Here is a 72089-nt window from a genome sequence, read left to right as displayed (position 1 = left end):
ACGCATGCATCCACTTACTTATATGTTTAGCCATGGTTTTAATGTGGGTCAGCCTAGCTAGGTCGACCTCCTAACTTGGATGTCCATGCCCTTACTGAAGGTCAGCTCGCCCCCTCATGTCACCCTACTGGGTCCACCTACCCGACCACTCATCGTATAAGGTCACCTCCGAGAGTTTTACACTTAGCCAATTTTTCATCTCTCCATTGGCTTGTCGTGCACCAACTCATCCCATCGTCGCATAATGTCGCACCTGACTCGCCTGTTCACCGACTCGTCACACCGGATCGTTTCCCACTAACTCGTTGCACGCCAGCTCGCCACATTTAACCGAGTGCGTATCACCCCAACTCGTCGCACATTGCATGCATGACTCATGGGCGTGACATACTCCCCCACTCTAAATGGTTGTCATCCTTGAAAACAGCATCATAACAACCACCATCGCCAAGACTATAAGTCCACACAAATGTGTGTATGGGTAATCCAGATGTGTCCACCTCTCAACCTACCTCATGCCATAGATATGCCAAACTCTACAAGAAATCATGTGCTGGTACCCCTCATGTTGGTGACTAGTTAGGTAGCTAATCCAACTGTACATCGCCTCCATAAAAACGCATGCCCTTACATCATCATGAATCATCACTGCACATTGCTTGCCAATCCGTGTCCATCTCACCCCAGATGTCTGCTCAATATGTTGGAGACTCACAACCATGAGCAGCTAACAATGAGCCTCATCTCCATGATAGTCTAAGAAGATGGGGAGGAAGTGTAGCGTGAAGGCTCTCCATATTCCTGACATATCAACTCAATCCATCTATCAGGATCCTCCACTTCTAACCTCTGCAAGTATGCTTCCCAATCCTTTGTCTAAACATCCAGTCTAGCATCCTCATCCTTCTCCATTGCCTCTATTTTTCTTGATAGATCCAAGATACTATAAGAGAATGTCCAAATCACCTGTGACTGTTCCATAAGCTTTGCCTCTGTAGCCAACAACCTCTTATAGAACTCTTCATCTTGCTTGACATCGTCCACATTCATCGTTGTCAATTTACACTCGGCTTTTATAGCCCCTATGGTTGGCACACCAATGGGTACATCCTCTCGTCCGTCATAAATGTACAACTTCCTCATAAGTGGAACTATCATATCTTCAAATTGATTCATAAATTTCATGCCCATCACAGCTTCGTAGTCATCTATCCACACGACTATGAAATTGACCTTCCCTGTCCATTCACCTAGTGTCACATCGACCTTCTCAGCCACACCAATCACAGAATCAGGAGAAGAGTTCATTACTTCCATCTGAGCCTGAACTGGTACAAACTTCAGCCCAGTGTTCCTCGCGAGATCAAGTTCACTCATGAAGTTGTGAGTTGCACCACTATCCAACATAGTGAGAACAGTTCCATTCCCAATCTTCATCTCTACATAGTCCAACTGGTTTCTTTCAAGATCTCTTCGTGAGATCACTTTTGTAGCCACTGCAGCTCCTAGAATTTGCATAACCCCAAGGAAAGTTTCTTCTTTCTTCTTCGCATTGGATTGTACTATCACTGCCACTTTCGGTCTTAAAGGACAATTCTTCACCATATGTTATTCTTCACATATCTAACACTTCAATGGCTTCTTTGTCTTCGTCTTATCATACGATCTTGAAGGCTCTTCTTTTGTAGACTTTTCTTTCAGCTTATTAGTCTTTTTCTTCCTTTTTTCAGTTCCTTCATCATAATGTTCTACCAAGCGATCAACAACTACAAACGCTTCTTCAAGTGTTTTAATATTTTTCCTCTTCATCTCATTGCGTGCCCAAGGCTTCAATCTTATAATGAAATTGAATACGTTGTCTCTTTCCGCCATATCAGGTAATTCCAAAACTGCACTTAAGAATTCTCGTTGATAAGCATGTAGGCTCCCTTTTTGCTTTATATACTTTATCTTCATCCTTGCATCCCATGTTTCGTATTTTGGACTAAAATGATTTTGCAAAGCCTTCTTCATGTCATCCCATGAAGTAATCTCCTCAGCATTTCCACTAGCAATCTAGTCCATCTTTCTTCACCCCCACATCTTAGCATCCTTCATCAAGAATTAAGCAGCTACTTTGAATTTGGCCTCCTCATTAGACATCCCCAAATGTTCCAAGTATTGCTCCATATCCCATAGAAAGTTACCAAGAGTTTTCACACTTCTTGTCCAGTCATAAGAATCAGGTTCCTTGACTTTCACATGAGCAACTCCTCCACTAGAGTTCTACTCAATAGCCTTCTTGAAAACCACTATCTCATTCCAAGCATCTCCAAGATATTTCTGCAACTTCAGGATTTCTGCCAAACCTTGGTCCCTTGCAACTCCAATCTCCTTGACTTCCTTCTCTGTTTATGTATACATCCATTCTGTATACTTGTATCGTATTTTGAGATCTTCAAAATATTCCTTCAACTTCGTGTAGCCATCCCGAATCTCAACATTATCAGACTTCATTGAATTCATTTCAGAAGCAACCTCCTCCATTCAATCCAACACTTTATCCATGAAATATGCCTCGGCATCCCTGCTAGATTCACTCATAATAATTTGAGCTTCCTCTACCCATTTTGCCATCAACTTCCTTTGTGCTCTAGTATAGACCATAAACCGATCAAAAGCCTTCATCGTTACTTGTCTGAAGTGTAGAGGTACACCTCTCTACTTCTGCAATCTCGCTCGACTGAGTCAGGCCCTTGATACCTCTTGTCACACCCCTATCCTGGGGGTAGTCTTTCAACCGCTCATAGGTAGGTGCGACACCACCACCTGATTTCTTTTCACCAATACTTTCAAGTGTGGACTACACCTAACATTCAACACTTAGAATATTTTCACTTCACTAGGCATTCATCATTCATTTTACACGACAGAAACATTCATCTTTAACTTTATTCACATATAAAAGTATACAAGTACACTTAATCTTTTAAGGGAGGGGCAAATCCCTGATAAGAGCTTGCCCACAATAATATAATAGTATAATTTTACAATTTCATATACAATCTAGCCTCTCAAGGCAACCCCAAAATACCTTTGGCCAAAACAATGCCAAACTGCAATTTCAAAATTTTACCCAAGCTTCCATTCAACTCAACCCCACTATTGTGCAACCCTGTCTAGGGCAGTCCACCCTGCCGTGTGGCCTTGCCCACTGCTCAACCTTCCACCTGACACCTGTCATGTCAACCTTCTACCCGGTGCCCATGCCTACCCAACCCTCAAATCTCTGTTCGCACTTTGCCAAACCGTCATGTCACTCGGCTTGTGGGTCGTGCCGACTCACCTGAGTTCGAGTCGCCTCGTGCAACCTTTGCTCTATCCTGCAGGCGTGCCCAGCTCGCTTGTCGTGCACTCTGACCATCCACCCATTCACCAATTCGTTAACTCGCCCAACTCGCCAAACAACCCGCGCTTTAGCTCGTCCGACTACCAACTTGCCCTAACCAACTCGTCCGACTGCCCAAGCTTCTACCCTCCACCTAGATGTTTACCTGAATACAGTTCATGGCGGGAAGACCCGCCCCACTGTTACCTGGTTCGCCTGACTGAGGTTTTGCTCGACCCTTGCGCTCGTCCGGTTTTGTTCCTTGCCTTGGCACTTCAGTCTATACACCCACCTCCACCTCGGCCTTCTCTATGTTCGCCCACTCCTTCCCACTTCCATGTATGTGCTTGTGAGCTTGTTGCTTCCTTCCTTTCTCCACGCATGCATCCACTTACTTATATGCTCTGCCACGACTTTAACATGCCAGGCTGACCTCCTAACTCGGTTTTACATGCCCCTACTCAAGGTCGGCTCTTCCCCTCATGTCGCCCCACCGAGTCCACCTACTCGACCACTCATCGTATAAGGTCACCTCCATGAGTTTTACACTTAGCCAATTTTTCATCTCTTCATTGTCTCGTCGCACGCCAACTCGTCCCATCGTCGCATATCGTTGAACTCGACTCGCTTGTTTACTAATTTGTCGCATTGGCTTGTTGCCCACAAACTCGTCGCATGCCAGCTCGTTACGTTTAACTGAGGGCGTGTCGCCCCAACTCGTCGCACGTCGCATGCACGACTCATGGGCATGAAAAAGGGGGAAGGGAGAGGGTAGGGCCGAGGGTGGGGAGGGGAGGGGGTGAGGGAGGGGGGCAAAGGGGAGGGATCGGGGGAGGGGGTTGCGGGGCGGAATCGAGGGGGAGGGGAGAGGGGAGGGCCGAGGGTGGGACAGGAGAGGGGTGAGGGAGAGGTGGGGGCGACGTAGGGTTAATTTTTTTTAATCATTTTTTTTAATTATTATTATTATTATTTTTAGTTTTATTTTTTATTTTTGAATTTTTAAATTCATTTTTTTTTAATTTTAATATAAGTTTTTTTTTTTTTTAATTTAAATTTTATATATATATATATATATATATATATATATATATATATATATATATATATATATATATATATATATATATTCAATTTTAATTTTAATTTTAATTTTATTTCTAATTTATTTTGTTTTTGGTAATTATTTAACATTTTTTTAAATGATGTTTTTATTTTTTATTTTTAACTTAAAAAATGTTTTTCGCTTTATATATATATATATATATATATATATATATATATATATATATATATATATATATATATATTTTTGTTTAATTTATTTATTTTTTATTTAAATTCACTTTTACAGGGTAACTCTGTTTTTTTTTTAACATATTTTTTGTTTTTTGTTTTTAATTTTTTTTTTAATGTTATATTTTTTTTTTGTAATTTTTTTATTTTAATTTTTATTTATTTTTTTTATTTGGTTTTCATTTTATTTTAGACTTTTTTTTTTTCTTTTTTAATTTTACATGGTATGGTTTTTTTTTTTTTTTAATGCCATTACTATATATTTTTTATATTTGATTTTTTTGTCATGTTTTTTTTTTTTATTTTTTTTTTCCAATATTTGATTTTTTTTTTTCATATATATATATATATATATATATTTTTTTTTTGGTAGGGTCCTTGTCCATGCTTGTCTAGCAACCCGATCCCATTATGTGCAATTTGATAGTTGATTTTAAATTTTTCGTTATAATGAATTGAGTCTGTCCCACAATGTGTTAATTTCATGGTTGGTCTTTAAGTTTTCATTACAATGAGTTGAGCTCACCTACACTGCGTGTCTATTTGATAGTTGATTTTTTTTTTTTTTTACAATGTATCAAGTTGTCTTAGGCTAAGATTTTAAAATCGCTATACATTTAGCATTTAAAAAATACTACTCTTGGTATAATAACTCTTTCATTCAGGTGTTCATTTTTAATTTTTTTTTAGTCATAAATTTTTTCCATAATGTCATGCTTGAAATATTTTGATAATTTAAGATTGTTTTGTAGTCATAATCTTTGGTTTTAATTCCATGGTTGAAAACTTATCAATATTTTAATGTTTTTCTAAGTCGTGATATTTCATCTTTAATGTTATGGTTGAAAACAATTATAAACATTTTTTCTTAGCACCATGCTTGAAAATTGTTGGAATTTTAAGGTTTTTCAAAGAAGTGATATTTTAAATTTAATGTCATGCTTAAAAATCGTTGGAATTTTAAGGCTTTTCAAAGATGTGATATTTTGTCATTAATGTCATGCTTGAAAATCATTGGAAATTTAAAGTTTTTCAGAGTCACGAAATTTTATTTTTAACGTCAATATTAAAAAATGTTGAAAATGTACCCTAACAAAAGAGACGTTATTTCAGCATCAACACTTTTCGATTTCAAGGTGTTTTTTGCATCAAGTAAAATGGCTTTTATTGTTTTTTACTCTTATTTTTAAAAAAATATTGAAAATTTACTTTGAAAAAAATGGTGATGCAGAATCAACACTTTTTATTTTTGGGTTGTTTTTCATGTTTTTTTGGATTTTTGGGCTCGAATACCCATTTTGAGGTAATAGTTCTCATTTGATCGGTAACTATGTTTATCCCCAACTTGAATCCCTGCAACTCAAAATAAGTTTCATTATAAAACAAATTGAATAGGGAAATAGTGAAAATGAGAAAAGAAGCACTTGTTATCTCTACTCTATTTTTAGTCTAGTTACTGGAACAAAAATAAATTAATGATATCGTTAAATTTACTAATCAAACATGTGCAATTAAATATAAAACATAAAGGAAATCATGAAATGGCAGAACAAAGTTTAAATCACACTACACAATTCAGGAAATAAAACGCAGTCAAATGAATTACACAAGCATGTAATAAAATGCAGTGAATTAAATCACACTAATAGGAAATAAAATGTAATAGAATAAATAAATCCTAAGTAGTCTAGGTAACGAAGTGGCTGAAGGGCTTGAACAACTAGCTCGATATTATCGTAAAAATCAAATCAATACCCCATCTCAAAAATTCGAAATAGCGTGGAAAATATAAATTAATTGCAAAATCATATTGCTACTGAAACCAAATCACATGAATGCTAAATAATTAAACGCTGGGCTCCAGTGGTCCCCTTGAGGGATCATTCCACTAGGCTCAGATTCCTCTCTTGGCACAATTGAAATGCATACTTTGTAAATAATACAATGTACAGGTTTAATTTCCACATAGCCTAGTATTCTTCTGCAATCCCAATGATCCCCTATCAGTGTACAACAATCTCTCTTATATAGTGGCAGTGTTGCTCTAATTAAACAGATCGATTGTTACATAGCATATAAATTTAGGATTTTTGGTTAATACAAATTAATTAAAATGAGAACAAGAAGATTTGCTTCAAATTTCAAGTTTGAGTTGGTGCAATCCCTGCTTCTAGAAGTAATTTGACTTCATTGCATTGCTGGCAGAGGAAACGCACAACTGGCGAGCTTAAGTCCGCCATCATCCTCATCACAGTGCTTTGAAAAATCGTTCTTCTGAACTGGCACATAGCTGGGACCCATATACCTGTTGCAACTCTCCCAGCAAAACAGGACCAAATGCAAATCGATTGCTAATGCTATGTTTGGGAGTGACCCCAATCGAGAGACTCTGATGTCATTCGTCTCTTTGAGGGTTTTGGCTAATCATTAATATGGAAGTTTGAGAGATGTAGAAGGGGCATATTAACTGCAACGACATCTCCAATCATGTAATTTCCTGTCCTTGGTCGAATCATTGCTACTAGACTATTTGAAGAAATCACCACCATTTGAGATGCTAAGATGTTGAATGGGTATAGTAAAAGTCTTAGGATTATGTTGCCTTTGTTGTTGGAGTAATAATATTTTTCTGAAGACATTGATTCTTAACTAGACCATCTGAGAATATGTTTCCATAATAGTTCCTCATACCGTAGTGACATACTAGTAGTTCCAGTGGCAAATTCAACAGGGAAAATAGTGCATTTCTTGGAAATTGTTACTTTAGGATCAGGAATTGATACAACAATATTAGGTACAATTTCTTTCCAGGATTCCTTGACAACGATTATATAAATTCACCAATGATGGCCATTACCATGAAAATGACATTGCGTGGGTGTTGTTCAACAATCTCTACGCATAATATCATCTTGAGACTCGGCAAAAGGTGTAGAACGTAGTTCTCCATCTTTGTCATTGAATTCAAGTTGTTGCTTCTATTCATGAGATGAATCCATACTCAAATGTTTTTTAGGAAGCATTCCTACATTGCTGGTATGAAAAATGCTAGTACATAACTTATTCATCTGCCACCAAGAAGGCATATTATTATTGAAATTTACTCAAAACATTCTTAAAATTAATCAACAAGAAGAATTCATAATTTAATAGCTATTTCCTTTGAATGCTTCTAACTATTAGCTTAATAAGATAATGATGATTAAAAACACTAGTCACAAGCATAGAATTATTTGATAAAAAATGTAAAAATCTAGGCAAAAAGGTAGCTCAACAAAAAGGAAAAGAATAAATGCCTCATCTTATGATCATGAATATAGTCCTAAATTTGAATGGAAGGCTAAATTAGATTCTTGGCCTATTAATACAAAGATGGAGATTGAAGCCTTGACTTCAAAGGATAAATCCCAGAAGAGAAATGTGTATGAGATTAGAGATGTTGAGATGGAGGAAACTTGTTATAGCATCATTTAGCACTCTTGTAGACTTGATTCTCTTTTATGTCCATACAAACTTGATATTATATTAAAAAATATTATTACAAATTCCATATGCGACTCTTCCCACACTAAATCGCGTACATACATGCATCCTATGACACTGTACTCACTAATACATTTTAAAAGATTAAAAAGTAAAATAAAATGCTATTTTTCGAGAGGGGTTCATGGGTTTTACCAAGAGCTCACCTACAGGAGCCTGTGGCACAACTAAATTAACTAATTTTAGGGGGCATATATACACCCCTTATGTAGGCCTAAAAAACATAAGAGAGGGGCTATTGACATTATACCCATTTTTCTCCCAGATAAAGTCTATTTTTCCCATGCCTTTTGCACTCCCAGTCTCTAGGAAACCCTGGTTTCCTTTGCAGATATGTTCATCATCTTTATAGCATCTCCTTGCGCATGTTAGAGAGTTTATATTCATGGCTTGGGCTAGATGGATTTGGAGGAAGGCTTTGTTGGTGCCTTTGGCTTGGATCAAGTTGTACCTTTGCCTCACCTATTATTGTTAATCAATATAAAAGCTCATGTCTTGTTCCTGAAATGTTGTTGTCTCATGAATAGTAACTTATATTCTTATATATGATGATCCAACATATATTTTATGCATGAACATTGAATTACCTATCATATATATGCTTATGTGAATTAACTTGCAAACTTGCTCGTTCTGGAGGAAGCAGAGTGTTTTGACCCTACATGAACATCATCAAACGTAGGACCTCCAGTTATGTTTCTAAATCCTTGTTTAGTAATTCATATGTTTGACATGTTTGCTTGAATTCTCTTTGTTGATTATCTTGTTTTTCTCTATTGAGGTTTTCAACCCTTACCTTAGGGAAATTTTCTTGCCAACAAAACTCACTCCAACAAAAGGGAAAAAATCTAAGAAACAATTGATGAGGAGATTGAGACTAGGTTAGTTGAGACAAACCTAGACCAACTAGGCTTCTAGGTGACATTAGAAGATCCACTGCAATTTTCTATCTCCACATCTATAAAGGTAGCAATTCTAAGTTTTGTTGGGAGCTCAACAACAACAAGACCTATTTAGGTAGTAGGGAAGGTGATAGAATAAATAACCAAGAGGATCAAAGAGGAGAGGCAACAATAGTGCGCATCGCAATCGGTTCCTTACTAGAACAAACTTTTGTCTCACATGATATGAAGAGAAATCAAATGAAGTCTTCATTACCTCACCCCTCGGATAGTCCCTTCCACCAGGATCACAATTTAGGACTGTGGATGTATCACTAGACATGACTAGTTTCCCTCTGTCAGAAAAAATAATTTTTCGTAGGCAGGTAGGAGAGATTCTTTATAGCGAACTGAGTCGACATTCTATGACAATCAACAAAGCTGAGAAGCTACTGGAGAAGGCTACCAAAAAACTAAAGCAAGAGAAATTTAACTCTAGAGCACTCCATTTACAAAATGAGAACTTGAAAGAGCTGATTGTCAACCTCGGAGTGAACTGAGAATAAAATGCTATGATAGAAAATATTATTCAGAGTTCATAGGATAAGATCTAAGACCCGAGGCATAAGTTGAATATGCTTTCTAGTGAACATGTGCAGTCCAAGGAATTAACCCAGGTGGAAAGAGAAACAAATATTCTAGCTAAAGAACTGATACACATGATGTAACACCCTCCTCCAACATTTACCCAAATTAACCAATCCTCTAGGGTAAACATGTGACGAGAGGATACTATGATCTAATTCAACTCCCCATGTACAATTAATGAAGTGGAACCAACAAAACACAACAAATTTGACCTTATACACATGTTACAGAACCTTCAAGAGCTGACCAACCCTTCCAGGTGATCAACCACTGAGGTAACTTGAAATTTTACTGACTTTAAGCCTTAGGGGTTCCCATGCTATGGGCATGCATGCGACTGGCACCCTCCAGTCACTCCCACAACAAGGGCATGCCAATGACTAGGGACCTTTTCAGTTAGTTGTGAGCCAATGAACCTAGATTCTATGCCACTTTTTAGTGCCAGGACTCATTCCACCATCTAGAACTCCATGAAAACTTTAGGAATGATAAATAACACATAAAAAAAGTTACAAATAAAAACATTTGATCAATGACGTGACTGGATGCCTACTTTCCATAACAAACATTTTGTCAAACATGTCACAAATATGCATTCTACAGGTCATAACAACATATCTGAGCATAGGGATCTCATACTTATTTGAGAAACGCCAATAAGAATTGATGCCTTATCACATTAGCTTCATTATCATCTATTAGGTCATATATTCATTGTTTATTCATTTACAAATCAAAACATGATGAGAGCATACATCATCATTGTCATAAAACATACTCATAACCAACATATAACCAATAGGAATAACAAGGATATAACAACTATAAAATCCACATATAAGCAAGTACATTTACACATGAAATACCAAGGAGAAAGAGCTCTTATTAATGAGTGCAAAATCCAACTAGGTATGGGACTTCCAAGAACCACCCATCCATAGATTGGTTGAACCAAATATTTTTTTCAGCTAATCAACTTCATGCCATATTCCAAGCATGAATGTGGAACTCATAACCAAAATCAACCAAGGATTCTTGAGGCTAAACCACCTCACCTTCATTAATAAAACCAGGCTTTATAATAATCCCCACTAGATCACTAGGCCCTAAACAAGCATGGATGCCACCAAATTTCTCCACCTACACCATGAAGAATGTTCCTATCTCCTAGTCTCTAGGCTTTACCATACATCCCACCATACAATGGTCGAGGATCCCTAGGTCTAATCAAGACTCACCCTCCATGCTTTACTATATATCCTACCATTCACCAACCAAGGATTCCTAGGTCTGATCGAGGTAACCCACCTCTAGGCTTTACCGTATATCCCACCATTTGCCTGTCAAGGATACCTAGGCCCACCGAGGTACAAAACATTTAGCTTTACCACAACCCACAGTCAAGTTCAGGGGTTACTAGGACAAGGGTTTACCACAATCCGTAGTTTGGTTCAGGGATCGCTAGGCCATGTGTTCTTTCTTTTAGAGACCACCTCACTCAGTTTCGAATCCATCTAAAAATCAATCTCAACCAAAACATGAGAACCCATCACACCATCGATATTTGGAAATGGAAAGGAAACACTGAAGAACAATGTCACACTTAGAAAATTCCATGCCAATGATAATAGTTGAACCAAGAACACACATGCATAACCATGCATGCAAAAACTAGCAAGGAAATCATACATCCAAATCAATACCTTCAAATAATATCGCTTTAGCCACTTGATCCTTGCTTCCTCTTTCCTTCTTTGCTTTTCTTGATCCAATTCTGAAGTTCTCTAAGAAAAATCTAAGTGTCCAAGAGTGAGAGAGAGAGAGAGAATAGAGAGAGAGCTCCAAAATTGAACTGAAAAAAGGTACCAACTAATCCTCAGAAGCCTTTTTATTAATGAGGCCTCTATTTCTTCAATTTCCATTATTTTTTTTCATTTTCCTCCTCACATGCAACCTGTGACCTTTCACCTTCCTTTTCTTCTAATTTCCATTATTTTCATAAATAAAATTCCAACTAATGGCACTTTTCCTTTACAAAGCCTTTACCAATTTCCTTAGCCATAATAAACCAAATTAACACCCACACTAGGATGTTTTTCCCAAAATTCAGCTTGGAATAAGTGTCCCATGACCGCGGTTATTATTTTGTCTTTATTAACTTTATTTAAATGGAATTTTCACCAGGGTTGTTATAGAACCCTGCCACTTGGGGGAACAATGTCCTCGGTGTTAAATGATACCTACAACCAATAAGTCTGCTGTAAGAAAAACATATTTATCATGGAGCTTTATAACTTAGTCCATTGCAGTATTTACAATGATCAACTTGCTGAGAAACAACCAGCATGACAACATAAAAACACAACAACCATAACGATCTAACACCCATGCCGCTTATTGGAGATTTATAACATATCTCATGGTGGTATTTACATCTATATACATATATTCATATACCAACACATAACACCAAAACATATACCTAAACAATTCGCTCAACCAATGAATAATGAAGGATACATAACCTGCATCTGATCTGTCATCTCCCATGTAGCTTCATCGAGCCCAAAGTGCTTCCATTACACTTTAACCTACTTGATTGCATGATTCCAGAGCATGAGCATATTTCCCTTAAATATACATTAAGGTTTTCGCTGGAATTCTCCATCTAGATCTACCTACAATACAAACCAATCAATCACATAATCAAGATCTTTAACATACTTCTTAAGCAATGAAACATGGAAAACATTATGGACTTTCATTGTCGGAGGTAGTGCAAGTAGATAGGATACTGGTCCAATACTCTCAATAATCATGAAATATCCACAAAATTGAGGTTTCAACTTGGTACATGATCCAATCCCCAAGGAGTTCTTCTTAAGCTTGATGCACAAGTACTTCTTTTCCCCAACCTGAAACTCCTTAAAAAACCTTTTCTGATCTGCGTATATTTTTTTCTTGTCTTATGCTTCCTTTAGATTCTTATTTATTATATGCATTTCCTGTTCCATTTATGCCAACATGTTTGGTCCAATTAATACCCTGTTCACTAGATCACTCCAACTAATGGGAGTACTAAAACTCTAACCATATAGTGCCTCAAATAGACTCATCCTCAATGACTCTTGGTAATCATTATTATAAGTGAACTCAACCAATGGAAGGTACTCCTCCCATCTCCTCTGTTGATGCATCACATATATCCTCAACATATCCTCCAATATCTTGTTGACCCTCTCTGTCTATCCATCTATATGCGGATGATAAGTTGTATTGAAGGCCAAATATGTCCCCAATCCTGCAAGTAACTCCTTCCAAAACTTAGAAGAGAACCTAGCATCCCTATATGACACAATATTCTTTAGAACACCTTGCAGTCTAACCAAATATCTGATGAATACTTGTGGTGCATCACTAGCTGAATAAGTAGATTTCACTAGAATGAAGCGTGCTACCTTTGTCAACCTGTCCACCACAACCATGATGGAATCATGTTGTCTAGATTTCCTCGCCAAACTTGTCATGAAATCCATGGAAATGGAATCCCACTTCCACTTTGGAATCATAATCGAATGTAGTATTCCACCCAGATGCTTACATTTTGCCTTCACCTACTGACAGTCCAAGAATATAACCACAAACTCTGGCACGTCCTTTTTCATATTCGACCAATAATAAAAATTCTTCATTGTTGTTAATGTATTTTGATATCCCAGGTGACCTAAATACAATTTTTCATGAAAGCCTCTCAAGATAGTCTTCCTTATCTCACTATTGTTTGGCACATATATCATGTCCCTAAATCTGATCAAGAAATCTATTGTTAGATGATAATCCACATCGTGATCACTTGTACCTTGCTGTAATCTGTGCATAAGCTCCATGTACATGTCATCTTGTTGAACTACCTGTAATATCCAATCTTGTAATTTCTTTCCATAATAACTCATAGATGCTATATTATTCACATGTATCCTCCTGTTAAGAGCATCTGCAACCCTTTTCTCTTTACCCTTGATGTACCTAATCTCAAATTCGAACTCATTGTTCTTGGCCAACCATCTAGCTTGCCTGGAATTTAAATTTAGATTATCAAACAAGTATCTCAACTCACTATGCTCACTCATCAATACAAACCTTCACCAAGAAGATAGTGTATCCACATCTTTAATGCGTGGATGACTGCGGCCAACTCAAGTTCATGTGTCGAATAATTCTACTCATGTTCATTCAATTTCTGTGACTCATGGCACACTACTTGTCCTTTCTTCATAAGGACTCCACCAAGTCCTTTCTTGCAAGCATATGTGCACACCAAAAACTCTTTGTCCATATATGTAATCTTTAATGTTGGAGCATTCATCAATAACTATTTCAATTACTCAAAACTTGTTGCACATTCCTCTGTCCATTCAAATTTCTTACCTTGCCTCTACAGTGACGTAATCAGGTATGCAATGTGAGAGAAGTCCTTGATGAAACTCCGATAATAACCTGCTAACCCCATGAGTGACCTTACCTCATCCACATTTCTAGGAGCTTCCCACTCCATGATAACTGTCATCTTCTCTGGGTCTACCGCTATGCCTTCCTTGGAGACAACATGTCCGAATTAACATACCTCTGTCTGTAATAAACTGAATTTATTGAGCTTAGCATACAACTGATCCTCTCTCAGTAATCTCAACACAGTTTCTAAGTTCTTAGCATTATCTTCCTCATTTTTATAATATATCAAGATTTCATCAATGAATACAATAACAAACTTGTCCAGATAAGGACACAACACACTATTCATCAAGCACATAAAAGTAGCTGGAGCATTATTCAAACCAAATGGAACTACAAAAAACTTGTAATTCCCGTACTTGGTCTGGAAAGTTTTCTTGTAAATTTCCTCTTCTTTAATGCATACCTGATGATATCTAGATCTCATATCAATATTTGAGAACACTACTTCTCCCTTCAACTGATCACACAAGTCATCAATTTTTGAGAATGAATACTTGTTCTTGATGGTCACCTTGTTCAATTGTTTGTAATCATTGCATAACCTGAGAGTACCATCCTTCTTCTTCACAAACAATACTGGCACACCCCATGGTGATACACTTAGCCAAATGTATCCCTTTTCAAGTGTTTCCTTCAACTACAACTTTAACTCTACTAACTTTAGAGTGATCATTCAGTATGGTTCCTTCGATGCTGGTGCTGCCCCTGGTACAAACTCAACAGAAAATTGTACTTCTACGTGAGGTGGAAACTTTGAAATATTTGTTGGAAACAAATCCTGAAACTATTGCATGATTGGGTACCTTCTCAATACCTCTACATCCTCATCCTCCTTACCTTTATCACTAGAAATGTGCATTGTAAATAACACACACCCTTTTCTGTGACTACACTTTTCTTGCATAGCTGTACCCATTCTAACTAATGTTTCCTTATTCTTACCCTGTAAGACTTATGTTCTCCATTATCATCTAAGAACTCAATGGTTTTCTCATAACATTCCACTTTGGTCCTATGAATATACAACCAGTCCAGACCCAACAACATACTATATGATCCTGTTGATGCCCCGAAAATCGTTGTATCAACATTGGGGGATAACCACCCGATCCGAACCTTAATACAGCTCCTTTTCCATTTGGGATGGTGGCTCCGACTGGATATAATGGGACCAGTTTCCCAATAATGAATAAAAGGGGATGGATGAGTGATTGGTTTCTAATAAATGATAATGAATGGATGACTTAATCTAACAGCAAAACATAAATGACTATTCTATCCCGGGAGGCTTCTATTCTTTTAAGTGCAATGCTTGATGATCTCTGTTCATTGATAGGCATATAGATGACTCTACACAATAAACATAGACATTAATTTACTTAATGATTGCTTTGTTCAAGTAGTTGAACAAAGTGATTAACAAAACATTGTTACACTTATCCTTTTATATTACCGATACATGTATGATAAAAGAAAAGCATGCTGTAAACATCCAATAGTGGAAATTGTAAATAATGCTATTAAAAAACACACGCATATATCTGATAATAGCAAGAGCGATCAAACAACAATTCACATAAACAGAATGAACTCAGACATAGATAGTAGTAACATATGAGCTGCAAATCATTCCCAACATCAATCGCTATTTGACTTCCTTCTTCCGACGCAAAAATACTTTTAAATAAAGGCAGTAGTGCACATCCACATAAAAGCTTCGTTATCAAAATTGGAATAATTGGCCCAGTCTTTATAAAAAAATATGCCTGAAGTACAATAGTGCAACTCCAGGTTTAAGTCATATACAAAAACTTACGACCCTTTCCAATGCATTGAAAGGGTCTATAAATACTTGACTAAAACTAACTAACTATGAAATTAAAATCCTACTTAATTGGTACAACTTGATTTGGAGTATCTTCCTCATAGCAATCTGGCAGTCGGCAGCATGATTCATCACTTAGGCTGTTTGCCTTTTGACCTGAGTTGGCATATTGCAAGCATTGGTTCCACTTCTAGTGGTCGGTTGAGATGAGAATTGAGTTGGGCAGCATAGGTGGCATCTTGTATATCGGGAATGATACACCCGATTGCATCTATCAAGCATTTGATGGCGGCTCTTTGGCTGTATGGTTTGACTAGGAACAACCAATAGGTGTCCCAAGTTAAACTGTTAATACCTGTGATCAATCTCCCATTCTTCTCCAGCCCTTGATAACATGACTGCTCCAATGTTTTAGCCAATAGCAATTTACCTGGGGTACATTGAGAGATCATGTTAGATAAGTAGAAAGTATCATTAATCAATTCAACCAAATTACTTGTGGTTAAGTTGCATCTGGAAACTGCTCTCTCTGCCTTCATTAACTGGGAATGCCATTCCATAAATAGGATCTCTTTATGGGATTCTAAATTTTTGGCAAATTAGCTGCCTGTCCCTCATCAGTGTCTTGCCACTCAAGAAAATTGGTCAAGGTCTCATCGGCCTGCTCCAAGTCTGTTCTAGCATCAACCAATTTATCACTTATTGATGTTGTTAAGTCACATAAAGGTTCTGCTTGAGCGATTTGTTGACATAACAGCCTTATTTGTGTTACCAATGCTTTGTTAATATGTAATGCTTCGGCTCTGAACTCTGCAGGCTGTGGAAGATTCTTGGACTTTTCTATTTGGGCTGATAATTGAGCAATTAGCTCATCTTTAGATTTCCCCATCTGTTCATGCATTGCTTTTAATTTTGCCAGCGCTTCCGACAGCTCCTTCTGCTTTTGAATGGAACTTGAATCAATTCTTTGTTTTTCTTCCTGTAATTGTTTATTCAATTGATTGTTTCTTTGTTGCTGTGTAGACAACTGTTGTTAAAGTTTCTCTACCTTCTGTTGTGCCTCTGATAACTATACTTGTATCGAGGCAATTGCTTGGTCCTTTTCTCTTAACAGATTAGTCACTTCTGCTGCCTTGTCCATGGTGGCCGCCGAATAGGCTCCAGCATATTGGGACAATTTAGTAAGGTCATCAGAAGGATCAAATTCCTCTTTCCAGACCACATTGGCTATCACTGTTTGTTCAGGGAATAGGGAAGGTTGATCAGTCCTTCTCCTTTTCCACTGTCATTTTACTATAGCCCTGTGCTTTGGGCTGTAAAAGACATCCAATGGAGGTATCTCCTCCACTTGCAAAACAATCTGATCCGAAGGATCCTTAGGAATTATCTCTATTCCTGTAGAAATGGGTAGGCCGCTGGTTCCACTTGGAACCTCTTTAGATGTTGTATCCTGTGTGTCAGCTGCTTTTGATGTATCAGCTTCCTTTGAGCTCTCAAGATTTCTTATGATTGAGTCGAATTGCTGCCATTCCTCGAGAAATTTCGGGTCAATCTGGGCATCTACATTCACGTCCGTGCTGCTCTACTCCTGCTCTTTCCTCTGTATTTCCTCTTGCTCTTTCCTCTGCACTTCCTCCTGCTCTCTTCTCTGCACTTCCTCCTGCTCTTTTGTTTGGATTTCTCCAGCAATTTCTGATGTAGCAGGAGGTTCATTAGTGAGTCGCTGCTCAGGCTCGCTTGATTGTGTCATCGGGGTCGTTGCTAATAGATCTAGAGGCAAAGTTTGCAACCTCAGTTCTCTAAGTCTGTTAAATTCAACTAACCCATCATCATTATATTTCATTCTGGCTAGTGATTTAACCTGGAATAACGACTTGGCCGAGGAGAAAAGGTCATCAAAATCATCATCTTTATGCTCAAATTTAGTTAGTTTTGCCTGTTCAAGTGCATTGTAGGCGACTTTGTTTGGATCAAATCGCCTATTAGGAAGAGTGGCGAGATTCAGTGCCTTAATATTACCTGCTTCTTTCTCTGCATGTTTAAAGTCATGCAAAGCGTAAACACCACATCTTAAGAGGAAAAGAAGGCCAAACCTGCTTCTTTTTATTCCTTAGAGTCTGTGTAACTCCTTCAGATGTAATCTGATATGCTACTTCTCGGGCTAACAGTTTTTCGGGTATATACAAAGGGAGGACATGAGGCTTGGCCTGGCTGCCGAAAACTCTTACATAGGTGAATTTTTCTTCTCCGAACCATCTCCCTACGGTTGTCAAGTCAATCTTCGCTTGTGAGGAAATCTTAGGAGCAGGTTTGTCAAAAATGGCATAGTGAATGGGTAACATAAAACCATTGCAAACTTGATATAAATGGTGTTTATAGTGGGCTTTCCATAACATCTGGTGGTATATATGAATGGGAATGGGGTCTTGTGGAGTCCATCTCCACCCAAGCATAGGAAATTCAGAATTAAAACAGAGGGTGTCCAAGATGTAGGCACTATAGTAAAATGGGGGAATGAACCTTTTAGTAATGTGGGATTTGTTTCTAAATTCAAGAACTGCGGTTGCTAACTTATCAGATAGTATATTTCCCCAATCCATTATTTCACTATTGCATGCTGCCTCCATCAAAGGCACCATCTCTATAGTGAAGTTTGCAGAATCATGTAACCCCCACAATCTACACATCATTACTCCGGCATAACAATAAGGAGAACACAAGGAATCGACAGAGTACTTACCCGAAGACTCATGCTTGTGTTTTGCTGGGTTTTTCCTCCAATCCCATATGGGTTCTGATTCAATGTCATTTTCATTTCTGAATTTCTCCAGGAATTCTTTGTTGTACTTCTTCTCCGGTGCAGGCAAATGGTACATTTGCCTCAAATCATCAGGTTGAAATGAGCCAAAGACTCTCCCATCCATGGTGCAAAATGTCCTGTTTGTGATTGGGATTTCTTCAATTGCCCATCTCACCACATCTGTATATGGGAGAATTTTTTCTCGAGCTGCTATCCGATGAAGGTAAGAGTCGGCTAAATCCTTTAGAGTAGCATCAGACTTCTGAGTCCTGTCTGCTGTGGCTTGCACTGTTGTTACCTTAGGCTCTTCGGCCTCAATCAGATTGTAGATGCTCAGCCAAGTAGTTTTACCGAGTCCTAGACATGTGGTGTCAGATATCAGTCCCTTTTTGCTTGCTTCTGGATCGGCAATGTGTTGTCCTGTAACTACCGAGGCGGAAGCTGTTGCAACTTTCTTAGATTTCTTCCCCATTTGGCTTGAATTTGCTGCTTCAGAAGAGCTATGCACAAGAGAGAAAATGAACGTAATGTGGAGAATTGGTAGCGCAAACCAAAGATGAACGAGATATATTGATCAATGAATAATGGAGGATTTAACTTAAGGTGGCTGTGGATACAATCTCTAAAGAGATTTTAGCCTTACTGTTTCATTAAATGGCCGTTTAAACCTGTCAATCCTTTAATTGCTCATCATATCAATTATTGGCCGAATGATTCATTTAAGCGTGGCTTTGATGTTTTGGCGGTTGAGCATAAGTGAATCGCTATCAGGAAGAGAAAGGCCATTAATACTAAATAACCATAATATATCCTGGCTTTATCAATCTTTTTTGAAATCTGCACTTTAGCTTTATCGCAATCGGCGATCGGGGGAAAGCTTAAGTTGTTATATTGGTGTCCTTTCGGAATCCCCGATCGCCGACAGTGATATCGACAATTCGCATCGGGAGTTTTGAACGAGGGCTTTAGATGCATGCATGGTACATCCACGATTGCCGATAGCGATATCGCATCGGAGTGAAGAGGGGCCTTTTGTTATGATCTCTTGCATTCTCGATATCCGATAGCCATTTGTGGTGGGTCTTGCAGTCAAGCTCCCTTCTGCCTTTGCACCCGAGGGCCGATTTCCGTCCGGCCCGAGGAAACCTTTGCACGCCTCCGTTACCTTTTGGGAGGCCTACGCCCCATAGAAACTGTCTACCTGAGACTGTCCCTTGGCCCGTAGGTCCTGACGCAAGGTTAGAATTCTAGCTCTTCCAGAGTGGTATCTCACTGGTGGCTCAAAGAAGCTAAAGCAAGACCCAATTGAAAATGAAGAGAATTATTGATTGTGTTATAAACACCCTTATGTCCACATCCTAATAGGCCTCCTGGAGGAACATGTGCTGAAAGAATCACTAGAGAAATACCTCATTTAGATGCTCATTCACTTCGTCATTTGGACGAAAATGGTCTTGTAATGCTAGGATATTGGATAGAAACAGGTGATGTTTCGGCGCACGAGCGCTTGATCAGTGAGCTATTACGCACTCTTTCAAGGTTGGCTGCTTCTAGGCAAACCTCCTGGCTGTCTTTGCACTCAAACTTCCTTCATCACTGAGCGGTCATTTAGGGGCCTTAGCTGGTGATCTAGGTTGTTCCCCTCTTGATGATGAAGCTTATCCCCCATCGTCTCATTGGTTGACCCTTACTTGCCACTTCTATGGTTCGAAAATAAGCTCGATTTACTGCACATAACTTATTGTAGAGAATCCTCGTTGATCAAGATCTTCGCCCCGATATTTAGCAAAGGGATAGATACATCCGGGATTTTCGATTGAATGGAAATTTTGTTCAACCCCAACAGAAGGATGTAAAGCTAAGCAAATTGCTTCTGCTCCAAGAACAGAAGACTGCGCAGGTTTTAAGCGGTGTGAATCCGCTTGTCCAACAGATTTCTTGAGTGTACGTGTTTATTTATGGCATAAGACAATGCACAGTATGAGTCTAGCTTACTGATCAATATGCATAATAAAAAAGGTTAAATCCATTTCATATTAATATTTTTTTTATCCACTGATAAAAACCCATTGCCTCATCGGGGAAAATCTATGGGTCTTCAAGTCATGCATCCTTTGTTATTGCGATATGCGATCTTGCGATCGCTTTATCGCAATAATAAAAGATTACTCATTCTTTATTATAAGACCAATTAAGTGATTTATCAAAAAGGTTTTATAATGTTTTATTTCTTTTCGGACCTTTTTGAATAATGATAAGTTGATACCAATTTAAATGAAAAGGGACCCATTTCATATTATAGTTTAGAAAAATAAAAATTGAATGAAATGGGGGGTTGTTGTGGAGCACAACAATTGGCGATTCGCTGGGAGAAACAATTATCTCTGAGAAGCACTGAAATACTTAAACTTTCTTTAAATAGGAATCTCATCAAAGAGGAAAATTCTAATATAACTAGGTATATATGCATTCCAAATAAAATAAAAACTATCTTTGATAATTTCTTCTCTTGTTAAAATTAGATACATTCTAAGCTTTAAATTGGCCTCTATTGGTTGATAATGATAAAACAGAAAACCTTTCCAAATCAGCCTTTTTAATTGACTCCTTTGTCATAGGTAGAGCCTTTGTTGCCATCAAACGTTCATAGTTTCGATAGGGATACCTTTTAACCATGTTATTGTCCATTATCCCATCCATTTCAGAGTATGATTAAAAGAATGAATTCAAAACATGCTTTCATATTTTGTATCTCTTTTTGCTTTTCTACTATTTTGTAAGATAAAAAGCCATTGTCCTGGTTTGGTGGCCAGCTTTTTGACAATGCCATTCACTGGTAGTAATCTAACCGAACAAGCTGGCTCGTGATGAGACCCCTTGTCTTATGATTCTAAGCCATTACCCTGTTTTGGTATGAAGTGTTGGTAATGTTGGTTAAACTATTTCCCGATGATCATGGTAAGCAGGCTTGTAATAAGACCCCTTATCTTTTATATCAAATATTTTGGAATTACACTCTGAGTAATCACAAACTTTGATGAATGGGATGGAAAATTTTCTCCTTAAGAGAGAATGGATGACAGGGTAAGAGTTGAAGATGCTGAAGTTGGATTAGTTTCTGTTTTGATATTGATAACCTTTTTTGTGACCAATTTGAAAACATAAAATGATTTACAATACTTCTAAACCTTGAGAAGAGTTCACAAAAATTGAAATGTGGTTTCAGAATGCAATTATACCTAGTTTCCTAGAAATTGTCCCTTTTGTTTAAGGCTTCTATTATTTAAAAGTAAATATCAACACTACTTCTTTGAGCAACTTTTAAATACAGCAAAGGTCAATGGAAGATACCTTACAAATTTATTTCCTAATGGTCCTACAAACTACAAATTCCACTTAACTAAAAAAGGGAGAAGGGGTTACCTCCTCAATTGAAGAATTTATTTAAGATGAGGCGATTAACAAGAAGAGAATCTCTCTTACCTGATAAATCTTGTAATATGAATGTCGAATGGTCTATCTTCTCGCAGATCTGAAATGGCCCAAGCCACATTTTCTGGAACTTGGTGTGTTTTCCTTTATCCTCATGGGCTTTGTCCCATTTCAGGACTAGATCACCGACTTGCAACTGTTTTGAAATGGATGAAGTTGAATCAAAGGATGACTTGATAATTTGCTGATGTTTTGCATGAGTAATTTTGGCCCTCCCTCTTTCCTCTTCTAATTTTAAGATTTGATCATGTATAAGTTGAATAGAAGAAGAAGGGCTTTCTTCAATAAACTGAACTAGGGCTAGAGAAGGAAGGACAAGATTTGTTGGTAGCACTGCTTCTTTCCCATATACAAGATTGAATGGAGAAGAACCTATGGGAGCCTTCTATGTTATCCTATCATCCCATAGTGTGAATATTAAAGATTTGTGCCAGTTTTTATGATTCTGTTCGATAGTTCGCTTAATAATCTTAACTATATTTTTATTGGTAGATTCTGCTAAACCGTTACCCTGGGGATAGTAATTAGCAGAATATTTCAATTTAAATCCTCTTTTAATAGCGAAATAAAACATAGAATTCCCAGAGAAATAAGATGCATTATCAAAAACAAGAGCATTTGGGACATCAAACTTGGTAATGATGAATTGATCTATGAATTCCATAATTGCTTCAGAATTTGTTGTCTTTAAAGGAATCGCTTCAACCCACTTAGTAAAATAATCAGTGGCAGTAAGGATATACTTATGTTGTTTGGAAGAATGTGGAGTGATTTCTCCAATGATGTCTAATCCCCATTGCTCAAATGGTTGTTCAATGTTGACTGGTTGCAAAGGGAAAGCTGGCTTTCTTTGTCCTCCACTAGAAGTTTAACAACTTTGGCATTTCCTTACATATTCATGAGCATCTCTAAACAGGGTGGGCCAATAGTATTGAGCATGAATTATTTTGTGGGCTATTGTATCAGCTCCAAAATGTTCTCCTGCTGGTCCATCATGTAATTCCTGCAAAACCTTTTGTGCTTCAGGTTTCTCTAGGCATCTTAATAAAATTGAATCATAATTTTGCCTAAAAAGTACATCATCAATAATTGTGAAGTTTTTTGCTTTTAATCTAATGGCCCTTTTGTTTTTATAAGACAGGTTAGGAGGTGCATATCCATTTTTCAAATAAAATATCAAGTCTGCATATTTTGATTCAGAATCAGTAATACTTATCTGGTTGATTTCTTCGATATGTTCTGTATCACCTGGTTGTTGAATGTTGGATGCTCCTGCCAATAACCTGCAAAAACCTTGGCCTCTAACAATCTTTGCTGGCTTTATTTCCAAGTCATATTCTTGAAGTGTTGTAACCCAATTTGCCCTTTTTTCACCTAATTCCCTTTGGATTAATAGTTGCCTTACTGCAAGAAAAGGAACTATAACTTTTGTATGGGCTTTTAAAAGGAAGAGTCTGTAATGTTTGGCAGCTTTATACACAACAAATTCTTGTTTTTCTACTTCGGAGTAATTCAGTTAAGCACCCTGCAGGTTTGAACTATAAAATGAAATCGGTGCTTCCAAGTTGTGATCATTAATCTGATTGAGTATTGCTGCATAAGATGAATCAGATGCGATAGTATACAATGTGAAATGATTAGAAAAATTAGGAGTATTTAAAGCGGGGGCATTGATTATTGATTGTTTGATTGAATCAAATGCTTCCTTTTTTGTTGATCCCCATCTAAACATTGAATTTTTCTTAATCATAGTTTGTAGTGGCAAAATTATGTGAGAAAGGTCTGGAACAAATCTTTTGACAAAATTGACTTGGCCTAAAAATGACTGCATAGATTTTTTATTATGAGGAAAAGGGATTTCAGAGATTTCTTTAATCCTATCCGGATCAATATAAATGCCATCTTTGGAAACAATAAAGCCCAAGAGCTTTCCTTGATTAAGAGCGAAGAAGGATTTTTTGGGATTGAGTGAAATACCGTACCTTCTGCAGCGTTCAAAGATTTGGTTTAAATCATGAAAATGATTGGATCTATTCTTAGAAAATACAGTAACATCATCTAAGTGGACAACTACTGTTTTGTTGATCAATCCTTTGAAAGCTATATCCATCACTCTTTGGAACGTGGCTCCTGCATTAATAAGTTCGAAAGGCATTTTCTGATAAGAATAAGTTCCCCATTTTGTTTTGAATGTAGTTTTGAGTCTGTCATCAGGATGGACCAAAACTTGGTTATATCCTAAAAACCCATCTAAAAAGGACATCAAATCAGAGCCTGCTACCGAATGGAGTATCTGCTCCATAGTAGGTAATGGGAAATTATCTTTTAGGCTTGCCTTATTCAAATTTCTGATATCTATACAAATCCTGATATCACCATTTTTCTTCCTAACAAGCACCATATTGGAGACCCAGTTTGAGTGCCGAACGGGAAAAATAATCTTAGCTTTCGAGAGTTTATTGAGTTCTGATTTTATTTGACTCTCTAAGTTCGGATGTATTTTCCTCAGCTTTTTTTGAACTGGTTTTTGTTCTGCAAGCATTGGAATGGTATGCTGGATGATAGATGTATCATATGTCTTTAAATCATCATATTTCCAAGCGAAGACATGTTTATTTTTCCTTAACAGTCTAATGAATGCTGTCTTTTCTTCCATAGAAAGTCCTAATCCTAAATTAATGTTTTGAGGATTTTGCTCAGTGCCAAGATTTATCAATTCAAACCTTAAGGTGGAACTTTGGAGCTTTGTATTGGTCACAGGTTTAAACCTGTCTTTAATGTCGTAAAGATCCTCAAGCTTCACCACAGGCTTCGGTATTGAGTTTTCCTCATGCTTTTCTTTCATTTGAAGATCATGCTCACTTTCCTCTATGATCTGATCATCGTAGGACTTTTCAGAAGTCAAAAACTGTAAGATGTCTTCATCGTGATTGAATACTCTCCAATTAGTGACATTGTCAGGAATTGATGGTCTAAAAAGCAATTCTACTGAAAATATATCTGGGCTATAATCTTCGGAAGGTAGGAGTTTGGAAGCAACATTGGCTAGCAAGTTGGCTGCTGAATTTTGAGACCTAGGGATGGGAGAAATATTGAATGCTAAAAAGTGAGAGGTGAGTTCTTGTACCAGTGACTGATAATGTTTGAGGTGGCTAGAAAGACAATGAATCGTATTTCTGACCTGTTTAATTAATCGCCAAACACTTTCAAATATTGAACTTTAAGGCCAATCACTTTGTATAGTCCTTGGACTAAGGCTTCATACTCAGCTGTATTGTTTGTGCATTCGAACTCCAACCTACAGGATAGCATTGTTTTTTCTCCCTAAGGGCTAACCAAAATACATCCTGCTCCCAAGCCTTCGCTAGACTTAGAGCCATCAAAATATAGTGACCAAAATAAAGAATTATCAACAATATTATTTACAGTTTTCTCAGTATTGTTAAAACATCTTAACCTATCTGTTTGTGAATAATTTTCGATTTGAGATGTAAAATTGTTTACTGAGAAAGGAGATGGTTGGGCTGTGAAGTTGCCAAAGAATGATTCAGATGAATAATTCCCCAAGATATTGTTATTAAATGCTATTGGTTGATTTTCCTGTTCAAATTCTGTAACAGTGTGGGTCATGTGTTTTTCCTGATTGATTTTTATTTGATTTGGCTTTCCCTTGTAGGGTAGCCACATGTGTGACCAATCGGTTGAAATATACCCATGGAGCTTCTCAGACCAATCCCTACTCAAGATTAAACCATAAAATTCAGGTATATCAACGATTAAGATATCAATTCTTTGAACTACTCGTGGATCGGTCGATAACCTGATAGTTACAGAGTTAATTTCTCCTACAACCTGTACCTTGGTTCTATCTAACTGCACAATGTGAATTGCAGATTTTTGGGGCTCAATGTTCCGTTTGGAACAAACCGAAGCTGGAATTATATTTGAGGATGCCCTTGAGTCAATCAAAAAATTGTGCAGATTTCGATTATAAATCTCATAGGTTAAGAGGAAAGGAGGAGTATGGTAATTAGATATGTCTCCAATCAGAATTGTATCAGTATCTTCAATCCTGCTAGAAGGTGGTTGACCTAAATCATTTGCAGCTTTAGCACTGGGAAGAGGTGAAGAAGGAACAACATTCAATTCTTTGAGAAGCAATTTCTGCTGATGTTTTAGTTTACTAAGTTAAAACATAGTAATGTTTGCCTTAGTTTTCTTCATATCATCAACAATATTGTAATCCATTGAATCAGATACTACCAGTGTTTTAGATGTTGAAGGTATATTTGAGGTTGAAGGTTGGTTTTGTGGAACTGTTGCAGCTGGCTTCTTTGTAGATACCGTTTCCTTTGTAGTAGTAGAACCTTCACTTCTTTTCTTTGAAGTTGTCTGGACGGGTTCAGGGGCACCTTTACTCCTAGTGGTCACAGGAAAGGCTTCTTGTTCATTTTCTATATCAGAGTTAGGCAGTATGAAATCCCACATTCCATGGCATTCAACGACTTCCTCTTCTTCATCAATTGGTGAAATTGTTTCCTCTTCTTCTTCTTCCTCAGGCTCTGAATCTGCATTAGATATAACATTTGGTGGTTTTGATTCGGTTTTCTTGAAATTTCTAAAGGGCCTTTTAGTTGAGGTTTCTACTACTTGTTTTTTGATTTCAACCATTTCATTTGACAAATTCTTAAGTACTTTTTGCAGACCTTCCATATCATATGGATCTTTAGGGGTTTTCTTCTTTGAATCGTCTTTAAAAGAAGCTTTTTTGGATTTTCTATCTTCAAGAGCAGATTTCTTCTCTAGAGCATTAATACGTTTCTCCACAGCAAGTGTTTCCTTCATGTTTTCAGATAAAGTTGGTTTTTCGGCCCTGTCTACGAAAATAGCTATATTGGCAGGTAGGGCAGTTATATACCACTCACTTCTGATTTGCTCACTTGGTTTGGAGGCTGTTGGGATTTTATTCAAGAGTTTATTAAATCGCGCATTGAATTCTTTAATCGGCTCCCTATGCTCTATTCTAAGATTGGAGAGATCATTTATTAATGTGGCTAAATATCTATCATCACCATACTTAGTGAGAAACTGCTCTTGGCAAGTGATCCAACTGGTAATTGATCCAGAAGACAAAGAAAAATACCAGGATCCTGTTGATCCTTGCAAAGTGTAAGGGAAAAGCCTAACGACAACATCTTCCTCCGTCACTCCTTTCAAATTAACTGATAACATGAAGTTATTAATATGTTCCTCAGCTTGTATTCCATCATCTGGGTTAAACTTGGGTAGCCATTTTTAAGGAGCATCAGGTAATGCATGTAATGGTGCAGGCATATTGACTGCACCAGGTCAATTCCATGGGTTGCCATTGAAACACTAGTAGGGGATGAGATGGCTGATGAAATTACAGATGTTTGGGAAGGACTGGATATTGAGGATTGAGCAGGTTGGGATGTTAAAGTTCCTAATACCTGATGAACAACAATTGTAATGAGGGAGTGGATGGTTGACTTCGAACAGGGGAAGATGAGATGGAGGATGTGGATGAAAGTGCCTCACTGTCAGATCCTTCAGTGTTCTTCTTTGCCCTTTTCCTTTTAGGTAAGGGCAGCTGAGTGGGTTCAATACCGAGATTTCCGCTCTGAAGTCTAGTGAGGGGATGAGGTAGATTGAATTGTGAAGTCTCACTGCTTTGAGATACTTTAGATTTCTGTGGTGTTATCGAGAAGCCTTGAAGTTTATGGATGAGTAACTGAACTTTAGGGGACTCAGGACTTAATCGTTCTGGAGTGTTATGGATTTGAGCATTGGTAGTTGATTCCTCTTCTTCTTGCTTGTATACTAGAGAACCAGCATGCAATTGGGAAGTACGAGGTGATGTGGAGGGAGATTTACTCTCAGAATGATCTGTAGATTTGGATTTGCTTGCCATTCATATTTAGGCGCTCCTTCTAGCGCCAAAAATGTTGATGCCCCGAAAATCGTTGTATCAACATTGGAGGATAACCACCCGATCCGGACCTTAATACAGCTCCTTTTCTGTTTGGGATGGTGACTCCAATTGGATATAATGGGACCAGTTTCCCAATAATGAATAAAATGGGATGGATGAGTGATTGGTTTCTAATAAATGATAACGAATGGATGACTTAATCTAACAGCAAAACATAAATGACTATTCTATCCCGGGAGGCTTCTATTCTTTTAAGTGCAACACTTGATGATCTCTGTTCATTGATAGGCATATAGATGACTCTACACAATAAACATAGTCATTAATTTACTTAATGATTGCTTTGTTCAAGTAGTTGAACAAAGTGATTAACAAAACATCGTCACACTTATCCTTTTATATTATCGATACATGTATGATAAAAGAAAAGCATATTGTAAACATCCAATAGTGGAAATTGTAAAGAATGCTGTTAAAAAACACACGCATATATTCGATAATAGCAAGAGCAATCAAACAACAATTCACATAAACAAAATGAACTCAGACATAGATAGTAGTACCATATGAGCTACAAATCATTGCCAACATCAATCGCTATTTGAATTCCTTCTTCCGACGCAGAAATACTTTTAAATAAAGGCAGTAGTGCACATCCACATAAAAGCTTCGTTATCAAAATTGGAATAATTGGCCCAGTCTTTATAAAAAAATATGCCTGAAGTACAGTAGTGCAACTCCAGGTTTAAGTCATATACAAAAACTTACGACCCTTTCCAATGCATTGAAAGGGTCTATAAATACTTGACTAAAACTAACTAACTATGAAATTAAAATCCTAATTAATTGGTACAACTTGATTTGGAGTATCTTCCTCATAGCAATCTGGTAGTCGACAACATGATTCATCACTTAGGCTGTTTGCCTTTCGACCTGAGTTGGCATATTGCAAGCATTGGTTCCACTTCTGGTGGTCGGTTGAGATGAGAATTGAGTTGGGCAGCATAGGTAGCATCTTGTATATCGAGAATGATACACCTGATTGCATCTGTCAGGCATTTGAGGGTGGCTCTTTGGCTGTATGGTTTGACTAGGAACAACCAATAGGTGTCCCAAGTCAAACTGTTAATACCTGCGATCAATCTCCCATTCTTCTCCAGCTCTTGATAACATGACTGCTCCAATGTTTTAGCTGATAGCAATTTACCTGGGGTACATTGAGAGATCATGTTAGATAAGTAGAGAGTATCATTAATCAATTCAACCAAATTACTTGTGGTTAACTTGCATCTGGAAACTGCTCTCTCTGCCTTCATTAACTGGGACTGCCATTCCATAAATATGATCTCTTTATGGGATTCTAAAATTTTTGGCAAATTAGCTGCTTGTCCCTCATCAGTGTCTTGCCACTCAAGAAAATTGGTCAAGGTCTCATCGGCCTGCTCCAAGTCTGTTCTAGCATCAACCGATTTATCACTTATTAATGTTGTTAAGTCACATAAGGGTTCTGCTTGAGCGATTTGTTGACATAACAGCCTTATTTGTGTTACCAATGTTTTGTTAATCTGTAATGCTTCAGCTCTGAACTCTGCAGGCTATGGAAGATTCTTGGACTTTTTTATTTGGGCTGATAACTAAGTAATTTGCTCATCTTTAGATTTACCCATCTGTTCATGCATTGCTTTTAATTTTGCCGGTGCTTCTGACAGCTCCTTCTGCTTTTGAATGGCACTTGAATCAATTCTTTGTTTTTCTTCCTGCAATTGTTTATTCAATTGATTGTTTATTTGTTGCTGTGTAGACAACTGCTGTTCAATTTGCTCTGCCTTCTGTTGTGCCTCTGATAACTGTACTTGTAGCGAGGTGATTTCTTGGTCCTTTTCTTTTAACAGATTAGTCACTTCTGATGCCTTGTCCATGGTAGCCGCCGAATAGGCTCTAGCATATTGGGACAATTTAGTAAGGTCATCAGAAGGATCAAATTCCTCTTTCTAGACCACATTGGCTGTCACTGTTTGTTCAAGGAATAGGGAAGGTTGATCAGTCCTTCTCCTTTTCCGCTGTCATTTTACTATAGCCTTGTGCTTTGGGCTGTAAAAGACATCCAATGGAGATATCTCCTCCACTTGCAAAACTATCTGATCCGAAGGATCCTTAGGAATTATCTCTATTCCTGTAGAAATGGGTAGGCTGCTGGTTCCACTTGGAAACTCTTTAGATGTTGTATCCTGTGTGTCAGCCACTTTTGATGTATCGGATTCCTTTGAGCTCTCAAGATTACTTATGATTGAGTCGAATTGCTGCCATTCCTGGAGCAATTTCGGGTCAATCTGGGCATCTACATTCACGTCCGTGCTGCTCTGCTCCTGCTCTTTCCTCTATATTTCCTCTTGCTCTTTCCTCTGCACTTCCTCCTGCTATCTTCTCTACACTTCCTCCTACTCTTTTGTTTGGATTTCTCCAGCAATTTCTGATGTAGCAGGAGGTTCATTAGTGAGTCGCTGCTCAGGCTCGCTTGATTGTTTCATCGGGGTCATTGCTAACAGATCTAGAGGCAAAGTTTGCAACCTCTGTTCTCTAAGTCTGTTAAATTGAACTAACCCGTCATCATTATATTTCATTCTGGCTAGTGATTTAACCTAGAATAGCGACTCGGCCGAGGAGAAAATGTCATCAAAATTATCATCTTTATGCTCAAATTTAGTTAGTTTTGCCTGTTCAAGTGCATTGTAGGCGACTTTGTTTGGATCAAATCGCCTATTAGGAAGAGTGGCAAGATTCAGTGCCTTTAATCTTATCTGCTTCTTTCTCTGCATGTTTAAAGTCATGCAGAGCGTAAACACCACATCTTAGAGGAAAAGAAGGCCAAACCTACTTCTTTTTATTCCTTAGAGTCTGTGTAACTCCTTCGGATGTAATTTGATATGCTACTTCTTGGGCTAACAGTTTGTAGGGTATATACAAAGGGAGGACATGAGACTTGGCATGGCTGCCGAAAACTCTTACATAGGTGAAATTTTCTTCTCCGAACCATCTCCCTACGGCTGTCAAGTCAATCTCTGCTTGTGAGGAAATCTTAGGAGCAGGTTTGTCAAAAATGGCATAGTGAATGGGTAACATAAAACCATTGCAAACTTGATATAAATGGTGTTTATAGTGGGCTTTCCATAACTTCTGGTGGTATATATGAATGGGCATGGGGTCTTGTGGAGTCCATCTCCACCCAAGCACAGGAAATTCAGAATTAAAACACAGGGTGTCCAAGATGTAGGCACTATAGTAAACTGGGGGAATGAACCTTTCAATAATGTGGGATTTGTTTCTAAATTCAAGAACTACGTTTGCTAACTTATCAGAAAGTATATTTCCCCAATCCATTATTTCACTATTGCATACTGCCTCCATCAAAGGCACCATCTCTATAGTGAAGTTTGCGGAATCATGTAACCCCCACAATCTACACATCATTACTCCGACATAACAATAAGGAGAACACAAGGAATCGACATAGTACTTACCCGAAGACTCATGCTTGTGTTTTGCTGGGTTTTGCCTCCAATCCCATATGGGTTCTGATTCAATGTCGTTTTCATTTCTGAATTTCTCCAGGAATGCTTTGTTGTACTTCTTCTCAGGTGCAGGCAAATGGTACATTTGCCTCAAATCATCAGGTTGAAATGAGCCGAAGACTCTCCCATCCATGGTGCAAAATGTCCTGTTTGTGATTGGGATTTCTTCAATTGCCCATCTCACCACATCTGTATATGGGAGAATTTGTTCTCAAGCTGCTATTCGATGAAGGTAAGAGTCGGCTAAATCCTTTAGAGTAGTATCAGACTTCCAAGTCCTGTCTGTTGTGGCTTGCATTGTTGTTACCTTAGGCTCTTCGGCCTCAATTAGATTGTAGATGCTCAACCAAGTAGTTTTACCGAGTCCTAGACATGTGGTGTCGGATATCAGTCCCTTTTTGCTTGCTCCTGGATCGGCAATGTGTTGTCCTGTAACTGCCGAGGCGGAATCTGTTGCAACTTTCTTAGATTTCTTCCCCATTTGGCTTGAATTTGCTGCTTCAGAAGAGCTCTGCACAAGAGAGAAAATGAACGTAATGCGGAGAATTGGTAGCGCAAACCAAAGATGAACGAGATATATTAATCAATGAATAATGGAGGAGTTAACTTAAGGTGGCCACGGATACAATCTCTGAAGAGATTTTAGCCTTACTGTTTGATTAAATGGCCGTTTAAACCTGTCAATCCTTTAAATGCTCATCATATCGTTTATTGGCCGAATGATTCATTTAAGCATGGCTTTGATGTTTTGGCGGTTGAGTGTAAGTGAATCGCTATCGGGAAGAGAAAGGCCATTAATACTAAATAACCATAATATATCCCGACTTTATCAATATTTTTTGAAATCTGCGCTTTAGCTTTATCGCAATCGGCGATCGGGGGAAAGCTTAAGTTGTTATATTGGTGTCCTTTCGGAATCCCCGATTGCCGATAGCGATATCGCCAATTCGCATCAGGAGTTTTGAATGAGGGCTTTAGATGCATGCATGGTACATCCCCGATCGTCTATAGCGATATCGCATCGGAGCGAAGAGGGGCCTTTTGTTATGATCGCTTGCCTTCTTGATATCCGATAGCCATTTGTTCATTGTCGCATCGGGGAAAATCTATGGGTCTTCAAGTCATGCATCCTTTGTTATTGCGATATGAAATCTTGCGATCGCTTTATCGCAATAATAAAAGATTACTCATTCTTTATTATAAGACCAATTAGTGATTTACCAAAAAGGTTTTATAATGTTTTATTTCTTTTCGGACCTTTTTGAATAATGATAAGTTGATACCAATTTAAATGAAAAGGGACCCATTTCATATTATAGTTTAGAAAAATAAAAATTGTATGAAATGGGGGGTTGTTGTGGAGCACAACAGATCCCAATGACAATACATTCAAATTTGTTGATGTAGGCATACCATTCAACTCAAAAGCATAAGCTCTTACCCAATGATGAACTCTCTTCTTTGGACCTGTAGCCAACTTCACTAACCAAGATTCTGCATGCACTTCTTTATTCAAACCACACTTATCCATCAATTCAAGGTTAACATAGCTATAATTAGATCTAGGTTCAATCAAAATAGAAACAAATTGATCCCAAATTTTACCATCCATCTCAAGGATAGATTCCTGATGATTTGCTTGCCTATTATCTAGTGCTACATAGAGACGAGGAATGATCTTCCCAACATCCCTAACAACCTGTTACTCCAACGCACTATAGATCTGAGGCCTACCACCCCGATTCTGCAGAAAATCTCTCTTAAGATGTTCCTTACCACATGTATAACACTCCAACCACCCTGTACCATCACCTCTATTATGCTACTATTACCCATGTCCCTTTCTAACTATGTTGAACTTATTAGGTGTGAAATTCTCTTTCTCTTCTATATGCTGAGGCCTTGTTCTTTTCAGATTCCATTTACCTTTACCTTTATCTTTCCCTTTCCATTCTAAGATTCATTCTTACACTTTGAATGCTCATAACAATGTTTCAATTTCCCAATAACTTCCTCAAGTGACCGAGGCTCATCATGCTCAATCCAATCTATAAACTTTAATGGAAATCCACTAAAAAAACTCTGAACTTTGGCCTTTCCATCCTTAAGGTATTGTACATACCTCAATAGCTATAGGAACTTGGTCGTATACTCCTCATCTATCAATGATCCCATTTTAAGCTCATAGAATTACTTGGCCTTACTGTGGTAGTACCTTTCTGATAAGTATTTCTTCCTAAAGAGCCTCTTGAATTCATGCCAACTCAAGTCTTCCATCCTGATGTCTCTAACCTATTTCACATTTTCCCACTAAATATCTACTTTCCCTTTGAGGTTGAAGATAACTATTTTGGCCTTCATGTTCTCTATGTACTCATGCAACTCAAAGAACTTATTCATCCCAAGTAGTCATGCCTCTACATCCTCTGACTTCTTTAAATCCCCATAAAAGGTAGGTGCCTTTGATTTCTTAAACTCGTATGGAAAATATCCCTTGTCACTCCTCCTACAAGGATGATAATGTTGACGATCATAGTTCTTGTCAAAACTAGAACTAGAATAGAACCTATGTCTATAACATCTCCTATTTGAGGTGTCCAAGAACTTGCCATCTCTGATTGTCTCATCCCTATCTGAGTCATGTCCACCATGATATCTACTATCATATGCCCCATTAGTCCTATCCTTCTTTCCATGGATTATCTGAAGTCTTCCCTATCTTTGAACTTCTAACAAACTCTAGAGGATTACTGCATTGACTTCTGCTTGTTTCTCCTATGCCAAAATGATCCTATCATTATCTGCCTTGCAACTTCTTATTTTTTCCTTCAAACTTCTCAATGTTTCTTCTAAGTTAGAAGAATTCCCAACACCACATTGCTCATTTGATCCATAGGGAGAATCTTGTGAACTATATTCTACCATCTTGCTAGTCATCTTTGATATTCTTCCTGCAAATATACCATGTCATCTAAATTAGAACATATTATAATCAACATACCTTAGTATAGTTCTAGGGAAGATATCACGTCTACAATATCAACCAGATTAGCACAATACATGTATAAACATAATCATAAAAATACTTACACCATAATTTTAATTAGTATCAATGCATGACCATACCGACCACATACCATTACCTCATGCACTCCAACTATCACCATGTCAATATATGCATAATCAACATATATACAACTACATGAATGCATACAAAATAAATACAAACACTAACATGCATAACCAGTGCATAACCGACCTATACTCATGATAAACATATCCAACGCTAACACCATCAACTTTCACATGGCAATACAAATTCAACCATGACCACCACCATGCATACACAACAAGTACATAGACCACAATCATAGATAACACATATGAAACTGACATGAATGCATGAGCAACATGCCTCCCATCCAGTCCAAGGGGTGAACAATGCTTTGATACCACTCTCTAACACCCTCCTCCCACATTTACCCAAGTTAACTGGTTCGTTGAGGTAAACATGTGATGAGAGGCTACTATGATCTGGTTCAACTCCCCATGTACAGTTAAGGAAGTGGAACCAGCAAAACACAAACAATCTAACCTTCTACACATGTTATAGAACCTTCAAGAGCCAACCAACCCTTCTAGGTGACAAACCCCTGAGGTAACTTGACATGTTATTGACATAGAGCCTTAGTCACTCCGCGATATGGAAATGTATGTGATTGGGACTTTTTCAGCGAGTTCTAAGCCAACGACCCCATATTCTGTGCCACATTTTCAGGGCTAGGTCTGAGGCCACTACCCAGAGCTCCATGAAACCTTCAAGAATGATACATAACAAAGAAACAAAGGTACTAATACAAACATTTGATCAATGAATTAACTGGATCCCTACTAGCCATGCCAGACATTTCATCAAACATGTCACAAATATGCATTCTACAAGTCATAACAATATATCTGAGCATAGGGGTCTCATACTTATTTGAGAATCACTAAGAATCATTGATGCCTTATCACATTAGATTCATTATCATCTATTAGGTCATATATTCATTTTTTATTCATTTACAAATCAAAACATGATGAAGCCATACATCATCACTCTCATATAACATACTCATAACCAACATATAACCAATAAAAATAACAAGGATATAACAACCATAAAATCCACGTATAATCCGGTACATTTACACATGAAATACCAAGGAGAAAGAGCTCTTATTAATGAGTGAAAAATCCAACTAGGTATGGGACTTCCACAAACCACCCAACCAGATATTGGTTGAAACAAATATTTTTTTTCAGTTGATCACCCCCATGCCATATTCCAAGCATGAATGTGGGACTCATAACCAAAATAAACTAGGGCTTCCTAAGGCTAAAACACCTCACCCTCATCAATAAAACTAGACTTTACTGCAATCCCCACCGGATCACTAGGCCCTAAACAAGCATGGATGCCACTAAAATTCTCCACCCACACTGTGAGGAATTTTCCTGTCTCCTAGTCTCTAGGACTTACCGTACATCTTGCCATACAACACTCAAGGATCCCTAGGCTTAGTTGAGACTCCACCCTCTAGGATTTACCGTATATCCTTCCATTCACCGAACAAGGATTCCTAGGCTTGATCGAGGGCAGCCACCTCTAGGATTTACCATATGTCCCACCATTCATCGGTTGAGGATTCCTAGGCCCATCGAGGTACACAAAATATGGCTTTACTGCAACCCACAGTTTGGTTCAGATGTTACTAGGTGAAGGACTTATCACAATTGACAGTCTGATCTAAGGATCACTAGGCCATGTGTTCTTTCTTTAAGAGACCACCTCACTTCATTTGGAATCCATTTGGCAATCCAAATCAATCAAAATATGAGAACCCATCAGCCATGGCTATTCAAAAATGGAAAGGAAAGGCTAAAGAACATTGTCACACCTAGCAAAACCCATGTTAATGAAAACAAGAGAACCAAGAACACACATGCATAACCATGCATGCCAAAACTAGCAAGGAAATTATACATGCAAATTGATACTTGCTAATAATATTGTTGTAGCTACTTGATCCTTTCTTCCTCTTGCATTCTTTATTTTTCTTGATTCAATTATGAAGTGGTCCAAGAAAACTGTAAGTGTCCAAGAGTGTGTGAGAGAGAGATCCAAAATTGAACTGACAAAAGGTACCAACTGATCCTCATAATTATTTTATTGATGAGGCCTCTATTTTCTTCAATTTCCATTATTTTTCCTTCATTTTCCTCCACACATTCAACATGTGACCTTTCACCTTCCTTCTTTCCTAATTTACATTATTTTCATAAATAAAATGCCAATTAATGCCACTTTGCTTTTCCAAATCCTTTGCCATTTCCTTTTCCAATTTCCTTAGCCATAATAAATGAAATGAACACCCACACTAGGATTTTATACCCAACGTTCACCTTGAATAATTGTCCCATGATGGTGGTTATTATTTTGTCTTTATTAATTTTATTTACATGGAATTTTCACTAGGGATGTTACACAAGAATAATGAAGCGGTGGCCCTCAAGCAACAAGTAGCAAAGATCCAACAGAGGATTGACTCTCATAGTTGTGCGGTGCTTGTACCAGAGTATCCCCAAAATCCCACCAAACATCTTACCAAAGGCTCTCACTAAATTACAACTCTCTGAAGGTGAAATCAAAAAAGTATGGGTGGACTTGGAAAATAGAAAGCATGCTCTTGCGGAAAAAGGAGAAACAAGTGGAGACAACAAGGAGTAACACAGAGAAAATAAACAAGAATATACAAACTAAAAATCAAGAAATTAATGAGTTGAAAAGTAGGTTGAAAGGTAACATGTCCCTCCTCCAGGACAAATAGCTGATATGGGATGAAATAATAACTGAAGTGAGAGCTGAGCACTATAGATATTGTGGACCGAGTAATTGCAATCCTGGAAGTCTCCAAGGTGATTCAAAAGGAAGTTGCTAGAGCAAAGGGAGAGGAATGTATGGAAAAAGTGCTGAAATATGTGGCTATTTTATTTGGATTTCAAGAAAAGGGTTAGAGTTGGATTTCCCAACCTTTGGGACCTTGTAGGAGGATTGATCCCATGCGAGCAGTACAATCAATTGTTAGTAGAGGTTAAAAGAAAACATGACTCCTCTCATGAGAGGACCTCCTCTCTAAAGGGAAAGATGATAGTGAAATATATTAGGAGGGATTTTGAGTTGCTTTGGTTGGTGAGGACCTTATTTCACACCAAGCCAAATTATGGAGGGCTCACTAGTCTTAAGATTGCATATCAAATTTTCTTTAGTTCTCCTCTACCAAGCCCAAGACTGTGGAAAAAGTGTGACTAGTTCATCAATCCACCATGACTTTATATTATTGAGCCAAGATATTTTCCTTGAGAGGCAACCAAACAATGATGAAGATATTTTGATCATGTCAATAATGACACTTTAGTGTTCTTATGTTTTTGTAAATATCCCATTTCAAGAATGAAATCAAGTCGGTTAGGTTTTAGTTAGTACAACTTTTCAAGTAGCACTCTCTCACCATTCTTCTATGAAGAAATCATTAGAAGATCAAGAAGGAATATTTTGTAAGGGGTACTCGTTCTGAGACCCTATAAAACTTTTTATGACATATTTTTGAAGGGTTCTAATTTTTTTACTTCAAAGGGATCTTGAATTGGCAATGAGAAAGGAAAAAAGATGTCTACTCTATCTATGGAGTAATAAATAAGTTATGGTGATTCTAATTGAATGAGATTGTAGTATGTACTCTCCCCTGTGTTTATTCCATTATATGTTTATTTTTTCTTAGATGGCATGTAATAGTAGTTTTTGGATGTAGTCTATAAATCATTGATTCATCTATGTCTAATTTTGATTAGATATGCCTGTGATGAATGAGATCTAACATCCTTAATATGCACTCCATGTACTCTAAATATCATGTACAATTTTCATCTCTTTGTTTTTCTATTGAAATTCAATGCATAGTATTCTGTGAGAAGCCCTATTGTTAAATTTCTGTTCCTCACGTTCTTCTTTCATATATGCTATAATGATTAAATGAACTATGTGTTTCCGCGAGCTAGCCACCAAAGCATAATGTTAAGTCTTCATTAGAGTTTTCTGTTAAAAATTGAATCTTCCCCCTTGAAAAATATTATGGACCATTTCTAATTCATAATGTGTTTTGAATGTCGAACTTTAATGGACTATTCCTACAAACACCCAAATATGTCATAGGCACTGACCTCTTCTCAATCCAGAGGTTATCTCTATGAGCTACAACATCTTTTAGTTTCGTTGACGGGACCGAATTAGAATATTTTCCCTAGGTATGACATTTTTACACCCCTTGGTTAGGTGAGAAAAAGGGATTGTGTGTTGAGGATCTCTCACCTTGGCAGCTTGATTCTATAAATATTCACTTGATCACACTGGCTTTCAAAAGACCTCATACTCTCTCTAACACTTCACAATAGAAGAATCCCCTTTTATTTGACCCAGAAAGAATTATTTCTAGGAGAATTTGGAAATATATCTCCCAATACTCCAGATCCTATGACCTTAGTCCCTGAAGTGTCACCTTCCAGCTCACAGAAGGCTGAGATAAACTACCCTAACTCCTATTTTAAATTATTTTGAATATTCAGAAGAACATTTCCCACTACTTGGCTCATATTCCTTAAGAATTAAATCCAAATAAGCTTTTATCAATTCACCTCCTTTCACATTCCATACTTTCCTAGAAGCTAAAGAAGTGAAAGATATCCTTATTACTAGTTTGACTCATAGCATTATTAACACTCCTTCCCAACTCCAGTTAGCTATCATCCACACAGCTCCTTGACTGGGCCTTGTAGTAAATATTCTACCACCTCCACTCCAAAACATGGCATTCCCTGGTTTCCTAGTTACTAAAATGGTCCACTCAACTTTTAGTAGCCTCTGGATGCCACAAGATTACCTTAAAATCCTGTCGAGATTCGTTGGAGAGGATGACGTTTCAGCTCAAAAACATATAGAAGTTTTGTGTGCATTTGCTAAGAATTTAAATATGGAACATATGGATGTAGTCCTTAGACTCTTTGTTCAGTATTTACATGGGGAGGCCACGAAAAGGTTTAATACCTTACCAAATACCTCAATCAATATTTGGGAGGAAATGGAGAAATATTTCATGTAGAAGTGGTGGGAGAACAGGGACCATGGGTATATTCTTACATAATTTAATGCAATGAAGAAAAAACATAATGAGGATGTCTGAGAATTTATAAAGATTGTTGGCTTGAGGGGGTCTTGACCCAGGTTCAGATTCAGCTGCACAAACCAACAAAATCCTTCACTGCTGGCCTTTTCAGCAACAACCCACGTAGCACAAGCTGCAATCTCACCTGAAGCAGTATTGGGGGATGACAGAACCAAGTTTCTGCATCCAAAGGTTTGTGTGATGGGTTCTTGTTACTTCTATGGCTTTATTCAAACCTTCGTAAAGCTTAACCCTTAAAATGTGGAAATAACAATAACTTACAGAGAACAGATTCTAACCCTGCATTGATTGCCTTAAACATTCATATCATTAAGTAAACTAGTAGATCTATCACTTTCGCACACCAATTACATGTTTATTAAGATAATGCAGAAATAGAAAAAATACACAGAAAATGTATAAGTACACATAAAAGAACAGATACACAGATATTTCTCTAAAATAGTCTTATTTATGATCAATCCTTCTGTTACAGACTCTTTCTTCCCGGCACACACAGCTACCGGGCCCCGCGCACTCAGCTACGGGCTTACTAAGGTCTCCATGCACACAGCTCCAGGAGCCTTCTCCTTCACATAAGTATAGAAAATATACTCTTCTGCCTTAGATCACTTGCCCATACATAGATATTCAATGTATAACTGACTTCTATGACTCGATATGACTCCTTTATATAATTTCTTTCATTACAATACCATGGTCCGTGAACCATGGGTGGGTCACATAACATCTTAACTTCTAAAAAACTAAGGGGATTTGACCTTCCTAAATCTCCTTTGACTTCTACAACCTTCACACTTTGCTTCCTCAAAATGCAGAGACTTTACATAGATAAAAAAAACTTTTACAAAATTGACCCCAGGGGACCTTGTCATATTGACAAGGTTAATCCTCTATGTGGACAGAGATGATCCCTCTAGCCCAATGATTGGGTCTAGCAATTGAAGTGACAATCAACTAGACATCTTCCTAGATTATAATTGAAAAGTAGAACAAGGGAGATGGCCTACCTCGCTTTGATGCTATTCTAATTTCTTTTGTTGAGATCCTTGTACCGCTTGTTTCACGGACTTGTTCCTGCTTCTTTAAGCACTTATGTACTTGTACAAGTGATCAAGAGGCAAAAAATCATGCCCAAACCAATAGCAAATCCAATAATAAACTACTTGGCTGATCAAGGAGTTCCAAGCCATTACATACATGAACATATATATTTTGGGAAGATGAACCAACAATTGTATTATTATTTAAAGAATAAGGGGAAGCTTAAGACCATAGCCTTGATGTTCAAAGGCTATAATTGAGTGGTAATCCAAGTCTAAGTCAAGAAAATATCCAAACACTCCTCCAAGTCTAATGAATAGCCTCTAAGCACAAGCTCAACATAGTGGTGCAAATGGACATAGATAAACCCAGCCTCTAACCTGACCAACCATTTGGGAATGAGGGAGGATGAATTTATAGATTGGGAAAGGGAGTTAGGACTTCTCCAAAGATAGTATTAGGCCCACATCTCAAGGAGGTAGCTCATAGGGATAAGACAAAGAGGTCAAGATGGGAGGATTCAACCTTATCTATGTGAAACCACCTCCAGCTCGTCGCTTTGGAAGTTTATAGATCACGAAGCTTTCCATCCTCTTTGGGAAAATTTCCTTTTTGGGATCATCGCAAGTATATGAGAAAACAAAGTGATGCCATCGCGGGTTGGGTATAATGCAACATGTGACCATCGTGGTTTTTGGCCTCATAAGAGCGATGATGCTCAAATTAGGGTTAAAGAGCTATTTCCTTCAAGGGAAGCTCAAGGAATTTTCCAATCAATGTCTTAGGAAGGCTCTGAACTACATATATGAATGAGTACATTGTGTTATGGTCATATTTCGGGCACTTTAGGGAAGTGCATCAACTGTGACAAAACATTATGTAACAGATGCCCCCTAAAGCATGAAGGCAGAATGAGGAGTGATGGTTGAGATTTTTTACGAGATCTTGCAAGGATGAGGACACACACTGTTAGGAGACCTGCAAATCAAGGATGCATATACATATACATATCTAAGATAAAGATATGAATCCACGACATGGATGCAACCATCTGGATGATGAAGGCTATATGAAAAGATCCATGGCATGGGCACAACCATCCAATACAAAAGTATCATCTGTAATCTAAGATCCAAGGCATGGACACAACCATCCAATATAGAAGGATAATCATAAATATAAAGTCCCATGGTATGGTCACAACCATCCATATAGTAGAAACTTGTGTATAATCATGAATAACATGTAACTACATGCATCCTAAGTCATGTTAGACAAGACTCAGGGTCTTTCACTCCATCCCAACTTGATCAATGTATGAATTCTAACATGCAAATAAACGTGTTGAAGTTGAACATGCTAGAAAACCACCTAATTATCGGCCAATGACGTGGACCGTTAATAGGGACGAGAGGAACCACCCATAATGACAATGGCTCTTAAGGTATGATAGTACAATCCGTGAATGTGAAAACGAAGCTGATGTTGAACATTCATGTAATCACCCGATCGAAGGTCAATAGTGTAAACCTCTCTTCAGATGCAAAGATCTTTCCATTAAGGCATGCAAGCTCTAAGTTACTGAAAGGGAGTTTCTAAGTAATATTTCTAGATAATGAGCTGAAGTCGATAGGAAGTGACCAATCGATGGAGGGTCATAATGATTCCCTCATCATCGACACGAAATAAGGAATAGAGTGGAACAATTTTCAAGACTGTAACAATGACTCAAATGATGTATAGGTAAATAACTATAGATTGAACTTCTCTTGAACATATTGGTGACACGACTCTGGAGTGTGGCTGCACTAGAATCAACATAAGACCAAGGGTCATAATGACAAGGTGGAATAGTCAAATGAGAGGTAAAATGGATCACCCAAACCTAGGAATACAAGTGGCTGAGGGAGGATATCCCAAACCTGACATGACAAACAAATGAGTGTTATGTTCAAGAGTGACATGCTACCTATACAAAGGATGTTTCATCTTCATTTTCCCCCTGCTATTTCTAGTGAGTACCTCTTTATTTTTACACAAGCTTAAAGAGGATACCATATGCTTGTCGTATAAATTCATCCTTCGTATGAATCCGTCATAGTAAGTTTTACGAGTCCTAGGAAGGAGAAACTCGATCTCATCATGGTGACAAGTCTTTCATCGTTTAACTTTTACGAGTTCAACGGAAGAGAAAGTCGGTGTATTTTTCATATTTAGAGAGTTTGAAAAAGAGACAAAAAAGAAAACTCCATCAGGTCCCTTTTCATAATTTGTCTCTTGAATCCGAAAAGGTAGAAAACAATATTCGAGAGAACCTCCTAGCCATGTTCTACTAAGGTGTTATTTTTTCATACAATAGTCTATCTCAGTCTGGAAAAGGGTTAAAATTATACTGAGTAGACGTCAATTCATTTACTTTAACGAGTTTGAAATGACAAGTACTCGACAATATTTTCGTATTTTTGGAGTATGAAAAGAGTTGAAAGGGGACTCCACCTTGAGGAACGAGTGGTATAAAAAGATAGCAACTGGCTCAGGTAATGATGAAACTAATAAAAACAAGTAAAGGTTAAGAGTCTTGCCAATAATACCACTCATCACAAATGTTCCTCAGGCACAGGTAAAATAATTAATTAAAGCATATGATCAGCCAAAGAGATGGTGACCATGGAATGAATAAACCAAGGCTCATCTGACAAAAATCGACTGCTGAAAATGGCAATCACGAGATCTAAAATGGGAATGGTTTCATTTTTACACAAGATTGAAACATCTGAAACAATGCCTGAGTATTCTTGAAGATGGTTTCATTTTTCACAAGCTTGAAACATGAGAAAAACTATATTTGGTTTCATTTTTACACAAGTTTGAAACAAAGATAAACAATGCTTGAAATAAGTTTGCATGCCCCCAACATAATGATGCAATTTGAGGAACATGCCCCCCAAGCTTCATTTCATTCACCTAAGTAGACTATTGGTTACTAACATGTGGATAGAATGAAGGTTCGCTTATGATATCAAGTGAAAGACTCGACTGGGATTTTACGATATCTAATAAAAGATTCGAATTGGAAGGGGATTTGTTTCATTTTTTAATGATATTGACACAGGAAAAGAACCATTCTCGTGACACCTTGTTTCATTTTTTAACGAGATTGACACAAGTAAAAGAACTCCATTCGTTGGTCCTTCATCACAGACCAGAAGAGGCCATGGCTTCCAAGAGGTTCTCATAAGATGGGAGAACAACACTCTGGAAGGGATACATGTCCAGGGATCCAATGGAAAATTCGGGCTCCAATGCCCCCAGTACATGGCATACTAATTAACCCGTGGCGGGGGTGATACTGCTTGCACATAAGAACCATTTAGGGATGATGGTTGAGTGGGAGTTGATTCAGGACCAATGAATGTAAGCTGATCAATGATCACAATGCTTCCTTCATGTGGGAAACACATTACTTGAAAGAGGGAAGAAACAAGAGCTCCCATAACATAAACATAATCATGGCCAAGGAGTAGATTAAAATCTAAAGGGCCTTGTACAATCATCACGTCTATATAGACAGTCTTTCCTCCCAAATTAATAGGTAACTTAGGAAGGATCCCTGACGGTTGACTGGTTCCTCTGTTAAAAGCTAACAAATTATGGGTGGTGGGGACAAGCTAAGGAGAACCTAAAGCTTTCCAAGCAGTTGAGGACATAATAATAATAGATTCACCGTCGTTTACAACTGTGCATGGTATGGCTATATGGTAAGCTTGTACTGTAATATGGAAAGGCACATAAGATGGAAGGCAATATCCTACCAGTCGACTCCAATAAAACGAAGTGACTAAACTACTCGGAAGGGGTGTCGTAGGAATGTGAGAGTTTGCCTCTTTCTCTATGGGAACAAGAGAACTACTCTCATGCACCTCAGGAACAGGAGGATTTCCCTTCAATTCATTCGAAACTGAAGAAATCCGAAGAACCTGGGCAGTATGAGGCTCACTCTCTACTAGAAAGGTATGGTTATCTGAAGGTGGAGTCAAGTCTACCATTTTCTCAACCAATTATTGGTCGAGAATGAACTCATGAGACTCACTTTCAGGAAGAGTGGGGTTGACTTTTGATTAATCACTTGATCAACTAAAAAAGGATAAGGGGAAACATTTCGATACACAGTCAGAAGATAAGGCTAAGAAGCTGTAAGGTTTTCCAACTCTTTGGAAGCTTCATCCATTAAAGGGCAAAGGTGAATTAGATGATTACCTTCTCACAACTTATAGGGAAATTTGACTTTTCCCTTTTTCCCATGAGTTTTACTAGTTGAAGGTTTATCACCAGCATGATCGCAAGAAGCCGATGACGAAGGTCGATGTGAACCTATGGACGACACTTCTAAGACCTTGAGAATACCAGGAAATTTCTGAAGAAGGTGGTCACCCTTACATAACATGTAAGGGAATTTTAATTTCCGAGGCTGGTTGGAAAAATTTTCTTCATTAGTTGCATCGATAGCAATGAATGCTTGGCTTCCCCCTTTCTTGTTTTACTTCTTCTTCTTCATCCTCTTCTTCTTCTTCTTAGCTTCTTGGTTACTAGAATCTAGACTTTCACTAGGCGAAGAGGAAGAACAGGGTGAAGAAACAGGCGAAGAAGGCAATCTCCCCGAATGATGTGTTTGATGTATCACATTTATAGGGTGACAAACTCGACTTCCTATAGATAAAGGTTTGAAACCTATGGGGGTATCCCTTCATATACGTGATAGTATGGGGAGCACAAGTCCATGCTAGGACTGTCTAATGCAAAAGTGAACTAAAAATGCTAAGTTTTAAAGATGTCGGAACACGTCTCTAGCCTAGAACACTAAATATGAACTTTTATGTTTCAAATGCTGCTTAGATTAATTGATACATTTTAAAGTTGATATTCAATTAAGTTTCAGTTTTGGGCTCAAAATGATGTTACTTGAACACCTAAGATGTAGCTATATGAGAAAAGGAAAACATTTCGTTTCAATGAAAGCTAGACTAATCAGAGGAAGAAATTTCAATCAATAATGCATCAAACAAAATGCATCATGAAAAATGCTTTCTATTAATTTTCACTTTCATCTTCCAAACGCAATGCCAAAAGTAAAAACATTGTCACTTTTCACTATCCTAAATGCAACTTTTCAAAAGCAAAATGATATTTACTTTACAAAGATGCACTTATATGAATTATTATTTTCTTTTCATTTTGAATGATTTGATGCACCTAATACAGTTTTTAACTTTCAATCATTGAAAAATGTGATCTATTCTCAAGGACGAATCTAAAAAAAAAAAAAACTTCTAAATGCAGCGAATCTAATGCATTATCATGAAAAGTAAATTTCGAAATACAAGCTAAAACATATGAAAAACGATTTTTTCAATGAATTCTACAGAAAACAACACTCAATCATTCAACAAAACAAACATCTCAATGACATCAACAAGCAGCAAGCAATGACCAATGACTAGAAACCCTAGAATTCAATCATATTTCACTTCGAAGCCAACAAGACAAATTTTGCAAATTAATCAAGGCTGTCAATCAAAACGTTGAAAAATACAAGCATACAGGATGGGAAAAGACCTTAGGGGCAAATATGCACTGGATTTAAGGAAGAAATCTTAAAAATTCTTGTATTCAAGGATCATCACTACTTTACATACCCAAACCCGTGATTATCACTAATTTTCATAGGCAAACCCGTGATGGCATCACTACTTTGTATACCAAAAGTAGTGATGATTTCAGCACAACCAAAAAATGAAGAATTGTTTTTTCATCCAGACTGTAAAGGTAAAAACCATGATCATCGTGACTGTAAAGGTAAAATCTGCGATGCCATAGAAAATGTAAAGGTAAAACCCGCGCTGGAAGAGGAATATGGGAAAAAACTAAAAATATTCCAAGAAAAAATCTAGACTTATCACTCTAAGGTAGTAATCAATGATGGTATAAACCTAGACTGATGTAGACAAGCCGAAAAATCAATGATTGGTGAAACTAGACAAAAGATTATGGTGAAAGATTGGATGGAAGGGATCACAGGTTCCCAAACGGAGTTGAAATTTTGTTGACAAGGTTAATCCTCTCCACGTAAAGAGACGATCCCTCTAGCCCAATGACTAGGTCTAGAAACTGAAGTGACAATCAACTAGACATCTTCCTAGATTATAATTGAAAAGTAGAACAAGAGAGACAGCCTACCTTGCTCTGATTCTATTCCAATTTCCTTTGTTGAGATCCTTGAACCGTTTGTGTCATGGACTTGTTCCTACTTCTTTCAGTGCTTATGTACCTACACATGTGATCAAGAGACAATAAAGCATGCCAAAACCAATAGAAAATCCAATAATAACCTACTTAGTTGATCAATGAATGCCAAGCCAATACATACATGAACATATATAGTTTGGGAAGATGAACCAACAGTTGTATTATTATTTAAAGAATAAGGGAAATCTTACAACCATAGCCTTGATGTTGAAAGGTTCTCCTTGAGTGGTAATCCAAGTCCAAGCCAAGAAACTCTCCAAACACTCCTTCTCCAAGTATAATGAATAGCCTCTAATCACAAGCTCAACATAGGGGTGCAAATGGGCATAGATCAACCCAGCCTCTAACCTGACCAACCATTTGGGAATGGGAGAGGATGAATTTATAGACTGGGAAAGGGAGTTAGGACTTCTCCAAATATAGGATTAGGCCCACATCTCAAGGAGGTAGCTCATAGGGATAAGACAAAGCAGTCAAGATGGGAGGATTCGACCTCATTTATGCAAAACCACCTCCATATCACTGCTCTGAAAGCTTCTAGATCATGAAGCTTCCCATCCTCTTTGGGAAAATTGCCTTTTTGGGACCATCACGAGTATATGAGCAAACAAAGTGATGCCATCACGGTCGGGTATAGTGCAACATGCAACCATCACAATTTTTGGCCTCATAAGGGAGATGATGCTCAAATTAAGGTTAAAGAGTTATTTCCTTCAGGGGAAGCACAAGGAATTTTCCAATCAATGTCTTAGGAAGGCTCTGAACTACATATATGCATGATTAAGCTGCATTATGGTCATATTTCGGACACTTCAGGGAAGTGCAGGAGGTGTGAAAAAATACTATGTAACATGTCCCAACAGGTCCCCAACACAAAGTCGTGACTCATCCTTGATTCATTTTGCTAGTGGTGCCTCGATATTCGCCTGCAAGTCACTGAATTAGATCTTCAAAACTTGTAGGTCTACTGTCCCCTGCGCAGTGGCCTGACAGACTTCCTCAACTAATTTATCTATGGTTGGGCCTTCAACAACAAGGCCCATTGTTCTCTGTGTTTGCTGAATAGCCTTCAGCTTACCCTACATTGACAATTTCAACTGACTGGCCTCATCCGCCCAGGGATGCATCCTTGAAGATATGATTGCTTCCTTTTGACACAGCTCATCAATTTCACTTTGGATGAGCATTCATTCCTGTAACCTAGTGAACCTTTTCACTGAGGCTAAGATTTTCACTGTTGACCTCATTTCATCAAACTGTCTCTACTTCTCCCTGATGTTTGCTTCAATATTCTGTAGAGTTGGATCCTCCTGCAACGAGGTTCATAATTCCATGGCCTATTCAAATCACTGAGTGCATCGCTTGACTGCAACTTCCAAGGTGGCCATTTCTTCTTTAATAGAAGCTTTGAGCTTCTCTCTGACTTATCAAGGGGTAGTGGGCTACATCTTAAGTTGTAGCTCTGATATTTGCAGTTGTAGTTCAAACCCGACTTTTGAAATTTCTTCCTATTACTCCTTTACTGCGACAGCTATCTTCTGGAACTTTTCTGCCAAGGTTGCGTCAGCCAAAATTTGTAGCTCAGGAAGCTCATTGCAGGCATGTGCAATAGCGGCCTCTAGCTATTGACTTCGCATCGTGACATCCTCCTTTTATTTGAGGGCTTGAGCCTTTTCCTAAAAGATTTGATGATTATTTGTTTTTACCTCATTGATGATCATCAGTGCACATTGTTCCCTAATTCAAAGCTCATCAAACACCCCTTGGTGTAGCTCATCTAGAGTCTGAATAAGAAGTGCTCCCAAATTCAGACTCAAGTCATTCATGTGGAGTAGGTGTTCCCTGCCTTCTACTGAGTCGACATGCAAGGATCCCTTTGGCAACTACACTGTGCAGGGATCTAGTATGAATTCTACTTCTAGGCCTGACCCACTCACTTGTTTCAGGGTTGCTTTCTTCATGCTCACCTGTCCCATGCTCACTTGAATAAGACCTATTTGGACCTGCAATTCTCATAGGCCCTGTTGTACCTTACCAAGTGTTTTTTGGTATTTCTCTTCAAAGTGTCCCCAAAGATCCATTGTTGCATCATGGAACACATCCCCAATTTCACCTAAGTCCCCCTCTATGAGGACCAAAGGCATCACGCTTACTGATTTATTAGATTTTTTCTTCTTGTGTGGCCATGTCAAACTCATTTTTGGCCTCTCCTTGATGATGAATGGGGACTCTAAGCCTGCACCCCTTCCTCTTCTTCCTCTAACTCTTCTTCTACATCTGTGAGCTTGATGTCTGACTCGCCAAGGTCAATGGTTGCCTGCGATGTAGTATTTTCCTTTGCTGCTTCTTTTTCCTTGGCAACCACTTCTTTCTCCTTTACAACAACTTCTTTCTTCTGCACGGGATTTTCTCTTGCCGCAACCTTTTCTCTACCAGAATATTTCTATGCTTCCTTCTTCTTTTCTGCTACTATCAATGTTATTGTTTGCGTTGCTTCACCTTTAACAACCTTACTCATTCATGTGCCAGCATCAGAGGGGGTTAGTTAGTCACTTGGCCACTTACTGACAACCCCTATAATATCATCTTCGATGAATAAATATGGAAACTTGTACCATATTCCCTGAGCATCCTTCTTCACGTGAATGTGAAAATTATGGAAATATGCCTTGAAGTCTACAAAATTGGCATACTACTCGTGAAAACATGGCAATAAACTTGGCCACTGGTTAATCACCATCCGTATCTCTGATTCAAACAAGACCCAAAATATCTTTGTCTCCATCACTCATGCGGGGTCTTTGGTAGCCCATAGCGAAGCAAACTTCGCGGCCTTAGGTAGGTCCGAGTCCTGCTGAGGGAATTGGCTTTCTTTAGGTGTCCTTGAGGACACCAACATGATCAATAACAACAAACACGCATGGTGGAACAACTTTCCATCATCCTGGGCCTCTTTGCAGACCTCCAAAAATTCATGACATAAGTATTGAGCCCAGTTATACTGGAATCCTTTGGTACACTGTGCAACCAAAGAGATGATTGATGCTGGTACTTCATTAGCATGGAATTTCCTCATGATCTTTCCAACCAAGATCTGTGCAAAAAATTTTGTCGTGCCATCTGATATGGACTGAATGGAATACCCGTGCGACTTCTTGACCAGACCAAAATCACTATTCATTTGGTTCGGTAACTTCTTTTCCTGTGACTTTCCTACGAAAGCCTTCGTAGGGTCCACTCCTTGGGATGACAACAATGTTATGCAATGGATCAGGATGTCAGTGATTGGAATGGCCCCCCCCAACCAAAGGCACCCATTGTGCACCATTGTCAAAAATTGGCACATACAAACTGTATTAATAGTGATGCGTATGAAGTGTGGCACCCACAACATATTTAGGAGTCTCGCATCCCCAACTCCAACCACCCAATTCATCCGCTCAAGTTGTGTAATGTCAGACTCTTCATAGTAGACCTTCTTGAGGTACTTACTCCATGCCAACTATGGAAACCTCTCATGGTTCCCCAGGTCCCAATCCTCCATTTTCAAGTTTGGTATCCGAGCTAGTAGTGGGCCCTCAAACAACACATTCTCTAGCAGCAAGGGTGTGGAGACCATAAACTTTGCAGAATACGGGTCTTTGGGCACTTCCGTCGTGGATTTTCTAGGTGGTATATACGAGGATAGATGAGTCATTGGCTCAGCCTCCTCTACGTCAATTTCCTCTACTCCTCCATGCAGTTATTCCTCATCTAGGTCCAATGGCTCCATCGGCTATTTGGACCTATCCATCTTGCTCTTCTGGCGGATTTCTGTTGGATTTTTCCATGGCGATTGTTGCACCGATGCTTGCTAAGGTTTCTTCTTCTTCTTATCTCCTATCATAGAAGCATATGGCTTAGGCATTGGAGACCTAGGCACAATAGTAGGCAACCCTATAGGTACAGGTTGGGTTGCCTCTATTGCAGGTCATGTTACAACCATTCTCTCAAGGATTATTAGGTGGTGCCAATCAGGTAGGTTTGTGAATTTCGGCTGTGAAAGAATGCTCTCCCACTCGTTATTAGACATGCAACACTTTTCTAGACACGATTGCAATTGCAACAACTTAAAGAAAATTATCAAGAAGAAAAGTGTTTGAATGTGGAGCGGGATGCCATATTTATAGAGCAATTTGAATTCAAATCTGTCCGTTCCCTCCAAGTCCCTGTCATTAATGTGGTTTTGGCAGCATATTTCCTAAGATCTGCATCTTAAATTCTACACCCCCCCAGCTCCTTTTAATGGAAAAATCACCATCCAATTAGCTACAATGCTTCCAATGGTTAACTTTTGGTTTGGATGCGCAAGACCCACCATCCAAGTGTAGTGCCTTGATCTCAACACTCCTCTGCCCTTGCCTTGATATGTCGCACAACCCCATCACTTTGCCCAATATTTATTTTGGCAGTGTAGTTTATAGTCCCTCGTTTCCTTGCAACTCCCTGGAACACTAAGACTATCCTACATCGATATAGTCATTGCGCAGAAGGCAGGATCACCCCTGTACAACTTTAACTGACTCCCATTGACTTTTCCTGGAAATAATTTCCCATTTAGCTTCGTAAGCTGGACTGCACCTCCATCTGTAATATCCTTAATAATATACAGCCCCAGCCATTTGGAACTTCCCTAGAAAATTTATGAACTTAATGTCATACAACAATACCAAATCATTGTTCTTAAATCTACTCTGTTTAATATGGTGATCATGCCATGCAATTTCGTGGTCCTTATACACCTGCTGATGAAAACCTGCTAAGAAGGGATCTTCCTCCATCTCAATGAGCTACACGAGGTATTCTTACATGGTATCTCGACAGGCCATGTCAGTAACGCAACAATCCGCAAACTAGGCACTATGTATTCCATCGGGATTACCTCTTCTTGTCCATAAACCAATCTGAATGACATTGTCTAGTCAGCTTCTTATAGGTAGTTCTATATGCCCATAGAATAATGGGTATGTGCACATCCCAATCATTTCGCTTAGCATTTCAAATATTTGTTAAGGAATTCTCTAGAATCTTATTGTTGGGATGGGGTCCCTGGGTTAATTTTGTTAAATTTTGTAAGTCCTTATTTATAAAAATGTAAAGTCTCTGCGATTTGTGGAAGCAGAGCGCGAAGATAGTAAGAGTCAAAGGGGCATTAACCCCTTAGGTGGGTAGGTGATAGGAAGGTTTTGAGACTCGCCCATGGTTCGCTGACCATGGTATTGTAAAAGCAAGGGTATAAATGGAAGAGTCATAGTGAGTCTAAGGGAAAAAAATAATTGATAGAAATATTTGTAAGGGAAAGTAAGATAAGGTAGGAAATATCTGTTTCATGTACTTAGGTGAACGAAAATGCTCCTGCAGTGAGTGCACAGAGACCTTGGTAAGTCCATAGGCTAAGGGCACGGGCCCCTGCAGCTAAGTGTGCAAGGAGAAAGAATCTGTGTCTAAATGATTACATCTAATAAAGACTGTTTTGATCCAATAATTGTGCATTCTATGTATTATTTCTTACTTCTATAAGTTTCTGTATTTTCACTCTATATAACAATTTATATGAATGAATCCTTAATTTCTGCGTGAAAGTAGTAGATCAATACGAATTATACATGTTACGAATAATTAAAGGCCTTCGCGAAGATCTAGAAGCTATTTAAGTGAATTATTATAAGTATCTGTCTCGGAAGGATTAGGGCTCGCGAGGGTAGAACTAAGCCCTAGGAACTGTAGGAACCTATCACACAGACCTCTGGATGCAGAAACCTGGTTCTTTCATCCCCCAATACTACTTCGGGTAAGACTATAGCTTGCGCTATGTGGGTTGTTTCCAAAAGGGCCAAGAGTTAGGGTTTTCTTGGTTGGTACAGCTAATGTTGAACCTAGGTAAGGCCCCATCAAGCCAACACTTGTTAAATTCTTCTACAGTGCCATTGGCTTGAGGATGATATGATGTACTCTTTTGGTGACACATATGGAACACTTCGAGCAAAGAAACAATTGTTTCATTTAAGAGTTGCATACCTCTATCGCTTATCAAGATCTTTTGGTAGCCAAACCGAGACAAAATATACTCGAAGATGAACTTTGCAACTGTGGCCGCACTACAATCCTTCACAGGTTGTGCCTCATCCTACCTTGTTAAATATTTAGTTGCTGTAATGATGTATTTGGCTCGAGTCTTCTTTCCTAGTGGTTGAATTGGTCATACGCAGTCTATTGCCCACTTATCAAACACTTGCAATGACACTTGAGGATTCAGAGGTAATTCATCTCTTTGTGACAGTCTCCTCATCCTCCGACAAACATCGCATTCCCTGCAATAAACCTTGGACCCTTATGCACAGTCGACCACCATAGTCCTACTCTTAGAATCTTCTGCATGGTTGATCTTCCCACATAATGTCCTCACGTGACTCCTCCATGCACTTGAGTGAGGATAATTTTTCATTCATACTTCTGGACATACCTCCACAGTATTTCATCAAATCCCATTTTATATAACTATCCAATGATAACACAAAAATCTACAGCTCAGACCATCAATTCCTTCTTTTTTTTGTTTCGAATACCCCTCAGGAGCTGTACTTGTTGTCCACACAATAGGGTTATCCAAGTTCCATGTACCTTGAATGTCCGCCAATTTAGACAACCATTGGTGTAATTCACACAGAAAAGAGAAGAAGAAAATTTCATGTTCGTCTGTATATAGATATCTATTCAACCACTCTTCCTTCGACATGCGCAAATTCCTATTTTCCTGGGTTGGAAATTCATGTAACTTCCAATCTATCCACTTCTTGATTTCCTTCTTAGTTGGAAACCATTTATTTGACATCCAACATTCCTCAGACAGATCCTGTTCTGGGAAACGAAACCATTTTTTGGCTTGAGAGGGTTTGGAATGAGGTTCGAAGTTAGTTGTGCCAACCAACAAAACCCTTCATTGCTGGCCTGTTTGGCAACAACCCACGTAGCTGATCCAAAATGGATATTGTAGGTTAAGACGAAATTTTTTTAATGACCAAGATGGTCCCATGTAGCAATTTGTTACCGAATTGTGTAGAAAAGGGATAGTACTAGATCAACTCGAAAACAACAATCAAGTGTTTCTCATTCTGAATATAGCTCTTCTTACAGTTTCTCATTTGGACTCCGGGTGATGGAGAAATCATCCAGCGAAGTTGAGGTGTCAGAGAAGGCCTTGTTGACTATGTGACTTGTTGCAGTTCCCTAAGGCACAAAATTCATATCCAGGTTCCTGAAAAAGAATGACGATAAGAAACAAATGTTGATTAATAGTTTTGTCACATTTATATTTGGTGCAAGTTATAAGGGTCAAATCATGTTGATGATGTCAAAAAATTACCTTAAGCTTCATTTACCCTAATGCTATGATGGCCATTTTATTATGTTGTTTTAAAATAAGGAGCATTAGTAAAATGCCAAAACATATGGAGCTAAGGCAAGGTGAGTGCAAACCATCCTACAAATTTTGAAGTGGGAAATAGTATTATTCAACCTAAGTGCAATGGTGAGAATGATTATAATGTTTATGAACACATATGTAAAACCTTGGTGGCAAAAGAAAACATAACATTGTATTACCTTCTTAACATTGTGCATTGTTAAAGTTTACAAACTATATGCAAAAAAAAATGTCACATTGGATTTTAAAACTATGTCATTTAAATGGCATATTCAAAATGCATATGATGGAACGTAATGGTTATGTCAAATTCCACAACAGAGACCATTGTATAAAGGCAAATTTGAATATGTTTATAATGAACAGTTCATCACAGAGGTGGCAACCCAATCAACACGGAGTTAGTCCGAATATAGCATGGTTCTGCCATATAGGCATACATGCTATCAACATTGAGAGGTGTACCAAGTCAACTGGCATGATGAGGAGGAGTACAGTTGTGGATGTCAATGAGCCATCAGATGAAGTATGCCATCGGGGTTGTGGTAATTTTCCGTAGTTATGACTGTGCCATGAAGATAGGTTAAACATAGCCGAGTTAGCACTGTTGTGTGAACCGTCAGGGGAGCAGGTCCACTCACATAGCACGGGTTCGATGTGTCATTAAAAGTCCAGCTCAATAAACGTCACAACCGCTGGAAGGTAGAAATATTCTAGTCACGTAGAAAAATAGTTTAGTTGTCCACAACATTTTCTAGATCGCCAGTGGAGTATTGTTATTCTTGGGTTTTTAAAAATCAAAACAAACATTCATTTCTTGGGTTTTACTATAATTGAAAAATTCACTGGTAGAATGTCCATGTGAAGTTGCAAAAGCTCTATGTCCAAGGGAATTTCCATTTTGGGGAAGTAGCCACAACTGTGGTAGCAAATGCAACATACCTCTTATTCACTGAAATACGAGCAACCTAGCCTTTTGTGCAAGACCTGGAGACATATCCCAGGAGGGGTGAACTCCATCATCAACATCGGTGTTTCTATCTTGTTGATTGCATAAATTTTGGTTAAAGTTATTTTATGTTAATCTCACATGTGATGAAGTCATCCATAACAAACAACTAATTAACAAAGTTGCATGAAGTATAATTTAATTATTCTTGCCAAGGAGAGAAAGAACGATCTAATTTTCTTCATTTCATATCATATTTGGTATCGGAGCAGGTTCTCATCCAGTGGAAGAATGGAAAAGAGTTCAAAGTAGCTCAAGTGGGAGAACGATGCCTTGCATTGGATGGTAGAATCTCTGGAGAAACACAAGTAGAAACTCCAGACAAAGATTGAAGCTTTGAAAAATGATGCTTTGCGGCAAATGGTGAAATATTTGGAGGAGGACAAGCATAAACTATAGACAAATATTGAAGCATTGCAAAAGAGTTGAAGGATAAACAGTCCATCAGTTCACAGTTCATCCACTGAAAGGAAAAAGGAGGTGTCACCTCTTCATCTGGATGATGAAGACAGTTCATCATTATCCACGACTCCAAAAGCACAGTCGGTAGAAGAAGCTATTGGAATTTTTTCCTCACCTTCCAAGGAAACTTATTATGCACTAGCCTCATGCTGACCCTTGGTATTGCACCAAGAATGTTGCAACCCCCAAGGCTACCGACTTTTAATTATCAACCCGGGGTTCGTACAAACTTAAGAGGTATCGGAACTATATGTGAAACATACAATGTGTCCTTCCTTTACTATCATGATGTAGTGGAGTGCATGTACTGAAGTCAAATCCTAAACTAATTGCAGAAAATGAAATGTTCGAAATGGAACCTTAACCTATTGCAAGAAAGAAGGTACAAGGAAAGAGACTGAAATCAAATGCTAAAACACACCATTTTCTAACTAACTGCTAAGAGGTTTTTCTTCAAAAGAATGCTAAGTTAACATGTATGTGATCCTACTATCCTAATAATGTAGACTCAAACCATCAAAATTTCTACTGCTGTGCATGTAAATGAATAAAATAAATCTATTTTCCTTTTTGTCTTTTTTAATGTGAGTGTGAAAGCTAATATATTTTGGTGATGTGGCAGGTGGCTTGGAGATGATGGTGAATGGTCAGAAGACTTGGGAGACAAGTAGGGACCCTTTGCTAACTTCCTAGAGGTTTTTATCTCAATTCGGCCTCAAAATAGGGTTTCCTATAGGATGTCCTCAAAACCTACAGATCCCTAAAAACCTATAGGATACAGCCGAGAGCAAAAGGATAGATGTTGAAGGTGATGGAAATCTTAGGGAAGGTGTTTGGTGGATGGAATGAGGCAAGGGAGTGCCTAGGATCACTTCAGAACTCAAAACCAAAGTTGGGAGATGGATGGATTTGCTCAAAAATCTTGGAGAAGTTTCCTTGTGAAATGATGAAATTGGTGAGGGTTTAGTGATAGAAAGTGAGGACCATGGGTGGATGAAGTTGGGATTAGGTTGCTGACTATGAAATCTCTCTGTACTCCTGAAACACCTGCATGGCATAAAACATTGAAATTTACCCAAAAATCATGCAAACAAGAATAATTTCAATTATCTAAAGAAACAAAATTTCATGAGCTAGCTGTCTACTTGATGCATGAGGAAAACTATGTAGAATGATATAAAACATTGATGAGATCTAATGTAAGACTAAAGATAGAAGAATGGAAATCAAATCCTACTCTTGAAAACTCGCAAAATGTTGACCTAAGTGTGAAGAAAGAGGGTTAAAATGGTCTTGATGGCATGGACGTCAATTAGAGGTCTAATCCAAACTTCAATGATGATTTTTCTCAATACGGGCTCAAAAGAAAATTTCTTATAGGATGCTACAAAGACTTCCTACAGGATGTACATATTTCCTATAATTCATTGAATGACCAAGAAAATAAAATCTAAATTGGATGGGATAAGTTTTGTTTTTAACTAGGATGTCTTAGGTCCTCATTCCAAGTGGAATCACTCAAAAAGACCTCTTCTAACACATGCTAAAAATTGAAAAACATTACTTGTTGAAAATCTAGAATTGTGAGAACTAGTGAGCTAGTAAATCTAAAAAATGCCTAACCAAATCAAGTGCAAATGCAATGGGGTAATTTTTGTTATGAACTCTAATTTTTTTGTGATCTAATGCAAGTGGAACCCACTCGATTGAATCTTTTTAGCATGCTCTAAAAGATATCAGAAATTTATTGTTCTTTTCTAAAAAGGAGGTCCAACAATCTAGATTTGGGGAATAAGAAGACTAATCCAAGCAGCTCAATGATTACTATGAACTTACAAAGATTTTACGAGGATGAAATAATGCTTGTGATCCTTCAAAATAACTGAGATCAACCATTTAACTCAATCCTACAACAAGAAATCATTAATACTAAATGCAAAAATAGTAAGAAATAAAAACTAGAGATGCATGTGAATAAGCAGTGAAAAGAAGGAAATAAAATCATACAAAAGGGCTCTGAGGCTCCTGGGATGGCCAAGCCCAAGGAAACTCAGAGACCTATGGAGGAAAACAAGATTTAGAAGTTGAACATGACACCAATCTTCATTATTTTCATCAATAGAATTACATCCCTGTAAGAAAATACAATGGAGCTACAAAACTACGAGTTCTCTCCATAAGAACACTAATGACAATCTATATCTAGAGGAAAATTTGACTTATTACTTATACAAAATGATTAGGAATCATTCCCCATGAATGGAGGAAGATTTCCCCATCAAAATCCCTTGATTAATGGATCTAGTCCCTTGATTAGTGGAACACATTCCTAGATTTTCTCAATCATTGGAGTTCCACAATCTATGTCATAATTCCATAATATCTAGCTGACTTATTATTTATTATTGATCCTCCTGTAGTAGGGCACAAGTCCCTAAATTATCTCCTCCTCCAAATCTTCATAATTTGCCCAATATTCTCATAATATTCCACAAAAATAAATAATATTAGCCACAAATATCCAATTATTCATAAACCTTCCTAATGAATATATTAAAGTTAAAAATAAATTATCTAATGTAGAAAGAGAGGTTTAATGTGTTGAAGGATGGTCGTAGGCTTTAATTTATGTTTTAATTATAGTCATGGGCCTTTATTTATGTCTAATTTAGAGGCCCATCATACCCCCCTATTGAAAGGGTTGCTCATCCTCCGAGAAACTTAGTGACCTCATTGTGCCTCATCCATGGCCCTGGTGGCCTCTCTCTTGTGCATTAAGAATATTGGCTGCAATTTCTATAAGGACAATACCAAACATATTTGTACAAAGAAAAATAACTTTTTCTTGAGACCATTAACTTGCCTTCTTCTTCTCTCTTGTGGCCTAGATGACTGCCTAATGGCCTTGGAGTTCTCTTTTTTATTAGGTCTCTCTTAAGCTCTGCCATCTTGGGGTTTAGCATAATTTGTTAATTTCTTCCTTGTAGCAACATTTTGCCTTCCTGTAGTAGTCATTCCTCTTCTTTCAGGGTCTTCTAACTGTATGGGATTGATGAGAAATGATGAAGAGAGATTGGATGATGACGCTAGGGCTCAAAGGGAGTAGTGTAGATTTGTGAAAATGGAGAGGATAATCTGTTCGTTTTTTTTTTCAAGAATGAAATGGGATGGATGAATGATGAATGGATAGTGAATATGAAGTGGATAGAGGGCTTGGAGTGATGTGGTGACTTGGCCTTTGCAAAAATTTCTTCTTTTAATTGCTGTCCTCATTCCTTGAAATCATCACCCTTCATAATTTGACTTTTCAACATTGCATGAGTGGGGGAGTGAGATGAAATTAACTAGTTGAAGGCAGCTAAGACTGCTAACCCATCCTTAGCTTATAAAACCTCATCTCTCATGCATTGACAACAAATTTCCAATTATAATATGCTCAAGAGAAGAGGTCAAGGATACTGCATATCTGTATCTACCTGATGGTTGTTGGAAAGACTTGCATGCTGCTGCTGAGTTGATATTGATGTGTAGGTGTTGTATGGTGATGCAAATGATCCTGATGCTGCTACTAAACTCTAGAGGATCTTCTTTGACCTTTGGATCTCCATGCTGAAGCTGACTACAAATCTATGGCTACTTCATCATCATATCCCCTCAATCTTTCAAAGAAACCCATCTAATTGTGCCTTGTGAATATCTCTAGTATAGGAGGATGCTGATGAATCCTCACTGTGTTGATGGGTTCCCCCTTTGATTTTTCTCTGATGGATGGAGGTTTGTATAGGTATGATACCAAATTTAAAAATTCTGTGTATACAATTCCCTTATGTTGCAATCACTTTCAACAAACTAGAAGGGTTTTTTATGTTCCTTTCACTTGGAAAAATGTGGGGAAATGTAGAGCCTACCTCCTTAACACTGCTTGATGAAGCCAACCTCTGGTTTTCCCTTTTAAAACTTCTCATTTCCAATCTTGTATGTGTTGTTGTGTATTCTATAGGATCTCGGGGAATCCTGTAGGTTTTCAGGACAATGACTTGTTTTATCCATATCTCCCAACAGTAGAATGGATTGACTTGAAACTTTCTGAGCATGTTGCCATCATCATTATGCACCTCCCCATAAGCAAAATTTGGTCAATTGATGCACGATCTTGAGAAAAGCTAAAAGTGGTTGAAGTTGATGGAGGCTGATGTCTTGGAAACCATGAACTAGAATTTTCTAAAATTGCTTGGGCATGTTACCATCATCCATATGCATCTCCCATGAAACAACTTTTTAAATGGATGCATGGATATCGAGAAAATGAAAAAATGGTTGTAGGTGATGGAGGCTTATTTCTCAAAAGCTTTGCACTAGAATTTGTTGAAATTTCTTAATTTTGTCATCATCATCCATATGCATCTCCCCCTGAAACAATTTTTCAAATGGATGCATGGTTTTCATGTTATGGCAAAAACAAATTTTTGTATCATGTAGTAAAACATAGCATCTTGTAGTTTTTTAGGACATCAAGAAAACTGAATCATGGAAGCTTGAGAATGATGGGCGGATGGTGAAAATAAATGAGAGTGATGAATTAGCATGGCCTTGTCCTTATGGGAGCATTTCAGCAAAGGAGGAGAAAGTCAAAATTTGACTTCTTTTGACTAGGCTTAACCAATTTTCCTTTTGGTACTAACTTGTTCATGATGCTTGCAGATGTTGGAGAGTACATGCATTCATCAAAGAGATACATGAAGAAAAGATTTTTTGTTTTTTATTTTTTTCTTCTAGGCCTACTAGCCGCCCAAGGAGGTTTTCAACTAGTAGGTTTGCCTAGGTGCCTCAAAGGAGGTTTTCACCTAGGATTTTTTCTTTTTTTCCAACCCATTGACTACCTCATGGAGGTTTTCAATCAATGAGCCAATCTTAGGCACCTCAAAGGAGGTTTTCACCTGTGTTTTTTTTTTTTTTTTTATTTTATTAATTTTGTTTTTATACCCTACCCTACTTGAAAAACAAAATCACTTTCAAGTATAAGAATACTTCCAATGGAGCCATGTGCACATCAAGATGACAGAAAAACTGATGTGTAGGCTTGAGATGTATGATTTGACATGTACCTGAATTTGAGAGATCAAATTATTTGACTTTGATGATATCAAGCACAATTGAAGAAGAGAGTGTTGTTGCAACTTAGTGACTATTTGGAACCATATTTCAATATAGTTGTGATGCCTCTAGCCCACTTGCTGATTTGGACCATCTTGGATGTCTTCTTCTATCATGACCTTCAAGTCTTCCTCTTTTTGCTGAGTGATCTCGTGAATATATAGAGGATTTGATGTTAACCATGAGGGAACTTTCTCAATCTCTGATTTTGATGTCTTCTCTTCATCAAGCGCAGCCCATGATTTTGTGGTCTTCTCATTTGAATCTTGTTCTTCTGGAAGTGTTCCTTCAATGATATCAAGATAATCTCTTTTTGCAATACTCTTCTTGAGCTATGGTGAATACCATTGATCTCAAGAGGAGATATTTAGAAGTGTTTTACCTTAGCATTGTAAGTGGGCTGAGTTACTTCAATGTGTGGGTTTGGAAATGGTGGTACAGGTAGTTGAGTGGGAGTGAGTATTTGAGATGGATGTGGATAGGGTTGTGGTTGTGGTGGAGGTTTGGTATGGAGGATATTGAGGAAAATGCTGAGGATATTGTGGATGGATCTCATAATTTCCTTTCCAACCTTGTGGACAAGATTGGTTTTGGGGTTGAGATGGCCAATGTTTCCAAGGAAAGGGTGTGTTTCAATTACTGTGAGTTGGATGTGCATAAGATTGAAATTGTGAATTAGGCTCTTGCATCATATCAAGCTGAATAGGCTGCCATGGTCCTCTTGGAGCTACATGACATAGTTGCATTGGCAATTGACTTGCTCCATTGTCCTCTTGGTAAACTTCCTTCAACCTTGGTAGTGATGGACAATGTTTAACATCATGTGATTATGCAACACAAATATCAACATTTTCTTTTCCTTCATCTTGCATTCTTAACATTTCTAATTGTTTGATTATATTGCTGAGAATTTTTGTTTTAAAATCATCAAACAAATTTCCAAGTTTAGCTTGACTTACCGACCTTGATGCTAATTTATCTACTCTCGCCTTTCCTCTTGATATGTGTTTGCATGTTTCACAAATTTCTTCAAATGATAATTGGTATACATCACCTCTACTCATGAGATCAAGGAGATCAATCCACTCATCCATAATTGTTCTATGTAAGAGGGCTTTTAGTGTGTCGGATCCTAAATGATGTATTTTTCCCCTCTCAACATTGTACATGAACCTCTCTATTAGATCCTCAAGGCTCTCATCTTATCTTTGGTTCATTATAAATATTTCTTCTTTAAGATCATGATCTTTATAGTTTTATATAAATATCTTTTTCATATCATTCCATGATCTTATTTAATTAGTCCCTAAACTCATGAACCATTTAAGAGCTCCATCCTTTAATGTTGCTGGAAACAATCTCAGTTTTTGAGTTTTTAATAAGTAACCATAAGATCTACAAAAAATTTCAAATTTAAAGAGAAAGGTTTCCGGATCCTCTAACCTTAGACCATGAAATTTTGGAAGAAAATATGGAGGGATGTTCTTCATATGCATGCTGACATTAGGATCCTGAATGGGGAATCCAAGAAGATCTTCTTCATTTTCATCATCTCCTTCCATTTCTTCTACATTCTTTGCCATCTTCTTCTTCTACCTACAAAAGTGAATGGGGATGTGGCTCTTACTGCACCACGTGATCGAATGGGGGGGTGGGTTGGTGTTGGAGAATTTTTTGTTTTTGTTTTTATGTTTGAATGAAAACTATAATGCAATGCAATTTTCTACTTTTGAAATTAAATATGCCTAATGTAAAAAAAGATTGTTTTAACAAAAAGTAAAAAGAAATGAATTAACTAGGGAAGAAAACAATGCATACTTTGACACCTCCCTGGCAACGGTGCCAAAAAGTGATGACCCTCGGTATTGCAATGCGAATGCTGCAACTCCCAAGGCTACCGAATTTAATTACCAACCAGGGTTCGTACAAACTTAAGAGGTATCGACACTATATGTGTAACATACAATGTGTCCTTCCTTTATTGTCATGTTGTAATGGAGTGCATGTACTGAAGTCAAATCCTAAACTAAATGTAGAAAATGAAATGTTTGAAATGGAACCTTAACCTACTGAAAGAAATAAAGTACAAGGAAAGAGACTGAAATCAAATGCTAAAACATGCATTTTCTAACTAACTGCTAAGAGGCTTTGCTTCAAAAGAATGTTAAGTTAAAATGTATGCAATCCTACTATCTTAAGCATGCAAATTCAAACCATCAAACCTTCCACTGTTGTGCATGTAAATGAATAAAATAAATCTGTTTTTATTTTTGTCTTTTTTCACGTGGGTGTGAAAGCTAATCCCTTTTGGTGATGTGGCAGGTGGCTTGGAGATGATGGTGGATGGTTAGAATGCTTGGGAGATAAGTAGGGACCCTTTGCTAACTTCCTAGAGCCTTTTTTCTCAATTCAGCCTCAAAATAGGGTTTCCTGCAGGATGCTACAATATTTCCTATAGGATGTCCTGGAAACCTACAGGATCCCCTGAAAACCTACAGGATACAGCTGAGAGAAAAATGATGGATGTTGAAGGTGATGGAAAGCTTAGGGAAGGTGGTTGGTGGATGGAATGAGGCAAGGGAGTGCTTAGGACCACTTCAGAACTCAAAACCAAAGTTGGGAGATGGATGGATTTGCTCAAAAAGCTTGGAGAAGTTTCCTTGTGAAATGATGAAATTGGTGAGGGTTTAGTGAAATAAAGTGAGGACCATGGGTGGATGAAGTTGGGATGAGGTTGTTGACTATGAAATCTCTTTATACTCCTAAAACACCTGCACTGCATCAAACATTGACATTTACCCAAAAATCATGCAAACAAGAAGAATTTCAATTATCTAAAGGAAACAAAATTTCATGAGCTAGCTGTCTACTTCATGCATGAGGAAAACTTTGTAGAATGATATAAAACATTGATGAGATCTAATGTAAGACTGAAGATAGAAGAAATGGAAATCAAATCCTACTCTTGAAAACTAGAAAAATGCTGACCTAAGTGAGGAGAAAGAGGGTTAAAATGGTCTTGATGGCATGGAGGTCAAGTAGAGGCCTAATTCCAACTTCAATGATTATTTTGATCAATTTGGACTCAAAACAAAATTTCTTATAGGATGCTACAGTGATTTCCTACAGGATGTAGAGATTTATTATAATTCATCGAATGACCAAGCAAATAAAATCCAAATTTGATGGGAAAATTTTTGTTATTAAGTAGGATTTCTTAGGTCCCCATTCCAAGTGGAATCACTCAAAAATACCTCTGTTAACCCATGCTAAAAATAGAAAAACCTTACTAGTCGAAAATCTAGAAATTCGAGAACTAGTGAGCTAGAAAATCTAAAAAATGCCTAACCAAATCAAGTTCAAATGCAATGGGATAATTTTTGTTATGAACTATAATTTTTTTGTGATCTATTGAAAGTGTAACCAACTCTATTGAATCTTGTTAGCAAAGATAGAAGGGATTTACTGTTCTTTGCTAAAAAGGAGGTCCAACAATCTAGATTTGGGAATAAGAAGACTAATCCAAGCAACTCAATGATTACTATGAACTTCCAAAGCTTCTCTAAGGATGAAATAATGCTTGTGATCCTTCAAAATAACTTACATCAACCATTTAACTCTATCCTAGAACGAGAAATCATTATTGATAAATGCAGAAATAGAAAGAAATAAAAACTAGAAATACATGTGAATAAGGAGTGAAAAGAACAAAATAAAATGATAAAAAAGGGCTCTAAGGCTCTTGGGATGGCCAACCCCAAGGAAAATCAGAGACCTATGGAGGAGAACAAGATTTAAAAGCTAAGCATGACACCAATCTTCATTATTTTCATCAATAGAATTACATCCCTGTAAGAAAATACAATGGAGATGTAAAAATATGAGTTCTCTCCACAAGAACACTAATGAAAATCTATATATAGAGGCAAATTCGACTTGGTACTTATACAAAATAATTAGTAATCATTCCCCATGAATGGAGGAATCTTTCCCCACCAAAATCCCTTGATTAGTGATTCTGGTCCCTTGATTAGTGGAACACATTCCTAGATTTTCTTAATCATTGGAGTTCCATAATCTGTGTCATAATTCCATAATATCTTGTTGATTTATTATTTATTATTGATCCTCCTATAGTAGGGAACAAGTCCCTACATTATCTCCTCCTCCAAATCTTCGTAATCTGCCCAATATTCTCATAATATTCGACAAAAATAAATAATATTAGGCACAAATATCCAATTATTCATAAACCTTCCTAATGAATATATTAAAGCTAAAAATAATTTATCTAATGTATAAAAATAGGTTTAATATGCTGAAGGATGGTCATAGGCCTTAATTTATGTTTTAATTTAGAGGCATGGGCCTTAATTTATGTCTAATTTAGAGGCCCAACACCTCGCCAAGAAAAGACTTGGAGAAGAACGAGTCTTCTAGTGAGTAGGAAATTGGGGCATTTGAAAAACATACCAAAGGAATGGGTAAGAAGCTCATGGAGAAGATGGGTTACCAGGAAGGAAAAGGTCTTGGCAAGCAAGGCCAAGGAAGGTTTCAGCCGATTTCAGTACAGGAGAGGCTGAAGTATGAAGTCTTAGGCTTCAACCAATCGATATGTGACTACTGCGGGAAGATCGATCACATTGTAGATCGATGTTGGCCTCTACATCCTTAACTGTTTTTGAAAAAGCTACATGATAGAAAAGGTAAAAAGCTGAATCAATCAAACAATGATTCATAAGGTGAGTCCTCAAGTCAAAACTTAATGTTAAAAGTTATAAAATGGATTTTCCCATGTACATTTTCTGGTAGTAATTCACATTGTGTAGAAGAATGTTGGAAGCAGAAGGCATTAAACAAAAAGGTGTGTTTAGTAAGGACTAAACCATGTACTGATGATGTAGCACTGCAAATAAAGAAGTGTCTAGGGAATATTTTACTATAGTTAGACAAGGACTCCATAACATCTAGACAAAGTACGAGAAAGTCCAATAAAAAGGCATCTAGAACAAACTCCAGAGAACGAGTTTGTCAATATTACAAGTTGAAAGGGCATTCGACAAGAAAATTTCTGATGCTACCTCAAGAGACAACATCAATCTTAATAGAGTAAAAGCACCCAAAGCTGAGGAATGCAAGTCTCTAGATTTGAACTAGACAAATTTCATTCTTTATGTAAAAAGTGTCTGTAAAATTTTCAGTAGACCTAGTTGAGCCTATAACTAGGATCTAGATGTTTTTTTTATCTAATGCATGTTTACTTATGCTGGTAATAAAAATTTTGGAGGTCCAAAAATTATTTCTATTAGAATGTGTGATCCAAAATGGATCTTGTAGGTTAAGTCAAAATTTTCTTAATGACCAAGATGGTCCCATGTAGCAATTTGTTATAAACTTGTGTAGAAAATGGATAGTCCTAGATCAACCTGAAAACAACAATCAAGTGTCCGCCATTCTGAATCCAACACTTCTTACGGTTTCTAATTTGGACTCCAGGTGATGGAGAAATCATCCGGTGAAGTTGAGGTGTTGGAGAAGGCCTTGTTGACTATGTGACTTGTTGCAGTTCAATATGGCATAAAATTCATCTCCAGGTTCCTACAAAAGAATGATGGTAAGAAACAGATGTTGATTAATGTTTTTGGCACATTTATATTTGGTGCAACTTATAAGGGTAAAATTATGTTGATGATGTCAAAAAATTACGTTAAGTTTCTTTTACCCTAATACTATGATGGCCATTGTATTATGTTGTTTCAAAATAAGGGGCATTAGTAAAATGCCAAAACATATGGATCTAAGGCAAGGTGAGCGCAAACCATCCTACAAAGTTTGAAGTGGGACATATTATTGTTCAACCTAAGTGCAATAGAGAGAATGATTATAATGTTTATGAGCACATATGTAAAACCTTGGTGGCAAAAGAAAACGTAACATTGTATTACCTTTTTAACATAGTGCATTGTTAAAGTTTACAAACTATATGTAAAAAATGTTGCATTGGATTTTAAAACTATGTCATTTAAATGGCATATTCTGTAGAAATTTTGACTGTAGATTAACTTGATTATGTAATATAACTAAAGAAAAATACTTAATCTACTTCTACAATCAACCTTTCAGAAGCTAAATCAATTTGAGCAAGATCAAGCAGAACACATATAACTGAGAAGAAGAATGAATACACTGAAACATAGAAGAATACTATGGGGAAAGCCTCAGCTAAAAACCCCGCTATCTGTATTATCATACAAGTGGAAATATCTCAGGATTACACACAGATTTAGCTCTCACAACTATCCAACTCTTAGTACAATCCCTCACACTGCTCATAGACAAAATTGACTTCTCATATGCCTTCTCCTCTACCCTCCAAGCCTCCTATTTCCCTGTGTTGTTTTCCCTAGGTGTTGCAGTTGTAACCTTGTGTAACAATGATCTCACACACTGCTCCAACACAATGTAAAACTGTGCAAATCTCAAGGAATGAATTCCTTCTGCATGCAAGAGATTTTCTTATAGGAAAATTCTTGCAACTGATAGTACACTGTCCCTGCCTTTAATCTCAACTTGGTCTTTGTCTAAACTAACATGCATGAGTTATTTATGAGAGAATATTCAGTTATCTAGAGTACACTAGTTTCATGCATGCATGCATTAATTTATTGAAATCACAATTAATTCCTCAAACTATTTGGAACTAATTTAACTGGAATTAACTCAGTTAACTGAGCTAACTAATTACAGCTCAAATACAAATCATCCTCATCTCCTTAATTAAGGGATAACTTCCTTAATTTAAGGGATAACTATTGCATGACTTCAAAAAGACTTCTAGCTTGAATTTCTCCAACTAATTAACTGAAGATGAATTAATTAATTATTTTCCAAGTAGCTGGTGAGACTAAATTTGAATTTTAATTCAAGGACAAATTAAAATTAGAATATTCTTGTTGCCACATTTCAACACTCCCTCTCAACAAGAAAGGGATTATCTGCCACCCCGATCCTGTCTCTATGGAACTCGACTTTACACTTTGACAATGCCTTAGTCAAAATGTTAGCATCTTGCTCCTTGGTCGAAATATACTACAACAACATGATCCTCCTCACCACATAGTCTCTCAGATGATGATATTGAATGTCAATGTGCTTGGAATTTTCATGAAATACTAGATTATTAGAGAGTTTGATGCAACTCTGATTATCACAATAGATCACACTTGGATCCATCCTCTAATCAAACAAACCAACTAGAATTTTCTGCATCCAAATGGCCTCACATGCTGCCTGACTTGTAGCCATGTATTCAGCCTCTACTGAGCTGAGTGCAACTGACCTCTATTTCCTGCTGTACCAAGAAACTGCAGCTGACGCAAGGTTGAAAATTCCTCTTGATGTGCTCTTTCGATCTAATGGACTCCCTGCGCAATTTGCATCTGTGAAGGCCTGTAGCTTGATTCCCTCTGTCCGTTTGTACCATAATCCATACGGAGATGTGCCTCTGAGGTATCTCAAAACATGCTTAGCTTCCTTCCAAAACATCTTGGTAGGCTGAACCATAGCTTAACTCAGCTCGTTCACCGCATAGAACAAATATGGTCATGTGTTCACTAGGTACATAAGTGAACCCACAAGCTGCCGATACACAGTAGCTTCTACTAATTCTCCTAAAGTAGCATCCTCCTTCCTCCAATTACCTGCTATAGGAGTCTGCATGACTTTGCGCTTCTAAATGTGGAATCTTCTAAGTATTGCATTGGCATACTTACCTTGAGACGCAAACAACTCCCCATCCTTCGACCACACTTCCATGCCAAGGAAGCACTGCATGAGACCCATGTCTTTCATCTCGAATTCTCTTGAAAGGTCCTCCTTGCAAGACGTGATCAAATGATCATCACCTGTCAATATGATATCAACAACATAAAGAACAATGATCAACTACTTACCTTTTACCATGATGTGCTACAGGTTCGCATCCACTTCACTCTTTGTGAAGCCCAACCAGTGAAGTAGTTGTCGATCTTGGTGTACCAAGCACGAGGTGCTTGATTCAACTCGTACAAAGCTCTCTTGAGTCAGCACACATGTGACTCACGATCGAAGGTCTCAAAACTTTCCGGCTGCTCTATGTACACCTCTTCCTCAATATTGCGATTGAGGAGAGTAGTCTTCACATCGATTTGATGGATCTTCCAACCCATCTGTGTTGATAGTGCCAACATTGATCTGATAGATGAGTACCTTGCTACAGTAGGAAAAGTATCATCATAGTCGATCCCCTCGACCTGTGAGAAACCATGGGCAACAAATCTTGCCTTATGTTTCTCCACACTACCATCAGTAGCTTGCTTTACCTTGTAAAACCAATGGTAACTCACAACGGACTTGTTCTCTGGTCTTGAAACTGCATCCCAAACACTTTTCTAAACTATGGAGTCATACTCCTCCACCATAGCATCAACCCAAATTGGCTGTTGCATTGCTTCCTCAAAAGAAGATGGCTCGATATCAGCACACTCCCCAACAAGGGCCATGTATCCAGTGTACCTCTCAGGTGACTTCCTTTGTCTACTATGAGAACATGGTTATCCCATATTCTCTCTCGCATCCGACAACAATCTATCAGCTTCTCTTGTGTGCTTCTGTCCCTCTCTGGAAGACTCCGCTTGAGTGGATGTCTCCACTCCTAGAACCTCTGCATGTGACTATTCTGCATCAGTCTGAGGCTCCTCCTCCTTAGGAACCAAAATTTCCTCCACAGCCTATAGTTGGAGCTCTCTCTCAAGGGAAACTCGCATGGCCTTTTGCTCATAAAACCTGAGATCTTTGCGAACCACTGTCCTTTGACTGGTAGGAAAGTACACCCAATAGTTGTGGGGTGTATCAGTGTACCCCACAAGTATCCCAAACTCAAATGTCAACTCAAGTTTCTTCCGGGCATCCTTGGTCACATGGAAATATACCAATGAGGCAAAGATCTTGAAGTGACCCACATCTGGTCTCTTCTCGGAGAAAGCTTCCTTTGGTGTCTTCATCCCAAGTATGTGATGCGGGCTTCTATTCTACAAATAGACCACTGTGTTGCATGCCTCAGTGCACAAATGAAGTGGTAGGCCTCGGTCATCCAGCATCACTTGAGCTTCCCCCACAATCATTTTGTTCTTCCTCTCGGCCATCCCATTCTGCTGTGGGTTATGAGGTGCCATCAACTCCCGTTTAATTCCTTCTGCTACACAAAAGTCCTTAAACATTTGAGAGACATACTCTCCACCATTTTCACTTCTTAAGGCCTTGATCTTCTTCCCAGACTCTTTCTCAACCAAAGCTTTGAATTCACAAAACTTTGAGAAAGTTTGGTCCTTCTTCTGCATGAAATAAATCCAACATTTATGAGAAAAATCATGAATTAAAACCACATAATAACTTTGTTTCACAGTGGATGTTGTCGAGAATGGTCCACACACATCAGTATGAACTCACACTAAGATTGCCTCAGCTTGACTGTCTCAATCATGAAAGGAATACTTGGTGTACTTTCCCAAGGTACAACCTTTTCATGTGTCCACTTGCTCAAGTTTACCTTTGGGAAGTCCAATAGAGATCTGCTGCGTTATCCTCAAGGCCCCATGATGCAAGTGGCCCAACCGCCTATGCCATAACTCGCCAATGTCTTGGCTTTGCACCAATTCTGCTTTCGAACTCAATGTAGCACAGTCATCTACCTCTAGCTTATAGAGATTCTTCACTCGAATCCCAATCCTCTTGGTCTGACCCATAGCTATGTGTCACATGAACGCCTTTACTTTACTGAAGACAACATCGTAGCCTTTGTCCTCCAGCATCACGACCGATACCAAGTTCTTCTTCAATCCAGGCACATACTTTACATCAGTCAAGGTGAGAGGAGCTCCATGCTCCCTCTCAAAAGCAACAGTGCCTTCTCCTGAAACACAATACTTCTCATCGTCACCCATCTCTATGTGCATCTTCAGGTCTTTCTCCTCCAAGGTACTGAATAAAATTTTATCGCCGGTCATATGGAATGAGGCTCCACTATCCATATACCAAACACAACCAACCATCGATGAAGCCATACATTCGATGAGGGTAAAATCCAATTCGAACTGAGAGGCTAATGCCTCACCTTCTGATCCTTTCGAGGATCCCTTCTAGGATTTTTTTCATGGGAAAATTAGTTGCATAATGGTCCGTCTCATGAAAATTAAAGCATCTCACTTTAGAATTGTCAATTTTCTTCCCTCCATGAGAAGAACTCAATTTGGAATGGGAAGCCTTCCTTTTCCCTTTCCTTGCCTTACTTGCTAAGGCCAGATTTTCTTCATCATCATGCTTTGATGATGAACCATCTCTTGTGCTTCTCTTGGTCTCCTCCTGCATCAGTTCCGACCATAGTTTTTCCCAATCTAGTAGTTTCTCTCTTCCATTCTCAGAGTCCTGGTAGCTATTCCAGCTCTTTAGAA

Source organism: Pinus tabuliformis, chromosome Q, assembly GCF_031772625.1.
Source record: "Pinus tabuliformis cultivar Carrire ecotype Pingquan chromosome Q, CPIR1, whole genome shotgun sequence".
Lineage (NCBI taxonomy): Eukaryota > Viridiplantae > Streptophyta > Pinopsida > Pinales > Pinaceae > Pinus > Pinus tabuliformis.
This window is presented reverse-complemented; position numbering follows the sequence as displayed.